At 42.9% G+C, this 72,089-nt stretch overlaps 1 protein-coding gene across 1 annotated transcript; it reads left to right on the forward strand.

Moving 5' to 3' along the window:
* Nucleotides 1-13,128: 13,128 nt before the first annotated feature.
* On the forward strand, nt 13,129-44,265 carry STRIT1 (small transmembrane regulator of ion transport 1). The gene is made up of 3 exons (XM_077490316.1): nt 13,129-13,248; nt 23,729-23,828; nt 44,061-44,265. Exons 1-2 carry the CDS (start codon nt 13,191-13,193, stop codon nt 23,821-23,823), a joined length of 153 nt encoding a protein of 50 aa, XP_077346442.1. The 5' UTR covers nt 13,129-13,190; the 3' UTR covers nt 23,824-23,828; nt 44,061-44,265.
* The last annotated feature ends 27,824 nt before the right edge of the window (nt 44,266-72,089 follow it).

Here is a 72,089-nt window from a genome sequence, read left to right on the forward strand (position 1 = left end):
ATTCCGCTCAGCCTCTCTGACCAGCTGCCTAAAAAGTAGGCCTGAAAGGGATGTACTTGCCCTGGTTTATTAACCCTCTCCAGGCTGACTCTCTACAATATATACCGTATTTTTCGGACCATAAGACACACTTTTTCCCCCCAGAAATATGGGGGAAAATGTGCCTGCGTCTTATGGTGCGAATATACGCTTGGCACCACCCCTGCCGCGCTCGGGAGTGCTCCACGGCCGCGGCCTTAGGAAAGGCACCCACCGTTTGCAATGTGATTGCTCCATCAAATGACAGAGCGATCACTTGTAAACAAACTGGCGTCATGATGACGCCGGTTCCTCTCTCCGCTCTGTGTACAGATCTGTATAGTAGAGGGGAAAGATCGGATGGCAGCAGCGCTGTGGGCTGCATCTGTAGTGCCCACAGCGCTGCTCTGTGACAAGTGCAGTCACAGCCATCTTTCCATACCCTGCCAATACTCTGCCATACCCTGCCAAAACTCTGCAATACCCTGCCAATACTCTGCCATACCTTGTCAATACTCTGCAATACCCTGCTAATACTCTGCCATACCCTGCCAATACCCTGCCATTACTCTGCGATACCCTGCCAATACTCTGCGATACCCGGCCAATACTCTGCGATACCCGGCCAATACTCTGCGATAGCCGGCCAATACTCTGCGATACCCAGCCAATACTCTGTCATACCCGGCCAATACTCTGTCATACCCGGCCAATACTCTGTCATACCCGGCCAATACTCTGTCATACCCGGCCAATACTCTGCAATATCCTGCCAATACTTTCTATGGTAATGGTCACTCCGCATTTTCTGTGGTAATGGTCACTCTGCATTTTCTATAGTAATGGTAACTCTGGATTTCATGGGCACTGGAAAATATTTTAGTACACCATTTGGTTCAGAATATTTTTTCTTCTTGTTTTCAACCTCTAAAACCTAGGTGCGTCTTATGGTCAGGTGCGTCATGTAGCGAAAAAAATACGGTATTATATTACTTTTCTCTTTTACATACTGTGCTGTTTTCAAGGATGATCATTTTTCAGGAAAAAAATCTTGCAATGTCTGGGTTAGTTGAGCATCACAGGCCACACAAGCAAATGATAGCCGCTTCACAGTAACTACCTTAATGTAATTTATATTACTTTATTACTTTGTGTATAATGACAATAATGCAAGCACTGATTTACTGTCTTGGAATTTTATGGTAAAATTGTCCCAATGGCTAATGGCATAAGTAGATCAAATTGCACAAACTATAGCTCAACTCCAGGTAGATTTTTTTTTTCAAAGTGGGGAAGAATTAGAACCTTTATCGGGTTTAAAATACTGTCTCTGGCATTTTTTAAAAGAGATTTTCAATCATTATATTGTCTTTTCACAAATATTTTCAAGATTCACACAATTTTCACGTAGGATTCGCACATTTTTACAAATGAATCCAATTATAAAAATGTGCAATGTATGGGTGAATGCTGGGTACATTTTATGTGAAAACATTTATTTAAAAAAAAAAAACTCCTACGTGTCTCAGTGGCACCAGGACAAGAAATGCCCTAACCACACAAGTGTCACATATAAGGTATGCACACAATTTAGTGCAGTGATCTCAGTACTGCAATAATGCCTGCCCTCTTATAAGTGTTCCCTTCCTTCCAGGAAAACCAATAATGGTGTGGGTTAGGGGTTTAAATAATTTTATTGGATGAGCTAAAATAAGATACATTGCCTATTCACATAAAAAGCCTCCTTTCCTGCAGTAACTAATGAGAAAACAGTAACGGGAGTCCATAGCCACATAATATGTAGGAATGTAAGCCTTAACCGCTAATACAGCCAATGTCCAACTGTGAGGAGCACCATTGTTTTTAATCCAATGCAGGATCAGTTCTGTTCTAGTGGGATAAGATTACAGGTGACCAGTGCCGGGACAAGGCCATCCAGTGCCCAGGGCAAAGACGCCAAATTGCGCCCCCCTTTCCCTTAGGGTTAGGGTCAGGGTGCCCCTTACCCCTGCAATAAACCATTGCACCAGGGGCACCCCCCCTCCTGCCCACCCCTTTTCCCGACCCTGCAGGTGACCATTGAGATATAACTATCTTTGATTACTGGAAGACCTGTGCAGAGTAGCAAACACTGCCTATTCCATATTGGACTTATTACACACCATCTGTTCCAAGTGTCTCCTACACCTTCTTCATTTGATCTTGGATGTCACATTCAGGGGACATTTTGGACTGGGTCTCAACAATTGGCCTAGACTGGAAAAATAACACTCAATTCCTTGCATTACTCTGTAAATAATATCCCTACAGGACAGTTTTGTATCCACCAGCACTAGATCCAATGCTGTCTTTCCCTGTGGCAGGCTTTCTCCAGTTGACAGCCTCTCTCCACAATCAAAGGCACCCTGTGTTTAATGGCAAGTTCTTTTGATGGCAGGGTTTTGCTAATTTGCAGGGCCTCTTCTTGCCTGTCTTTCCATAATTGTAGGTTTCCTCCAATATTAGCATGCTACTTGGCAGGCTTTCTATAGTGCTGTCTCTCCCCTTATGCAGTCTCTCATTTACTTAGAAGCTCCTCTCAACTTGAAATGTTTCATCTTCTAGTGCAAGCTTTCTCTACTGGTAGTTTGTCTCCAGGGACAGTCTGATTTCATATGCCAATCTCTGTTGATATTGCATGATATTAGTGATGAGCTAAATGTACCGGCATTTGGTTTGAGCAGGGTTTGGCAAACTTTACGAAAATGCAGTTGCTGAATCCAAACCCTATTGTAGTCAATAGGAGCCAGGTGTTAAACAACAGTTTTGCCCAGGAGATTGGCAAAAAAATAGCATGGAGGGCTAGGCACTGCCCCAGGAGATATGTATCAACAGTTTTCTGGGGAGCAGGGATTTTAATAATACTATGAAACATAAAAAAATGCAAAAATCTATTAAAAAACATGCCTGGGCAATGTCCTGATCCTGTCTATGAATTGGCACATCTATGCAATGTTTACAACCAACCACAACAAAACTGACTTTTACAAGGTAAAAAATATGTTTAAATTGCCAGCAGCAATGATAGCCACCAGCTGCTTCATTCTGTTTGTAATCAAAGCGGCCATTGATTCCATTCATCTATACTGGACCCTAATCCTTGATGAGAGCTGGTATGGATTTTAAGGGGGAACCCATGCAAAAAGCAAGATTTTTTTTTTTGATGCCCCCCAAATAAAAAATCTATACCACAGCCTTATCGAGGGTACCTCCTGAAACACCGCTATTTTTAGCGTCATTTTAGCGTCGGATTTGCAGCGCATTTAAAAAGCGCCCCACTAGGTTAAAACCGCCCGCGATACGCCGCAATAGCGGCGTTTTGCCGCCGGTATTGCAGTGCTTCCCCATTGATTTCAATGGGGAGCAGCGGTGGAGGAGCAGTAAACACACCGCTCCTTCACCGCTCCAAAGGAGCTGCTGGCAGGACTTTTCCTGACGTCCTGCCAGCACACCGCTCTGGTGTGAAAGCCCCTCGGGCCCCTAGGGCTTTCACACTGGAGGCAATGGTGCAGCAGTTTGAGGGTGGATTGCAGGCACTATTTCTAATGCTATAGCGCCTGCAAAACGCCCTCGATGTGAAATGGGTCTTAGTGTTACCTAACTGCAGCAGCTGACTGTGCTGTTTGTCAGAGCTCTGTTTTTTAGGACTGGATAGACAGAAACACAAATCTCTTGGTGGGCAATACAGCTCCTTTGAATGTGATTCATTTCCCTGTATTTAACCGTTTGCATATTTTTCAACTTTAAAGTCAACTTACCGAAATTGTTCCACAGGTTATTTTTCCTAAAGATATCAGACTAACATTAACTAAATAGTTCTGAGGTGTCTTTGAGGGCCTTTTCCCTTCAGTTTTGTCTTCAGCAAGTGAAATGCATGCTCAATCAGATTCAGGTCAGGTGATTGACTTGGCCATTGCATAACATTCCACTTCTTTCCCTTAAAAAACTTTGGTTGCTTTCGCAGTATGCTTTGGTTCATTGTCCATCTGCACTGTGAAGCGCCGTCCAATGAGTTCTGAAGCATTTTGCTGAATATGAGCAGATAATATTGCTTAAAACACTTCAGAATTCAACTGTTCATTTGTCAAAATTTTGGAAATTGTTCTTGTGTTCATTGAGATATTGATTAAAATCTTACTTTTCAAAAGGGGTGTACTCATTTATGCTGACCACTGCATATATATCTAGGAAAACAGCTGGACACATATAATCATTTGTAGCCTTTGAGATTAGTAAAGTATGTTATGAGTGACCTTGGCATACATCAAACCACAGTCTGGAGCTTTCCTAGATTTTAAAGTCAGCAGACATCGTTTGCAGTACAATCCTTGTGATGAAAATAGTTTCCACTTGCTCTGTGTGCCTGAAGGACAAGCCATAAACACATTAGGACAGACTACAATGAAAATAGATTGTCACAGGAAGAGGTTGGGAGAAAGAATACTTATACTTAACTTAATATATGGCTAATTTCTCTGTTATGTTACATGCTTTATGTACACTGTTTCAATCTTCTAATATGCTGTAAAAGTCATTACATATACAAAGAATCCAATAGGTAGAGTTTATGTAAGACTAGAAAAAACAAAAAGGACTGACAATTGGAATCATAGCCATTGCAGCTAATTAGGAGAGGAGAGGGAGAGAGAGGGAGAGAGGGAGAGAGGGAGAGAGGGAGAGAGGGAGAGAGGGAGAGAGGGAGAGAGGGAGAGAGGGAGAGAGGGAGAGAGAGAGAGAGAGAGAGAGAGAGAGAGAGAGAGAGAGAGAGAGAGAGAGAGAGAATGGCCCGGGGAGGAGCTATTCCTCTTGGGACAACGGCCTTCAGCTGAAAGCAGGGACCCAGCCACACTGGGAAGATGAGAAGGTGCCGCGGCCTGAACAGCGTGAAAAATCTTCAGCAAGTGAGCCATACACCTGCAGGCAGATTCACCATCGCCGATTCATCATGAGAGAGAGAGAGACCACTACTGAAAGCAAGGGATCATGGGACATGTGGTCCACAGAGCCGTATTTTACATGGAGCCAGTGCTAATGCAAACTACAGCCGGCTGGAGGGAGAAGAATGCTGGGAGAGGACATAAACAGCATGGCCCGGGGAGGAGCTATTCCTCTTGGGACAACGGCCTTCAGCTGAAAGCAGGGACCCAGCCACACTGGGAAGATGAGAAGGTGCCGCGGCCTGAACAGCGTGAAAAATCTTCAGCAAGTGAGCCATACACCTGCAGGCAGATTCACCATCGCCAGCTCCCTGTCAGCTAAGTGATTGTCAGAGGTCACTCTTATTGTCACTTTTACAGACCCAGCTGAATCCCAGCATCTCAAGGTGCATCCACGACAGGCTAACACTCCATCTCCAGCTTCCACCCGAACTCCCCTTCCTAACTGGGCTGACCCAAAGCATATGAGGGGGCCTGTCCCTTGCCAACCCAATTTGGGAATTGGTCAGTGCCCTCAGAATACTCCAGGCAGCTCCACCTTACTTCCCCTCCCATTTTTCTAGAAGGTTCCAGCACATTCTAGAAATAGGGGGAGAGGTCTCAGGGATGCTGCCTGCATAAATTTACCCACACTACACAAAACTATCACTCTAGCAAAACAGCAAGGGGGTGCTCCATAACTAAGTATTGTGGAAATTTTAAAACTTCACAACTCGGAGCGTGAAATCTCAACTTTTTCTATCAGACTAGTGTAGCACTAGCCCTCGAAGGAGCTGCTGAATTTTTCTGGGCTTACTGATTACCTCCTCCTGCTCGCACTCGTTGTCCTTGTCTAGGGATTCCCAGGGTTGATAACCCAGTAACTGTAGAGACCGACACTTGAATTCCTTGTCAGGATTTTTATTTTGCATAAAACGGTTGAACAAACTCAGTCTCTACATTGGGAATAGAGGGTATCAGGGTAGAGTTTAGCTCAGGTGCTTGGAATTGCTGACTTCAATAACAGTCTTTCTCTATGTACATAATCCAGGGAACAGCCACTCGCACCTGGATTCTTTAACTGTTGAATAAATCCTTAAGTTTTGGGTTTAGCAGCCAACAGGTAATTCTAGTTTTTCAAAGTTTCTCACGCAGACTTGGTTGGAAACTTGTAAACGTAGTTACAACTGGAAGGGTAGAAGTAGGAACTTTTCTTACTGTACCAGAATCTTTCAGCGGGACCGGCGATACCGCAAGAATTGTGGATACATTCGATGTTCATGGCAGCTCTGCTTCCAGGCTCTTACCGAGCAGCCAGCCTTATGCGTGGCTCTCATACTGAAGAGTCCTCCCCTGGTCACGTGTAGTGTTGCTGGGCCTCTCCAAAACCAGAGACGGCACTGGAAAACCTTAGAATCCTCCTTCCAGTTACTGTACCTCGAACTAGCCAGTTCTGAGGCTCAGAAACGGATGGATCCACACCCCAGGCCATGAGGGCCCCTGTGGGCTGGTCAGGAGGACCAGGACCACGGAGTCAGCAACAACTTCTGGACTGGAACTTCGAACCACGTGACTTCGGCACCTTTGGTACCCCTTCCCGGATTACGCAGTGAGACAAACGCGCCCACTGATTGGTTCCAAGATAGAAATGGGTACCCAATGCATCCACCAGACTGCGTTCTATACCCTCCCACAGGTGTACAACCCCACCTATGACCAGGCAGAACTTCTATACAGCCCAGCCAAACTGATGCCAAAGTACAATTTAGCACAATTAGTCCCAAAACTCATTACAGTTTTGGGCAAAAACTAAATTTAAACATATAGCATGTACTCGTTAGGAGTACCGGCGCTACAGTAGAATCTAGGTAGCCTTCTAATATCAAGAGTACCAGCAGGTGTTTCTAAGCTGAAAGATAGCAACTGAAACCAAACTTCAGAGTGCTTTTTCCTAAAGAGGGATTCCACCTACAAAAAAAATATTAAAAGCCAGCAGCTATAAATACTACAGCTGCTGACTTTTAATAAATGGACACTCACCTGTCCCGGGTCCCAGCAATGCCGGCAGCCGAGGCCGATCGATCGCTTGGCTCTCGGCTGCTGCCACCACCATTCTAGGTGAGGGAATCAGGAAGTGAAGCGAATCGGCTTCACTTCCCGGTTCCCTACTGCGCATGCGCGAGTCGCGCAGCGCAATAGGAATTGTCCGCGCTGTCTCTGAGACCCGTGTGTGTCCCAGCAGACAGCGCGGCAGGACAGGAAATGGCGTAGACTCCCGTGGGAGTCTATGCCCGGAAGTGGGTGTAAATACCTGTCTTTGACAGGTATCTCCACCCCCCTCCCCCCTGAAAGGTGCCAATTGTGACACCGGAGGGGGGGAGGGTTCCGATCAGCGGAAGTTCCACTTTAGGGTGGAACCCCGCTTTAAGTGTTATTAACTTCAAATTGAAGACAGCTAGAGAGGTCAAGAATGGCTTGTTTGAAAGCTGAAAGCTGCCTGTTAAGAATATGGAAATAGTTTAATATCCGTAGTCTGGGCACAAGTTCACTTTACATTTTTGCTGCTGTTGTTCGGTCATCAGCAGTGGGAATGCAAGGTTTCCAAAGCATCAGATTACTAGTAACAAAGCAACATTAAACAGACGCTCTGAATAAGTAGGTAGTGTGCCCTTTGTACAGTTTGAGTATTACATTTCTATTTTGACTGACATGTATCTTTAAAATATTTGGATAGTGAAAGAGAATGCATGTTTGAGAGATGATATAATGCAAGTCCCACCCCACCATCAAAGGACACCCATGTTTCCATGTGTGATTTAAATATCACTGTAAGAATGCCTTTGAGTCTGCTGTGTGTGTTCTGTATACAGTATATTATTGTTCAAGATAATAAACAACCTCATTACCATAATGTGCTTTACCATTAAAGGGGTAGTAAAAGGCTGCCCCTTTTTAAAATGTGTGATTTGTTATGACAATGTCAAAAGCTTTGAGTTTAAGTGATGCTCATTGCTGGCTAATTTAGAATAATAAATGTATGAGCTTTTAGGACCTTGCTTAGGTTTCTTTGTTAGGTATTATGCAATCCTAAAATAAAGTGGATGTAAACCCAATTCATGAAATTCAGTGTTTTCTTATTTCTGTTCAAAGCACTAAATCCCGTGGCTTTCACCTGCTCCATTCTTCTGTTATCAGCATGATAACTTCTGATAAATTCTCCGTCAACTGTGATAAAACCAGGCTGAATTTTATGTAGGGGGAGGTTGCTATAAATATATTATCAGAGAGCTTGCCGTGTCACAGGACAGCTCTGCAAGTCTGCCTACGTGGAGTAGGGATGTGAGCCTTTCCTCCAATCAGCTGTCTTGGCTGTATACCCAGACTTCACACTCAGTGTTGAACAGGAAGAGAAAATCTAACACGATTTGTACTTTCTAAAGAATATATAAATCTGAAGACAGCAGATATACATGTAAAACCTATGCATGGAGATTTGTTTCATCTCTGTGTATCATCTGAGGCTGTTCACTTCACTGGGTATATGTAAGGCCGCGTACACACGCGCGGACTGTTCGCCCAACCTTGTTCGTCAAACAGTTTCGGCAAACAGTCCGCTCAAAATTAGCATGGACGGACATGGCCACACACGACGAACGAACAGTTTGCTGAAACCGTGCGCGATGACGTGAACGGCACGTACGACGGGACGAAAAATACGACGTCCTATACACTTGCATTATAACTTTCGGCGTGTAAATCCTTTCTGAGCATGCGCGGAACTTAGTTTGACGAACAAGCCTACACACGGGCGGACTGTTCGCTGAAACAAGGTTTCAGCGGACAGTTTTTCGGAAATTCCGAAAAACCTTGTTCGTCAAACTGTCCGCTGAAACTGTCCGCTGAAAGCCCACACACGAGCGGACTGTCCGCCCAAACACTGTTCAGCGGACAAAGTTGGGCGAACAGTCCGCCCGTGTGTACGCGGCCTGAGAGTTTACATCCACTTTAATCGATGGCTGACATGGTACAAAACTCTGCTATGATTATGTTAGAAATACTATGTGGTAGGCAGAAGTGAGCTCATAGGCTTCTTATGTGCTTATACTATTAAAATTACAAACTATGCTCCAATGATGAAGTAAACTTAAGCAAGGTAAAACTTATGAAATGAATTCTACTTAAAAAATAAGACTTACAGCAAGCACGTCACATATGCATATCACAATCGCAGTCCACGAGAGCCTAAAGGAACCACTATTTAGGATCTCACGGGCTGGGACCAGTTGGACGTCCAGTTGTCGCTAAGAAGATCACTTCAAGTTTTAACTTGTTAAAATAACTTTCAACGGGTTAAATAATTACCCCAACTTAGACATGTATCTTAGATACTTCTTTCCACAATCAGTATAATTTAGTAGACAAAGTTGAAAAAAATCTATATAAAAGAACAAAAATATAGCAAGGTTCACTATATAGTGCATGCAGAAAGTATTCACAGCGCTTCACTTTTTCCACATTTTGCTATGTTACAGCCTTTTTCGAAAATGGTTTAAATTGATTATTTTCCTCAAAAACCTACGAACAATACCCCATAATGACAATGTGAAAGAAGTTTGTTTGAAGTCTTTGCAAATTTAATAAAAATAAAAAACATGTACATTAGTATTTACAGAATTTGCTCAATACTTTGTTGATGCACCTTTGGCACCAATTACAGCCTCAAGTCTTTTTGTATATGATGCTACAAACTTGGCACACCTATTTTTGGGCAGTTTCCCCCATTCTTCTTTGCAGGACCTCTTAAGCTCCATAAGGTTTGATTGGTGCACAGCCATTTTCAGATCTCTCCAGAGGTGTTAATTTGGGTTCAAGTCTGGGTTCTGGCTGGGCCACTCAAGGACATACACAGACTTGTCCCGTAGCCTCTCCTTTGTTATCTTGGCTGTGTGTTTAGGGTCATTGTCCTGTTGGAAGATTAACCTTCGCCCCAGTCTGAGGTCCAAAGTGCTCTGGAGCAGATTTGCTGCATTCATCTATCCCTGTAACCTGACTAGTCTCCCAGTTCCTGTCACTGAAAAACATCCCCACCGCATGATGCTGTTACCACCATGCTTCACTGTAGGGATGATATTGGCCAGGTGATAAGCAGTGCCTGGTTCCTCCAGACATGACACTTGCCATTCAGGCCAAAGAGTCTAATCTTTATTTAATCAGACCAGAGAATTTTGTTTCTCATGGTCTGAAAGTCCTTCCTGTACATTCTGGCAAACTCCAGGTGGGTTGTCATGTGCCTTTTACTGAGAAGCAGCTTCCGTCTGGCCACTCTACTATACAGGCCTGATTGGTGGAGTGCTACAGAGATGTTTTTTCTTCTGGAAACTTCTCCACTCTCTACAGAGAAACGCTGGAGCTCTGTCAGAGTGACCATTGGGTTCTTGGTCACCTCACTTACTAAGGCCCTTCTCCCCGATCGTTCAGTGTGGCCAGGCAGCCTGCTTTAGGAAGAGTCCTGGTTGTTCCAAACTTCTTCCGTTTATGGATGATGGAGGCTATTGGGACTTTCAATGCTGCAGAAATGTTTCTGTACCCTTCCCCAGATCTGTGCCCCGAAACAATCCTGTCTCGGTGGTCTACAGACAATTTCTTGGACTTCATCTCTTGGCTTGTGCTCTGACATGTACTGTTAACTGTGAGACCTTATATAGACAGATGTGTTCCTTTCCAAATTATGTCCAATCAACTGAATTTACTACAGGTGAACTCCAATCAAGTTGCAGAAACATATGAAGGATGATCAGTGAAAACAGGATGCACCTGAGCTAAATTTTGAGTGTCATGGAAAAGGCTGTGAATACTTACGTACATGTGATTTCTTTTTAATAAATTTGCAAAGATTTCAAACAAACTTCTTTCATATTGTCATTCTGTGGTATTGTGTGTAGAATTCTGAGGAAAATAATGACTTTAATCTATTTTGGAATAAGGCTGTAACATAACAAAATGTGGGAAAAGTGAAGCACTGTGAATACTTTACAGATGCACTACACTGTAAAAAATATTGTGCTGGGCCTACTCAAAAAAAACTGAGGCAACTATTTGCATTAGCTTTTTAAGTACGGTCAACTAAACTTATTTTTGTCTTACTCCTTAGATTTTTCCTGTTTTCAACTCTGTTGTTTTAAGTAAAGCCAATTCAATATTTTTCCGTTTATAGACCATAGTGTTTTAAATTAGGAATAGCTACCATACATACCTTAACTTGTCTGGAACTATAGTTTTAAGTAAAGCCAACTAAATTTTTCCAGTTTATAGATCATAGGTTCAAGTAAAGCCAACTACATTTTTCCAGTTTCTAGAAAAGTTTAAGTTAGGAACACATACATTAACTTATTTATTTCAATTACTTTATAGCACCATCAATTTACGCAGTGCTTTACTTATACATTGTGCATTCACTTCAGTCCCTGCCCTCAAGGAGCTTACACTCTAAGATCCCTAACTCACATTCATACATACACATACTAGGGTCAATTTACACAGGAGCCAATTACCCTACCAGCATGCCCTTGGAGTGTGGGAGGAAACCCACACAGGCACAGGGTACAACATGCAAACTCCAGGCAGGTAGTGTCGTGGTCGGGGATTAGGCAAAAATGCTAACCACTACAACACTGTTCTGCCCTATTACTTAGTTTTAAGTGATATTAACGTACTCATTTTTTTTTAATTGGTAAAACGTATTTTCCAAATGCATTTGATATATGTTTGAAGGTTTTTATATAAAAGTAATACAATATTATGCTTTTTTTTTTTTTTTTTTAAACGCAATATTTTGTACTTTTTGCTGTAATAAACAGCCCAAATTTTTTTTAAAGAAGCAATTTTCTTCTTCAGTTTAGGCTGATATGTATTCTTCTACATATTTTTTTGTAAATAAGATTGCAAAAAGCGCATATTGATTGGTTTGCGCAAAAGTTGTAGCGTCTACAAAATAGGGGATAGGGTTATGGCATTTTTATTATTATTATTTTTTTACTAGTAATGGTGGCGATCTGTGATTTTTATTGAGACTGCGACATTATGGCGGACACATCGGACACATTTTTGGATTGACTGGCAATTATACAGTGATCAGTACTATAAAAATGCACTGATTACTGTATCAATGTCACTGGCAGGGAAGGGGTTAACACTGGGGGGCGATCAAGGGGTTAACTGTGTTCCATAGGTGTGTGTTCTGTGAGGGATGGGACTGACTATAGAAGATGAGAGATCGTGGTTCCCAGCTCGTAGGGACTCAATCTCTCTTTCCTCTCCTCACAGAACTGGGATGTGTGTGTTTACACACACACATCCCTGTCATGCCTCTCGTGCACACAATCGCTCATGGGCAGCAGTCATTGCGCCCGTTGGTCAGGAGCATCGGCACCCCCGCTGTGAGTCTGTCTGCTATCCCACTTAAAGGGACCGACTTATAACTACGACAGTTCGTGCCGACCTGCCACAGTATAATGACGGCGGCTGGTCAGCAAGTGGTTAAGCAAAATTTAAAGCATGTGAATGATAATTTGCTCAGTGTTCATGCTTACCTTTAAATGGCATTGCATGGCTTTGTAGTGACTTAGAAAAATTCTTGTCACTGGTGGCGTTCTTTTATCCTCATGGGCCTCAAACGTATGGGAACTGCCTTTCCAAGTTCCAAAAACGCTTTCCAAGTTCCAAAAAGACGTCAAGTTCTTTAAAATATACAGCATCAAAATTTGTGTGGTTGCACATTTGGCAAACATGTGTCCCGCAATTTCAGTCAAATGAAAAGATAATTTTTTTTACGTAAATGTAACTCAAATAGAATCTGGGGAGTACAGCTCTTGAGGGAAGGTGAGTATTGTAGTGGAAGCTTCATTTCATTTTTTAAACCACATAGGGCTATTATTTTTTAAATTCTTTCTTTAACTAGTGTATTATTATTTATTTTAGCACACAAAGTTTTTTTTTGAAGTCCTAGCACTTACATCAGTTATTTTGAGCAGATTAGACCAGATTAAACTGACATTGTGTTAGTACATAATGCAACAAGTGCTAATCCTATGTCAAACGTGAAACCTAACTGTAGGCTCTTGACTTAGCCAAGTGAACTGGCATAGCTAGTGCTAACAGCTGCCACACATTCCTTCATAAGCTCTATTTAAAGCCTTTAACCTGCTTTGAGAGATCAGAATGAGAAGATTTTACCTTCAAGCACTACATATGATGGACAAAACAATGGCTGCATCAGGTAATTTTTATGACTCAATTATTCTGAGCAGAGCTGTAAACTAAAATATTGGGTTGAATTTTGAATATTTAATTGAGTATAGAACATTGTAGCAGAACTACAGTACTTATAGGACACGTATAGACCTGAACTTTTTACCAGAATTTTAAGTGAAATGGGCAGTTCATGATGTGCTGAATTATTGATTTCCTCCCTTTGGACATGAACATTAGACCGATATCACAAATCTTTAACACAAGGATAAGGTTCTCTAATTTAGCCATATGATTGTAATTTTCACGTCGTTCTTCTAAGCAGAAAAAAATAATCACTTTTGTTTTTTAAATAAATATACTTATCCTGGTGTGTAACCTTTATGAATTAAGCCAATTACATGTATTTCATAATTGATAGACTTCAGTGGTTCCTGCACTGTACATGTCAATTAACCATAGACATGCCACAAGAACCAAACAATTAACTTTAGTATGTTCAATTACCGTATTTATCGGTGTATAACACACACTTTTTCACACGCAAAAATACCAGTCTGGGCGGGACTGCGAGCTGAGCCGAGTACACCGTACAGTCGGCTCGGTCTTTTTTGGCAGCGCTTGCTCCAGAAACAGCAGGGAGGCGGGACTGCGAGTGAAGCCGAGCAGTCGGCTCGGTCATTTTCAGCGGGGCTCTGTATTTTTCGCCAGCGCTCGCTCGGTTTGTCTCGGCGGAGGGAAATTTAAACACGGGCAAGGTTGCAAATGGCGCTGTGCAAGCTGAAAATGACACTGGCAAGCTGCAAATGACACTGGGCAAGGCTGTAAACCACTCTGGGCAAGGTGCAAATGATGCTGGGCAAGCTGCAAATGACACTGATCATTCTGCAATGATGGACAAGGCTGCAGATGCACACTGATAAGGCTGCATTGATGGGCATTTAAATGTAAGTTTTTTTTCCCTTAAACTTCCCTCCTAAAACTTTTTTCCTTAAAATGCCCTCCTAAACTTGGGGTGTGTGTTATACGCCAGTGCGTGTTATACGCCGATAAATACGGTAGATTTTTTTCCATCGTTTAGACCATCATACTTATTCAGCAAAATGAACAACCCACAACAACTCATCAGATATTTTCACTAATCTAAGTACAGCTTGGCATATACTACTGAACTACACGTCACAACTGCTCTTTGCATTGCCCTGTTTGTTTAAGACCATATGGGTGTCTACATTTTGTGTAGATTTGGCAAATAGTTCAAATGGAGCTATTATTATTATTATTTAACCACTTTCAGACCAGACCATTTTGCAGGCCAATGACCAGACCACTTTTTGCGATTCGGCACTGCGTCGCTTTAACTGACAACTGCATGGTCGTGCGGCATGGCTCCCAAACAAAATTGACGTCCTTTTTTTCCCACAAATAGAGCTTTCTTTTGGTGGTATTTGATCACCCCTGCGGTTTTTATTTTTTGCGCTATAAACAAAAAAAGAGCGACAATTTAGAAAAAACACATTCTTTTTTACTTTTTGCTATAATAAATATCCCCCACAAATATATAAAAAAACATTTTTCTTCCTTGGTTTAGGCCAATACGTATTCTTCTACATATTTTTGGAAAAAAAAAATCACAACAAGCAATTATTAATTGGTTTGCGCAAAATTTTTAGCGTTTACAAAATAGGGGATAGTTTTATGCCATTTTTATTAATAATGTATTTTTTACTAGTAATGGTAGTGATCAGCGATTGTTATTGTGACTGCGACATTATGGTGGACACATCGGACATTTTTGACACATTTTTGGGACCGTTGTCATTTATACAGCAATCAGTGCTATACAAATGCACTGATTCCTGTGTAAATGACACTGGCAGTGAAGAGATTAACCAAGGGGGTGGCAGTGTAGGGGTTAAGTGTGTCCTAGGGGCGTGTTACTAACTGTGGGGGGCTGGGCTGTGTGTTAGTGAACACTGATCTCTGCTCAAATCACAGGAAGCAGAGATCAGTGTCACTTGTTGCTAGGCAGAACGGGGAGATACTGTTTACAATGGCATCTCCCCATTCTCCTTCCCTGTGAGACGATCGCGGGTATCCCTGCGGCAATCAAGTCCGGGACCCGCGACCAGACTCAGGGGGCCCCTGACCGGCATTCGCGCGATGGCAAGGTGGCAAATTCAACTTGACATACCTGTGCGCCAGTTTGCCTGCCCGTTCCATTCTGCCAATGTACATCGTCGTGTGGCGGTTGGGAACTGGTTAAGGTACTTGTATAGCGCTGTCAATTTACGCAGCTCTTTACATATACATTGTATATTCACATCAGCCCCTACCCTCAAGGAGCTTACAATCAAAGGTCCCTACCTCACATTCATATACTAGGGCCAATTTAGACAGAAGCCAATTAACTTACCAGCATGTCTTTGGAGTGTGGGAAGAAATCAGAGTTCCTGGAGGAAACCCATGCAGGCACAAGTAGAACATGCAAACTCCAGGCAGGTAGTGTCGTGGTTGGGATTTGAACCAGCGACCCTTGTCCAGGAAAAGACAAACACAAATTCTGTGCATGAATAAATTAGTTTCAGTATGGTGTTGGACCTATGTACATAAATAGGTTCCAGTATTGATAGAAATAAAGTCGATTTCTTGGTACACATTCATGCAGCTTAAAATTATTCAGAAAATCGGGAAGGTATCTTTAGAGGAGTTAGACATTTACTTTAACTGCACTGAAGGATTTTAAGATTTATTACGATAAAAGTGGTGTTAGATTTTAGGCTTCACTTTGTTTGTTAATGGTTATCTTAAGTAGGAAAAAATGGAAGAATACCTTTCTAATTTCAGGCAGAAACTGGGACAGGTGTACAATACCATCATCCTAAGGACTGTTATGCTCCGTACACACGATCAGACTTTCCAACAACAAAACCGTGGATTTTTGTTTGAAGGTTGTTGGCTCAAACTTGTCTTGCATACATATGGTCTCCAATGGTCTTTTATTTTTGACCCTTTGTTTCAATAGTGCAAGCGTAACTTATTTGATATATGAGGTGACAATCTCTTCTTCAGCTAACTATTGGGTTCTGTTGTGCTATGGGTCTGCTACACACACACACACACAGTGTTTTGTTTGTTAATGTATTTAAAAGGATGATTATTTTTATCATTAATGCATTAAACTACATGAATTGATTGCTTGTAGTCCCTAAAATGGCCTGATTTTGGCAAATTTAACAGCACAGTGGGGGTTATTTACTAAAGGAAAATCCACTTTGCACTACAAGTGCACTTTAAAGTGCACTTGTAGTGCAAAGTGGATTTGCCTTTAGTAAATACCCTCCATTGTCCCTGTAACTACAACAACTTGCTAAAAAAAATGGTATTGAGCATTTAAATAAGAGGACACATATTGTTGATTATAAAACATTTTACTCTACGCACATTCACATGTGCGTTATAAAAAGGGTTTTTAAACAAACCAGCATCTTTGGTGTATAACACATATGTTTGACAGTCGATATAGCCTTTTTTGTGGCTAAACAGGCTTATTTAAAAACATACCATCCACATCCCCAACTCAGAAACTTACAAAGTTCAACTTTGATAAAGTGAAGGCCATATGAGACATTAGTATGTCAAAACTGTGTTCATCAGATGGGGTGATTTCACCCGGGGTCAAGTCCTGGGGAAAAAAGTGTGGAAACTCCCACCTAAGATCCACTCCCCCACCAAAAAAAAATAAAAAATGATACACTCATATGCAGGAACGCTTCAAAAGTGGTATTCTTCATCCAATTTTTGTATTGTGTGTATGAAGCTTAACTGTTAGTAAATAAAAAAAAGCAATCCTCAATAAACATAAATACGGTAATTCTCTGAATAATCAGCATTCATTCAATTGTGCTTCCGCGCAAATATGAACATCATGTTCTGATCTTTATTGGGGAATTTTATTTTGTATATAGAGTGTTTATGTGGTGAGTTTACACTTTTCATTGAACGGTGTTTGGATAACACAGGGTTAAATGGAAAGGTCATAAATTAACTGCACATTATCTGGACAGAATGCTTAGGGAGCTAGTGATGTATTCCTGAGCCCTGATCTCACCCCTGTAAAAGCCAAATTTTGAAGATGCACACAAATTGGGACTCAGAATGTGGATTTCCATCATGATCCCATGCCTAAAATGTGTGTATTTTCCCTACATCTATTTCGATAAAGCCATAAAACACACAGTGTGTCAACATGTGCTATCTGCCATCATGGTATATCAATGTACATGTTTTGTGGTTCCATTGATCCCCCATGATGTGAGCTAGTACATGTTGACACACTGGGCCTTATTTCAGAAAGGACAATCAATCTACTTTGCCCTACAATTGCACTTGCATTGCATTTGTAGTGCAAAGTGGTTTGGCTTTTTTGAAATAAGCCACAGTGTGTCAACATGCTAGCTTCCATCATGAGGGATCAATGGATGTGTTTTGGGGTGCAACCCCTTCCTCTCACCTACTTTAGCTGCGAGGAATGGGTTGCTTTCACAAAACACGTACATTGATATCCCATGATGGCAGATAGCACGTTGATGCACTGTGTGTATCTTCAAAATTTGGCTTTGCAATTTCTTTAAAACTTTTAAAAAACAAAAAACAATGACAACATTTAAATTTTTTGGTGGTTTTAGATTTTCGCTAAAACATCAATGATGTTGGTCAGTCTTTTTTGAACGTCATTGTTAATTTGCTTGACCTTCTCTAAATCCCAATTGCACACCATTATCTCACTGATGAGTACTTGTGCACTTGCACTGTTGAAGTGAGTTTCTTCTTCCACATCCACATCACCTAAAAAAAAAACACCATGTATTATAAATATGCAGGCATACATCTATTACCTGAAGCTGTGGTCTCAAAAACTGACTTACTGTGGTCACCATTTCGACCACTTCCTGAACCTCTGTGTCAGGGACGTACTGCTCACTCCAGAAGGCATCCGACTACGCGCATGCGCGAATCACGGACTTCGAGCACGGATGTGCACATGCACGTGTGTTAGACGCGATTTGGTGCCCAGCAGTCTATAAAAGACGCTCCCAGAATGCTGCCCCTTGTGGTTTGATCTGCTTCTGTTACCTGTGTTCCTGATGCCATATCCAGCTCCTGTGTTTGACCTAGCTTCCTGACCGTGCTTCTGTCTCCAATCCTGACCTTGGCTTGTTTGACCCTGCTTAGTTCCTGCCTGATTGCCTGTTGCCAAGACCCAGCCTGGATTCTGACTATTCTCTGCCTGCCATTTATGCTGTTTACCCTAATGTGTATGACCTGGATAGTCTGACTCCGTTTCTGTCTGCAAACCTGCATCTGCTGGCCTGCATCCGCTGCTCTGCAAACCTGCATCTGCTGACCTGCATCCGCTGCTCTGCAAACCTGCATCTGCTGACCTGCATCCGCTGTTCTGCAAACCTGCATCTGCTGACCTGCATCCGCTACACCTGCTGGCTGGCATCCGCTGATCTCCATACCTGCTGTTACAGCTTCCACTTGGCTACACAACTCCAAGCAGTGAGGACCAAACAGGCACCTTTACCTCACCGTGCTCTTACCACCACTATCCCCACTCCAGTGGTCTCCAAGCCGGGGTGGTATGGGAGGTCTCCCTCCGCACGTCAGGCTCACACCCCAGGTACGTTACACTCTGCATCCACATCATCAGGTTGTGTGCTGAGTTCCCCTTCTTCAGGAGTTGTGGGGTTCCTGATGTCCTTAGATGTCCAGATTCTTTTCTCCCCTATGTGAATACAAAAAAGATATACTTATCAGACAGATATTTGAGGCGAGAAATAGTAATATGAAACGTTGCTTGGAAGTGTCGTCAAATTGTCTATTTTGGCAGAGTTCCAAGCTGAAGACATGATTTTTTCCCTTGCCAAAACTGGAATACTTACCTATTTTATTAAAGTTTCACACATGGAGAGACCCCTATTATCCACTGGAGGACCTGTGTGGGACACCATAAAAAGGTTGTTCTGGTATCCCACACTAGTGCTCCTGCATCCAGATGTGTAAACAGCAGCTGAGTGTCCTCTCCTTACACTGAATCAAGTTTTCATTTCATTATAGTTGCAAACATATCTAGACAACAATGTAATAAACGCATTTTAATACAAAAACATCTGGCAAAAACGTTTTATTAGTGGTCAAACAAACAATGTTTAATACAAATGATTACTGTGCCCACGAACCTCAAACTTGGCATTTTAAAATGTACAACAGTAAAGAAAAGCACACGTATCAGCACCAAAGTAATAATAATAATAGGAACACAGGACAAATACTTACTGAAGCACTTTCCTGATCTTTCTATACTGATCGTGCTCCCTCAATTTCAAGTCTGACCAGCGTTTCCTCAATTGCTCCTTGGATCGTCGTACCTTAAAATTCCTGTGCAGACTTCTCACAACTTTAGCCATGATCTTGGCCTATCTCACATTAGGGTTGCTGTACGGTCCATACTTCCCATCATATTCTGCCCTCTTCAAGATGTCCACCATCTCCACCATCTTTACAAAGGACATATTTGAGGCCTTATATCTCCTCCTGGATCTGGAACTGCCTTGCTTTGAGCTTTCCTCTTTGTTGCTGCACTCTGCACACACCTGCTGAATTGTCGTCATGTGCTCTCCCACTGCCCTGAAAGAGAAGAGGTGGGGATACACTAGAAAGAAGAACAGGGGCGGAGTTTCACGCATGCACAGTGTATATAAAACATAACATGCGGGTGTCATACGTATGATCTGTAAGTGGAGGATGGAGGATCGTAAGCGCCGATCGTGCAAATAAAGGTACAATCAGTGGTTAGTGGCCTATACTGCTTAAAGATTGAGGCCTATATCGGGACAAGATTAGGAGAGTTTAGCCTCACATTAGTGTTCATCTTGTGTTGTGTCTTGCAGCTAAAACGGTGGATAAATTCACTGACCCGGACTTCCTGCCCAAATTCATCAACATGTACAGGGAGCAGCCATGTCTCTGGCAAGTGACAAGCAGAGAATACTCCGAAAAGCAAAAGAGGAAGGCAGCGCTGGAAAAACTGTTGGAATTGGTGAAGCCGGTGTATCCCATTGCAGACATCAACTATTTGAATGCCAAAATTGGTAGCCTGAGGAGGACATATAATAGGGAGTGCAAAAAGGTCCAGGGTTTCATGAGCTCAGGAGCAGCAGCAGATGACGTATATGTACCCAGGCTGTGGTACTATGACAGACTGCATTTTTTGCCAGACCAGAGTGAACCCAGGCCATCGCTATCTACACTTCCTTCAACATCAGCTGAGGCTCCTTAAGTCCAACCTGGGCCTTCCACCCAGGAAGGAGTGGAGGAGCCCAGCTTGACCCAGTTTATAGCATTGAACATATTTCTTGTCAAAAATTGAATGTTGTTAACTAGATGCTATTATTGACCACTAATTTCTGATTTAACAAAGTGGTTTACATATCAATAGACAATAGTAGCCAAAAATGATTGGGACAAGAATGAAAAATGCTGGGGTCAGAATGATAGTCTTTTTTATTTGTTAACATTCAATTTGCAACAGTCATGAGCTCAAAATGTAATTTTAAAAAAATGTAATTTAATTTGCCAGGCTACTGCAGCATTTACAATGACCCCTGGTGGCCACAAGTTATTTGGATGTGTGACAGCAAGTAAACTCGAACACAAGGAGGAGGGCCAACACCTGATCTGTGAGGAAATCATTCTTCAGGCCCTAGACAAGGGAACGAGGAGCCAACTCACAAATCAAAGCCACCTCTGTGAGTTGGACCATACTCATCCACCACCTCCAGCAAAACCATCAACACCACAGCCACCCAACCCACCAGAGCAGCATGTAAGGAAGTGTTGAGAGTGATGGCCTGGGTTTGATGTGGTCTGGCAAAAGACACAGGCTGTTGGAAGATCGCGACCTCAGGACATATATGTCATCTTCTGCTGCTCCCGATCTCTTGGAGTCCTGGACTGTAGTGTGCTCCCTATTAAATGGACTCCTCAGGTTACCAATTTTGACAGTCAAATCAGGCTGGGCTGAAAAGCTAAAGTTTTTTTGAGGCTGGGTTAAAGAAATCCGAATGGGTGTGGGTGAAGAAATCTAAGTGATGATCAGGAAGACCTCTGCTGAGCGTGCAGGATCTATTTACTACATATTACTGCCATAGCAATTAAGTATTGCTTCACAACACAATCCAATGACCAAGGAAGGGTTGACAATGGTAAGAAAGGCAGAATGAATAGTGGAACAGGGAGGGGTGAGGACGAATAAATGCGATCTCAAGCAAGGGTCAGTGAAAGTATAGAAAATAAATATATAAATAAATATATGTACAAATAGACCTTTCTTTGGCAAAATTATGTATTGTTTTTTCTGATTCCAGTTTTTTTTCTGCACTATCAAAACCCCAGAGATCTCCTAGGCATCCATTTCCCTTGTACTATTGTACAATCATGTTTCAGGGTTTCCTACTCATGTTATGTTAGTCTAAAATTGTTATATTAATGCTGTAAAGATGCATTTTTGTGTACAAATAATGAAAATTGAATCTGAATCTGAATGCTGCTCTTTAGAATTAGCTATGGCAGAAGCAAATGGGGGGGGGGGGGGGGGGTGAGTGGATAGGTGTATGCCTTGTGTTAGAAAATTAATAGATCTTTCCTGCTATGGTACAATCTGCGGAATACTAATGAATGCAATTCAAAGCACTGTACTTTACCAACTGATTGTCTGAAATGACAGTATAAATTTAGACAGCTGTAAGGACTGCTAAGTTTTCATCTCCAAACCCTGCTCTAGTGTTGAGAGGTAATGATACCAACACATCAACCACTCCAAGAAGCTTCCTTTCATTGTGTGCAAGTGTCAGAGATCGCAGACTAGAAAAAGACAATATAAATCCATTATTAATCTGCTAGACTACATGCTTCCCAACATGTATAAGGAAAGAAAATCCTTTACTCTTCAGTTCTGTCCATGTCAGACACTTAAATCCTAAAGAATTCGGAATTTCACTGACTTGTCAAGTAAATCACTTTATGGGCAGCTCTATGAAATATTCAGCTTTGGCTTTCACTTATTAGAAAGCATGTTCCTTAGCTTTGAGATGTTATGCTACTTTTCCCTATTGTCTTCAACTTAGAGATGCCTTCTCTGCCATAAAATAAAGTTAAAATAAGTCTAAAAGCAAAACTTTCCTTTTTGGTTTGGATAACTTGGGGAAGAGTTAGAACCCTTTCTAGGTTTGTTATTGTTGTCCATTTCCCTGCTAGGGAGATTCATTCTCTATTTGTCCTGTTGACCACTGTCATAGGGATTGAAAGTGAGGAAAAATCCAACATTTTGAATAGTCACTATAAGAGTAGTAGAGAGTAAACTTTCCAATGAAGACCTGTGTTCTAGTAGCTCCTGTCTAAACCCTTGTACACACGGTCGGACATTCCAACAACAAAATCCGTCGGATTTTGTCCGACAGATTTTGTCCAAAACTGGTGTTGCATACACATGGTCGGACAAAGTTGTCGAAAAATCCAATCGTTCGTAACGTGATGACGTTTTTTAGTTATGATGGGACTACGTTCAGGCTAGTAGCCAATAGCTTTGGTGTAGGAATTTGATCTGAGCATGCATGGCACTTTGTCCGATCGGAATTCTCTACAAACGATCGGACAAAGTCCGATCAGATCATGTTGTCGGAAAATTTTATAGCCCAGCTCTAAAACTTTGTCTGTCGGATATTCCGACGGAAACAGTCCGATGGAGCCCACACATGGTCGGTTTATCCGACAACACGGTCCGATCGGACATTTTCCGTTGGAATGTTCGACCGTGTGTACAAGGCCTAAGAAGAGATTTCCCTCAATTTGGAGACATTTCCTCTCACTTCCTGTTAGGTGTATAGGGCAGGCAGAATAGGGACATTTCCTCAATGACTGGCAAAGGTTTTTCCTACTTTATTCAAAATAATGGCTTTCAATATACTTTACTTAACAATGGGGGGTCTGTGCAGGTCCAATGTAGGCAGAGAATGATGGTATATCTGGACTGCACTGAAAATGGGGCAGGGAGAAGAGAGTTCACCACCACCTCCTATTGACAGCAAAGCTTGGAAAGAGATTGTTACGCTGATAATATTTCATAGGAGTAGTGGGTCTGAATAAAAGCTATAACTTCGGATGGTTTGGGCACCTGCTCTTTCTTCCAACTCTTGTGATAGTGAGTTTAGTGGCCAATAATATACCCCAGTAACCCATTAACTGATATTTGTGTGCTATGGGTTACTGTATGTTAGTTAATAGTTTGCATCATGTACTGCAGTGTAGTAACCCAAGGCAAAATACCAAATCGTTAGAACATTAACATCACCTCTTACGGCACAAGATTAGTTGAATAATAAGCACATTTTTCATTAGTAATATTTCTTAGGTAAAAGTCTTCACTAATATGTTTATTTCAACAGGTATTGCTGAATATCGTCGCTACTTGGTACCAGCTTTACTGATTGCTGGATGGTTTGTCGGCTGCGGGGTCATGATATATGTTATTTTCTCATGAAATCAGTAAGTAGTGCTACCATTATTAATCAGGTTGGGGTTTTACTCTAAATATACCTTCTTTATTATCTTTGATTATAAACATGCTTCACGAAATATTTAAATAGCAGTAGTTTGTATTTTTCTATAAAAAAAACAGCCAGCCCCAGCTTACTATTGAGCCCAGTACTGAGACTACAAAACTGGATAAAGTCACCTTTGCATATCCCATGCCTGTGAAAAAACATGTCACAAGGATTCCTTACAGGCTTGCCTTATCTCGTTACTGTATATGGGAATTCATGTGGAGTTCTGCATGCACAATTTTTTCATCATTTTAGCCTACATTTGCATAAGGCCCCATTGTGCATAAGGCCTTATAAAAGGCTCGGCAGTGATTTTTGATATTTTCTCTTCCGGTACCCATAAACCTTAAAGTGTAATTTAACGCAAAGACCTGAAACCATGATTAAATTCCATATAAGTTTCCCTGGCAAAAGTTTTTTTAATTTTCCCAGTCAGTCTTGTGATAACATGCTTGTCAGGAACATGTTGTCAGGTGCAGTTTGCTTGCCTGAGACTAAATGGCTCTGTTCTCACTTTAGTCTGGTAAAATGAAAGTTGTAATTGCAGGTTAGCTCTCCTAGCAACATCTCTCTTTAGTGATGTAATGGTTTGAGTTAGTACCACATAAATGCCAGTGGCAGACACACCCCAGAGCTGTTAAGATGTAGTCTCCTGCAGTGCTGATCTAAAGGCCCTTTGCAGGGCTGAAGTCCCAGGCGCGGTGGTACACAACTTGGGAGGAATTGCTGTTGTCGCTGTTGTCTCGCCTGGCCTTCTTCTGCATGTCCTGTAGCCAGATACATAAGGCCTTGGAGGCCCGGACAGAGTCCTCTATGTGAGTGGTGGTTAAGCCTGGGAATGAGGGGGCCATTTGGGAGTTAGTGCATCTGGGCAGAGCTATGGAAAGGACATTGGGAGGAGAATAGTAAAGAAAGCGAATGGTAAAGAAAGCACCTTGGCCCCTCCCTGACCCTCAGCTGTGGGGCCTATGACTTGGGGATGGACATTTAAAGTGATTGTAAATGTAAAAGATTTTTTACCTGAAGCATTAAGGTTAAAAAAAAACCTCCAGTGTGCAGTCACAGCACCCCTTATACTTAGCTAAGCCCATTCTCTATCCAACACTGTGCTTGATAGCAGCAGCTCTCTCTGCTCTCTCCCTCCTCACAGAGTCACTGACTCCCGCTGCCGTCAATCCAATCCTGTAATGAAGGAATTGGGTGCAGGACTGAGCTACACTGTGTGTGTCAATGGATGCAGACAGCGTGGCTCAGGATCAAGCCCGCAGGTGTGCCACAATAGAAAACGGCTTCCTATGGTGGCACATCGAAAACAGGAGGAAACAGGAACGCTGGTAGAGGACCTGAGAAAATTAAGATCTGGGCTGCTCTGCACAAAACCATTGCACATATCAAGTAAGTATAACATGTTTATTCTAAAAATATATATCTTTACAATCACTTTAATGCTGTGGACTTAGCGCAAACGGGTAAGTGGTCCCAACTCTCTGGTTCTCTAGGGGAGAGTGATGGACGTGAAAAGATCAAATGGCTTAAAGGCGTGTTCCTGTGCCCTGCACGGAAATTACTGCTACAGAATGTCTAACCTTGCACGTGACACTCTGCGCTGAAGATTATGATAGCATGTCAATGTGATATGTCACAGTAAAGTTACAGTAAAGTGCTGAAAATGAAAATGTTTTTATGCTGTACAGATTGACAAATTCTTTGGAAAGTGAAACAGTTAAAAAAAAATTATGTATAGGGCTATGGACAACTGGGAACAAATTATTACATATGGTAGTTGTGCTCGATGGCTTAACAACTCTGGACTGTTTTCTCACTCCTTACTATACTAATGGGAACATAAATCCCTCTCAAGCAGAATATGCCCTTCTCTGTATCAGACCCCCTGATCTCCTCAAAGGACAATACAATCGTATGGTCCGTATCCTTGGCTTGTTGGGTTTTGGTTTGACTGTGTTTTCCTATGTCCTCCCTTCCACTCCCTTTCTTCTTGCCTCCTCCCCAGAGCCTCATTGGTCTAATAGAGAGAACCTGGATCATTCAACCAGCAAGTTGTATATTATTCCTTTCTACATTGAAATTTGTAATAGTACCAACCTGGTCTATTGTCTATTGAGAACTATACAGCCCAGCTGGTCTTATATTTTTATGCTGTTAAAACCCTCAACTACTGTTATTTCTCACTGTTAGATGCTTGCAATGAAATGTTTTGGGGGGACTCTCCCAGCACCCTTTAGAATTGGACCAGAAATTATTGCATTGATTGGTACCTAGCACCAAGCATATCTTTTTTTTAATTGTAGAACTGTAGAGGCATCTCAACAGTTTGGAATGGAGGCAATGAGATAAGGTTCATATGGTAATATTTCTAACTTACAAAAGCCGAATATACATTTAGAATCTCAACGGGCTAAACAGGTTCCAGCCGAGGTTCAAATTATGAATGGGTAGGCTGATTGTACCCAAGTCGATTGAATGATCAACTAGGGTTACAACCAGCCTGTCTGATTTTTCATGTAATTATTGCCAGCGGCTATAGAAAATTGCTCCATCTATGGTGGGCTTTACACATCAGTATCCCATCCACCCCTTCTTCAACCATGGATTGTCATCCCTTCGGCCAAACTGATACTACTGCATACAACATAAATCAACTGAGTTGGTATTTAAAGATTTAGTCATATGTTAAAGGATTTTTTTTCTCCAATTTTCTCTAAGGAAATTGCTCACCCAGAAGTCAGCCAGTTGGTCTGTATTATGGTCACATGATGTAGGGATGTAAAGACAAAATTACGCTCAGATTCCTGGAAATCCAGGGGTTTTTCCAAGAAAAAAATACCGCAAATGTAAAAGTGTGTCCGAACAGTGTATGTTATTAAGTGTAATTTAAAATGTAGTTTATATTTTAATTAAAAGAATATTTAGATTGTTTACAGAAAGTAAAATAAACATGGATTGTGTTCTATAATGTGTGGTAATTTCATGAAAACACAAATTTTTATTGGACACAGCTAAACTTCAGACAGATAAAAACAAAAAAACAATAAATGAGTTCAGCTTGAGAAGGAGACCATGCACTGTACATGTGTGCAGTTTAAACATTCTGAAGCAGCCACTACTAAGCTCAAGCTGGAGACGGGAAAGGACGCATTGCACGTATGTGCAGTTTGCCAGATAACTTGCCACAAATTTGTGGCAGTGTTGAATTGCAAGTCTGTTAGCTTGCTGCACTTTTGCACTAGCATGTTGTACACATGCAGAGCACTTGAATCACAAGTTCTAGCTGACACTTTTCCAATTTGTAGCAAATTTGCGTGGCAAGTCTCTAGCAAGAGCAAAGTTGCAGTGGTGAGTCTACAGCAAGAGCTCTACAAGTCTACAGCATGAAAATTGAGCCACAGTCATCCCCTGTGGTGGGATGACTATTGCACAACATAACTGAATCAAAACTTGCAGCAGATTTGCAGAATGTTTGCAAAGAAAGTTGATCTGGAGTCATGCAATGCAGACTTGTTGCAATTGTGCAACAAACTTGTGAATCCTGGTAAGTCTAGCAATAGCTTAGCAAGTCATTTTCAAACTTGTTGCACAATTGCTTGCTACATGGGTTGGTCTGAGTCGGCCACTAGGAGGCCCAATATTGAGCCCATCCTGCCCTTTGCCGGGAATGTGGGTCAGGGGAGTTTTTCTGGAGAGGACCACCAAAAGCTACATCTGAAATGGAAAGACCTTCACCATTTACAACTGGAGGTGCTCTGATTGGAGGTGGGGAGGAGATCTGTAAAGGCCCATACACACAATCTGACTTTTTGACCTTGTGTACGCTCCATCGGACAAGCTTTTCCGGTTTTCATCAGACAAAAGTTCGCTCTGCAAACAGACAAACTTTTCAGCAACAAAAGTCTGATGGAGCAAAGTCCGATCGTGTGTACAGAAAGCCAAAGTACAAACATTCATGCTCCGAACCAATGCAAAAGATCAGACAACAATACAGAAGTTGACCAAAGAGTGGTGGTAAAGAGCAGAAAAACCACGTGATTTGGTGAAAGTTGGCTGAAAAAGTCCTGTAATGTGTGTATGCTTAACAAGTTCACGGCCAATGCCCTTCGTACAGAAATCCACAGGAAAGTTTGTCCAATCATGTGTACGAGGCTTTAGTGTTATTGAACTGCAGGAGAAAAAAAGGGTATTCTTCCCTGCCAGACAAGGTTGGACTATGTGGCAGAGTTGTTTAAATCTCAGAACTGAACTGACAAAAACACAAATCCTTTGGCAGGCAAAACCGTCCCCTCATATACATTTCATATGCACATCTAAATATTTGCATTAGGTTCATCTTTCAAAAAAATGTATGCATACCAGTTGTGAGGTAAAGTAGAACCTACATCAGGTGCTGACACTAGTGCTTTTCCTGTGGCTATAGTCACCTCAGGGGTTAGTGGTTGTCTAGGATTTACAACATTTTAAAGGAGGGCACAAAACCTAAATACTACACATTTACTTTTTGAAGAAACAGTTACACAATATGCAAGTTTACCTTACTACTGATTTACTGGTATATTGCAGATCATATACAGTTGTGTTAAAATTAGGAGCAGTGTGTTTAAAAAACGGAGTAAAGCTCAAAATCCGTATAATAGTTTTTATTTCCATACACACAAATGCTTTGGGAACACTGCACAGTCTATTCCAAATTTAAAACTTAAACAAACATGTTTCAATTTTGTTATTACATTACAGAAAGTGAAGAAAAAGGAATAAAAAAAAATAGAAGTGTCTGCATTTTCTTTAGAAACTCAAACATTTACTGTCTAAACTGAAAAATGCTTGAATATTTACCTTTCCTATGAATCACTGAACTAATATTTAATTGTATAACCACTGTTTCTGAAAACTGCTTTACATCTGTGTTGCATGGAGTCAACCATTTTCTGGCACCTGTGAATGGGTATTCCAGCCCAGAACAATTTCACTACATTTCACAATTCTTCTCCATTTCTTGGTCTTACTTCAGAATCAGCATTTTTGATGTCACTCCACAATTTTTTTTTATTGGATTAAGGCTCGGGGGTTGGGCTGGCCACTCCTTAATCTTGGTCTGGAACCAAGATGCTGCATGCTTATTGGTGTGTTTGGGGTCATTGTCTTGTTAAAACACTCATTTCAAGGGCATTTCCTCTATAGCATATGGGCAACTTGGCCTCTTCAAGTATTTTGATGTATTTAAACTGATTCATGATCCCTGGTTTGTGATAAATAGGCCCAATATCACATTATGAGAAACATCCCCATATCATGATGATTGCGCCACCATGCTTCACTGTCTTCAAAGTGTACTGTGGCTTGAATTCGGTGTTTGGGGGTATTCGGACAAATTGTTTGAAGCTCATAGGCACAAAAAGAACATCTTTGCTTTCCACAAAATGTTGCGCCATTTCTCTTTAGGCCAGTCAATGTGCTCTTTGTCAAATTGTAACCTCTTCAACACGTAGTTTTTTCAACAACAAGACTTTGCAGGGACTTCTTGCCAATAGCTTGGCTTCACATAGGGCATCTTCTAATTGTTACAGTACTCACAGGTAACTTTAGATCTTCTTTGATCACCCTGGAGCTGATCATTGGCTGAGTCTTTGCTATTTTTGTCTATTCTTCCATCCATTCAAATGGTAGTTTTCCATTTTCTTCCACGTCTTTCTGTTTTTGGTTGCCATTTTAAAGAAGTATTGTAGCTGAGCAACCGTTTCTACGTTTTCCTTGCTCCAATCAACTTTTTAATCAAAGTATGCTGTTCTTCTGAACAATATCTGGAACAACTCATTTTACTCAGATTTTCAGAGAAATGCACTATACCCAGAATGTATAACATTTGCTGCCTTTGTCCCTAAAAAAGGGCCACCTGTTTGACACCTGTTTTTTCACAGACAGAATGAGCTCACTAAGTGAACGCTACACTGCTATAGTTTTGAACATGCCCCTTTAAATAAATGATTCAATTACACAGAATCAGCAGCATGCATGCCATGACTGCTGGGTCTGTTGGTTTTCTATTACTCTACTACACCTACTAGTAAATATAATTTATACCAAAAACAGTGATTGCGCTGGTTACTGATATTGGACTGCTATTATTTTGAACACAACTGTATGTTTAGTGAAGAATCATAAAGAAGAAAATGAAGAATCGTAAAGTGCTGTAACCTTTAACCATCTGAAAACCTAATCCATCTAGCTCTACTGAGAGACTTCAAAGAAATTATATTTAATATTTCTTTTGTCCCAAAAGAGTTAAAACAAAAAAGGCAGGCGTCTATTCTTTATAGCCTTTCGCCTTGGACTGCTTTTTCAACAAAAACTTCTGTTCATAACTGTTTCCTATACATCATATTCCTTGCCAAAACTGAAACAGGAATAGAATGAATTTGATTTTTTTCACCAGCTACTTCAATCCCAGTGACATCTGTGAGATGCATTATAAAACAAACATTTGAAAAAGATATTGAACACCTTCACAAAGACCTAAAATATCAGGGTTTGGTACACCTTGGCAAGTTTACGCAACATATTTTTTTTGTCTCATAGGACACCATTGGCTAGCTCTCTGTGCTTGGAGAGGTTCTGAAGTCTAAATGTTTTTTAACTTTAATGCATTCTCTGCATTAAGGTAAACATCACCTCGCTATTTGTCTTACCCACCCTCATCCCTAAACACTTACCCAATGCACTGTCCCTGCAGCCGCACTGGCACTGCATTTCATGGATACAGCACTCGCCTCTTATCCTGGTCTCATAGGTAAAACTGAAAGCAACAAGAGCAATAGGCTTCTACAGCTATCAGTCAACTTCCTGTGAGGAGGGGGCATGGGAGTGGCTTACCAGCACTCTGTATATGTCTATGGATGCACACAGTCAGTACTGGGCGTATACGCCCGCACAGGTGCCCACTTAGTACATGGCAAGCTGAAGGGACACCCACAGGAAGGAGCAGTGGATATCGTTAGTGGGGGACTGCCAAAAAGGAGGTAAGGGACCTCTCAGGCAAGTATAACATTGTTGTGAAAAAACCTTATACTGTATATAAGTATATATATATATATATATATATATATATATATATATATATATATATATGTATGTATATAATATATACACAGGGCTTGACAAATTTGCTTTGAATCTAGGAGCCAGGCTGGCAACAGATGGAACTGGTTGGCTCTGGCAGGTGCCACTGGTTGGCTTAGGCAGATGGCACTGGCAGGTGGCACTGGATCTGGCAAATGGCAGGTGGAACTGGCAAATGGCACTGGTTGGCAGTGGCAGGTGGCACCGATTGGTGGCACTGGTTTGGGACTGACAGATGGCTCTGGTTGCCACTGGCAGGTGGCACTGGTTGGCACATAGAACTGGCAGATGGCACTGATTGGCCATGGCATTGGTTGGCACTGATTGGCAGTGGTACTAGTTGGCACTGGCAGGTGACACTGGTTGGAACCGGTTGGCAGTGGCACTGGTTGGCACTGGTTTGGAACTGGCAGGTGGCACTATTGGCACTGGCAGGTGGCACTGATTGGCGGTGGCACTGATTGGCGGTGGCACTGTTTGGCAATGGCAGGTGGCACTGATAGATGGCAGTGACAGGTGGCACTGGTTGGCACTGGCAGGTGGCACTGATTGGCAGTGGCACTGATTGGTGGTGGCACTGGCAGGTGGTACTGGCAGGTGGCAATGATTGGTGTTGGCACTGGCAGGTGGTACTGAATGGCGGTGACACTGATTGGCACTGGCAGGTGGCACTGGCTGGTGGTGGTACTGGGTGGCAGGTGGCATTGGTTGTCACTGGCAGATGGCACTGGTAGGTGGCACTGATTGGCAGTGGCAGGTGGCACAGGTTGGCGGTGGCAGATGGCACTGATTGGCACTGGCAGGTTTCACACTGAGCACTCAGTAACTGTGTGAAACTGACAAGTAACAGAGAGGAGAGAGGAGCTGTCAGAATTGAGCTTAATGTCGGGGGTGGGCAGAACCCGGCTGGGGTGGGCTATCAAACACCAGCCAATGATTGGGTTGCTTAAGAAAAGGGGCGGGGGCTACACGCACTTAGCGGCCCACCCAGATCCCATTGGCTGGTGTTTGATAGCTGCTGGTTCCCGCCCACCCCGCCATCAAGCTCAAATCTGACAGATCCTCCTCTCTCCTCTCTGTTACTTGTCAGTTTCACACACTCAGCAGCTCTGGCAAGCATCAAGCGCCACTCTGAGTGTGGAGAAGGGAGGAGGACGGCGGGCAATGTTAATGCACTGCATGTCTGGGGCATCGGGCGCTATAGTGAGTGGGCTGGTGGCAGCCTAGGCATCAGGGTGCGATTTCTGGTCGCTATGGCAACCTGGTTTGTTGAGCCCTATATATATATATATATATATATATATATATATATATATATATATATACATACATACATATACACAGTACTCAGCATAAATGAGTACACCCCAACAAATGTGTCAGAGAACCTTTACTTTCCTTTCAGAATCAACATTTTCTATGGGACACTATACTACAAAATACTCCCACAAATGCAGACCATTGATTGCAACCAAGATTTGTTAATTACACACACAAAAAAGTATTTTTCCTAACAAATTCATTCAAGACATTGTTGCAAAAATGAATACACGCCAATGAAAGTCTTAGGCTGGGTTCACATTGCAGCACGCTCCGGCTCACAGCAGGAGTCAGGATGCAGGAGGAGTCTCCATGCACCATTTCAGCCCGAATTTTGGGCTGAATTCAGACCTGAAACATCTTTTGGTCTGAAACAGACCAAAAGATGCACAGGATTCCTGTGCTATTCACAATGGAGCCGCTTGGAGATGTGTGAATTGGCTCCATAGAGAGCTGGTCACACTCTCCTGCTATGCGATTTGAATGCAGGGAAACCTGCCTCCAATTCGCACTAGTGTGAACCCAACGTTAGGAGCAAAGCTAAATTTTAGAAAACAAAATCCGAATTAACAAGAATTCAACTAGATGTTATTATTTATTAAACATGTGTCCAGCAGACAGTTGATTTTAAAAAGGTGTTCCCATTTCATGCTGTCAGCAATGGCACCACATGGAAGAGAAATGTCACAAGGCCTGAGAAAGAAAATAATTTCTTTACACAAAAAAGGTGAAGGCTACAAGAAGATCAGCAAAGCTTTACTTATCATTTAGAATACTGAAGCAAAAGTGATACAAAAATGTAATAAACATGGAACTGCAACCATCTCACAGAGATGTCCAGCCCATCCATGGAAGTGAACACCTCGACAGGAGCATCTTCTGATGAGAAGTAGAAATCCAAGATGGAGTGATTGTTTCCCAATACGGTGTATACTGCAGAGGAATGGCATGCATGGGTGTCGTCCACGAAGGAAGCCTATCCTAAATCCCATGCACAAAAAAGCCACCTAGAATTTGCCAGGGCCCATGCTGAAAAACAAGAAGACTATCGGGACACTACTCTGGAGTGATGAGACCAATAAAAATGTTTTTGGAACTGATGGATTCAAATTTGTATGGCTTCACAAAGGTGAAGAGCACAAAGAAAAATGAATGGTGCCTAAAGTGAAACATAGTGGTAGTAGTGTCCTTCTGTGGGGTTGCATAAGTGCTGCTGGTGCCAGGGAGCTGCATTTCATTGATGATTCCATGAATTCACAGATCTATTGCTCTATATTGAAAGAGAAGATGCTGCCATCACTCCGTGCCCTTGGTTGTTGTGCACTTTTCCAACATGATAATGAGCCAAAACACACATCTAAGGCAACTGTTACATTTCTTAAGAAGAACAGGGCTGAAGTGATTCAGTGGCCAAGTATGTCTCCTTATCTGAACCCAATTGAACGACTATGGAGACAAGTTGAACATCACTCTCCATCCAGCATCCAGGCTCTAAAAGAGATTGTAAAAGTGGGTACTCCTGCGCTAGAATGGATTTGTGAATATAAAAACAAAGAAACAGGTGCTGCATACACCGTATGGACCAAACTCGCGTCCAAATTTGTGTGAAGTGTAAAAGGGGGGGTGGTGTTGCGCTCCTATTTGATATGTTTAGTACAATATTAACAAAGTAGTGCAATTAGCTATCTAATATATAGCGCAATAATAGGTAAAGTGCAAAACAAATTTCATTCATAAATAAATATATATAAAAACACTACAATAATTATGACACTTGTGCAAAAATAAATAAAACAATTATTGGGTGATATAAAAAAATAAATAAATCCACATTAAAGGTGCAACTATAGGTGATTATATCACTGTGCAAAATATATGACGCATACGTGAATAATTCATATGGTGACTGATATGGAAATATATGAAACAAAATTAGCAATAAATTTAAAACGACAGAAAAGTAGTAGTTTAAATCATCTAGCTAGACAAATAGCCAGTGCGGTATGGACTTTAAAATCCTTAGTCCAATGTGCAATATAGGTGAATGAATGGTTACCTTACTGCTGTAAGGTAAACAGCATATAGCAGATAAAGGAGGAGGGTAAGGTTCCCTTCAGCTTGATCCTTTCATTTGAAGCACCCAGTGGAAAGAGAGGAAGATAAGGATCACCCTTACCCCCCTCCCCCACCTCCCCTGTCTGCACTTAAAAGTGAAAATGGACATCCAGGAAATGATCAAGCTGAAGGGAACCTTACCCTCCTCCTTTATCTGCTATATGCTGTTTACCTTACAGCAGTAAGGTAACCATTCATTTTTACCACGGGTGTCAGTGACGCTGAAGATTTTCTTTTGTATTTGCACTTAAAGGCACAGTGTCACCTATAAGTCAAAGACAGCGATACACAGTGTTCCAGCGCAACACTCTGCACGTTTGCACCTATATTGCACATTGGACTAAGGATTTTAAAGTCCATACCGCACTGGCTATTTGTCTAGCTAGATGATTTAAACTACTACTTTTCTGTCGTTTTAAATTTATTGCTAATTTTGTTTCATATATTTCCATATCAGTCACCATATGAATTATTCACGTATGCGTCATATATTTTGCACAGTGATATAATCACCTATAGTTGCACCTTTAATGTGGATTTATTTATTTTTTATATCACCCAATAATTGTTTTATTTATTTTTGCACAAGTGTCATAATTATTGTAGTGTTTATATATTTATGGTTGGAGCCCTCCGCTGTAAGAGATATGAAAGAACACATAAACACGTCACAAGACTAACAACATAAAATAGACCTGAATTGTGCCCTTGGTCTGCTGTAAGGTAAGCCCTGGTGAGCTGGGCGGTGAGCCCTGCTCTGCTGGGCGATATGCCAAGAGAAGGCCGCATACCTTAAGAAAGTAAATGGATGTTTCTGTAGAGAAACGTGTTTTAAGTGAAGTACTCTAAGAAGGGAAATGGGTGGGTGGGTACCTTGCACTGGAACCGACACAGACCGTTGTGGGTGGTCTGATTATATACCCTCCGGGCTCCTCCCATAATTACGGGCCACCATACTGGCCCTCTTATTTATGGTTGGAGCCCTCCGCTGTAAGAGATATGAAAGAACACATAAACACGTCACAAGACTAACAACATAAAATAGACCTGAATTGTGCCCTTGGTCTGCTGTAAGGTAAGCCCTGGTGAGCTGGGCGGTGAGCCCTGCTCTGCTGGGCGATATGCCAAGAGAAGGCCGCAAAAGATTTGGTGTAGGGAGGTAATTATTAATTTATGTACAGCAAGACACTACGGGGCAAAGTTTCTGAAGGCTCAGGACATTTCCACTTGTGGATTGGAGATGTATTGAGTAAAGCAGGTGGATTCCCGCCTGCCCATCTTTGATCGCGTGGACTGGGCCCCCGTTTCGTGAGGCTGCTGATGCTGCTCCAATGCGAAAGAATGTCCAAGAAAATGACCAAGGTCCTGGCCTAATGTGCTCAAAAGGAACCTGACGTGACTAATGAACTGGTGGCTGCCTGGGGTACTAATCGAGAACGGTAGTAATGGGCTGTCCTGCGAGGGATCAAACATATGGGCCAAAAATTGATCTAGGATGGACACGGGGCACCAGGCTTTGAGAGCTTGGAAAGGTTTTAGGTCAACCCCTGGACCGGACTATTGTGTTTTGGACACGCTGAGGAGCAAGATGAAGTCTGATGGCGTGTGAGGTGGTGTCTATGTAACACTTTACAACTGGGATGGTGACAGTATTCACTGGGGCGTAAGAAGCTGTAGAAAGCCAGGTAGATGGCTGCTTGAAGGACCAGGCTGAATTTAGCCAAAAGGGGAATGTGACAGGATGAAAGACATGTCTCGGAATATGGCGCTGGTGACGGGTAGCCGTTTGATACTGATTTGGGGGTCATTGCCTGTGAATACCACACAACATGGTCTTGACCGTATGGGCGGCGAACAAGACGGTTTGTTAGGATCTCATAAGGGGATGAAATACTGGATGTCAGCTGAGTGGGATCTAAGGTATTGTGTGACAATGCCAACTGTGTGCGGTGGCATAATATGAAGACCGGGATGTGATGGAGAACTCTTGGTATTGCTCTGGGGTTTGAGGCTAGTAACCTGACATAGAACCTCTAGGCTGCCCGGTAGGCCTTCAGGGTGTTGTGAGATAGTGAAAGATTAATAAGGCAGGTAGCGTCGTGAAAGTGTTGTTTGAATCCGAGGTTAGCTACGACCAGTGTGGGATAAGAGACATGGTCGGATCGGTTCCAGGTTCCTACAAAAAATAACGAAGCAAAGTTAACGGGTAGTGCGTCGGCCAGATTATTGCATTTGTCTGGGATGTGGACGCATAGGACGTTAGATTGGTGCTGTGGGGATAGTGGCACCAGCCTGCACAGGAAGGCCACGATGGCCAGCTACTAGGACCTCCTTTATTGGTTTATTGGCTTGGTTGTCTGTGGCGAACGCCACTGTTTGTCCTGCCCAGTTGTTGCACCAGACTTGAGCTGCTGCGACAATGGGGTAGAGGTCGAACAAAGAGGAGGACTAACTGAACCCATGAATCAAGAGGATTTCTGACGGCCATGGCCCTATAAACCCAATTTGACCAAAATTGAGGCGAGGACCTGTGGAGGCTGTGGTGACCATGACTACCTGAGATGAAGAGAGAGATGCTGAAGGAATACACATTGGCATGCCATTCCAATTTGTGAGAAATTCGACTCTCATGGGCAGATCTGCTATAGCTGGCACATCTTAATTTAAGGATTTAGTCAGGGTCTTTGCCTGGAAGAGAAACACTAAAAGATGGGAGGTAAAAGATCCCCTTGAGTCTGGCTGCTGCCTTGGCTGAAAATGAGCAGTGATAGTCAAAGGATGGGCACCCTGCGTACTTGTGACCTGATGCGTGCAGATACGGGTCCAATTCTACCCTCCTGTTGGGGTTGCTCTGCCTAGCATGTCTCTGACTGTCCCCAAGGCCCGCACAAACTCTGTGACAGCGAGCTTGCGATTAAGTAAAGGGTCTCTGGTCTTCAGGATGACGGAGACATCTCCCTGCGAATATGATTTGTTCTAGGCCAAGTTGTGTGCTGCTATGAGGAGGGATGCTAAGTTAACGTCGTTGTCATCCAAGATGTCCTCCTAGATGCCCTGCTAGGACAAGGTGTGCAGGGAAGACGATGGTGCATCTGTAAGTGAAGGTACGGGAATGACGGTGGTGACTGGAGCTGGTAGGGGCATGGCTGGGCGTACCTCCAGGGCTGTCACTCTGCTTGGACTTCAGGGACTGCTGCTGACAGTGTGGTTACCCAGGAGTGCAGCTGAGTAGTCGCAAAGAAGATAGACTGAAGTGGTGCCTGGAAGGGCTGCCACTGGTGGTGGAAACAGTAGCCTAAAGGCTTGGTTCCCTGGCTGCAGCAGGGTAGGATTTACTCCTGCGACACCGTTCTGTTATGAGTTTATATATATATTTTTTTTTTTTTTTTTTGTTGTTTTTTTTTTTGTTTTGTTTATTTGTTTTTTATTGGTCCAAGCTCTTGTGAGACTAAACCGCCGCTTGCTGAGCCCGTAAAGGGTGATGGCAGGGCTGAGGCAAAGTCCTCACTGTCTGCCTGCGACATGGCGTCAACTAAAAGCAAGGGGGGGTATGTTTGAGGTAAGTTGCAAAGGTAGGAGCGGATAGTTGCGTTGGGTAGATAAGATGAAAGGCGGAAGGAAACAAGAAGAATAGGACAAGGAACGACAGCCATAGTGACAGTTGGTTTGCGCTCGAGCGCTGTTGAGTGTGACTTTAGAAAACTCAAAAGAATGCGTAACAACCGAGGTGAGCCAGGAGGTGACTGGCTAGGTAACCGATAGCTCGGGTGTCAGTCTGTGCTCGGCACAGACTAATGAACCAGAGCGCCCCAGGGCGGACTGGGGTGGGTAGCTGAAGTCTGGTATACTAAGTAGGAATGTTGCGATCTGTAGTTAATTGACGTGGGTTCGGTCTACTAATGCTTGCACTGCCAGCAAGTATGGAGATTAGGCGACCTTGTCTGCGTATTGAAGGCTTGTGCTTCGAAAACAGAGTGAAGTGCACAGAAGTATGTGACAGTTGCTAACGCCTCAGGAGCAGGACAAATTCTGTATGTGAAGTAAAAATATGTAGTGAAAGAGTGTTTAAGAGAAAGGGGGAATCCCATTGAACTACACACCTGACTTTATGCCCTAGTTGTGAAGTCGACTGGTTGGTGGTCGAGAACTGAGTTGACTGGGAGCCTGTAGTAAGGTGACATGAGAATTTTGTTTTGACGATGGGGATTGCAAAGAGCTGTTTGGGGCAAAGCTGGCCCCCTGGTGAAGATGCAAGCCCTCGACAATGTTTTTTTTTTTTTTTTTTTTTTTTTTTTTTTTTTTTTTTTTGGGAGATACTGTCCAAACCTGGTGCAGGGTGGACTAACTGGTGTTCTAACTGGCCTAAAAGGGGAAAGCGACAGAGAAAACGATGAGCAGCCGTGTTGCTACTGGAGACGATGAGTGGCAGTTTGAGCCATTCGCTGAAATGCTTGCAGCGATTGCAAGGAAGCGGCCTTATTTGAATTATAAATTGAATTATGAGGTGAGAATGAATGAATGAATGAATGAATGAGGTGAACAGCTGTGTTGCTACTGGAGACGATGAGTGGCTGTATTAAGCTATTGCAGAGATGCTTGCAGCGATTTGCAAGAAAGCAGCTTTATTTGAATCTATAAATTTAATTATAAGTGTGTAGGAATGAGGAGAGCAGCCGTTTTGCTACTAGAGATGAGATTTGAAAGGTGAAAGCAATGTTTTGCGGATTTATAAGTGTGTAGGTATGAGGTGAACAGCAGTGTTGCTACTGGAAACGATTGGCAGTTTTGAGCCAAATGCAGAAAAGACTTGCAGCGATTGCAAGAACGCAGCTTTGTTGAAAGGCGAAAGAAAGGTTATAGAGGAAATGTGATTATGTAGGAATGACCGTGTGCAATACTGAGCAAATTGGTGGAGAGAATTGTGTACGATCATGTATGGATAGACTGAGAAGGTCAAATGTAAGTACTGCTGAATTCGTACAGTCGATGTGACTAGTTTAAACTGGGCTATAGCTATGGAATAGTCTGCGAAAGATTTGACTCATTTGAGTCGGTGATGCAACAGGATTCGGCTTGGTTGTTAGAGTTGCGTTTGGCAAGGACTGGAATCGTTGCGCCGACGCTGCGACTAAACTCGAATCCTCCGTAGATGCGACTGAGAGGCTCGTATATGGGATCCGACCGTATCGCTGAGGATATGGCTGGGTTCGGATTGATTGAATTGTGATGGTGGTTGAAGGGGCTGGTGATTGTCAATGATCCGAAACATAGAAGCGAAGTTGCGACTAGATTCGAACCGGCCGTAGATGCGAGGTGACTACAGGGCTCGTATGACAGATCTGCCCGTGTTGCAGATGATATGGCTGGGTTTGAATCGACTAAATGGTGATGGCGGTTGAAGGGGCTTGTGACTGCCAAGGATCCGAAACATAGAAGCGAAGTTGCGACTAGATTTCAAATCGGCCGTAGATATGAGGTGACTACGGGGCTCGTATTAACAGATCTGACCGTATTGCCGATGATATGGCTGGGTTCGAATCAACTAAATGGTGATGACGGTTGAAGGGGCTTGTGATTGCCGAGGATCCGAAACATAGAAGCGAAGTTGCGACTAGATTTCGAATCGGCCGTAGATGCGAGGTGAGTAAGGGGCTTGAATGTCGGATTTGACCGCATCGACCGTGAAGTGATCGGCTCGAGTAAACCCGCGTTGGGTAGAAAGGATGAAATACATGAAAGATGACATAGACTTACGGGGGCATAAGTGCGACTTTGCAAAACGAACATGATAAGGTAACTATTGGAGTTTAGAAGAGCGGTAACAACAAAGTCCTACCTGCGACAGCGAGTGTGTAGCGGTCCGAGCGTGGGACAATCAATGAAGATATACGACTCCAACTGGATGGACTTGTGTCTTTTTTCAACCTGACTAACTATGTAACTATGTAACTATGTAACGACCGATCTCGAAGGTACAACTACGTGGACATGCAGTGAGTTGGCAGAGTCAGCCTCTGCAATGCATTTGACACGAATCAGCTCAAAAATGTATGAGATGAATCTGATATAAATTGGCAGTAAGGAGTATCTGATACGAATTGGTTGTAGAGTGTATGCCCTTCCTTACTGTGAAACCAAACACCTATCAACCACCCATCCCCCCAGGCTAGTCAAGTGCAGGTAAGACATCAGGTGGGTTTAATTACACCTCAATCAGCCACAGAAACCCATACAAACAATACCTGTTTATCTCAAAAAAGGATGAGAATAGTGAATTTTATAACCAGTGAAGCCTATGGCGAGTGATAACGAGGAACAACTGATAGCGACTCGGCTGTGCCGAACAACGTCGGGACATGAGTGTCAACAACTCAGAGGTAGGTTTTGCAAAAGGGGTGCAGGATAGTAAGCACGATAAGCCGCAAGTTTGCACATGATATGAAAAGATTTGGATACTACTTATCTGCGACCATGAGTGGGAACCGCCGACGAAGACCACGAATGAAGAAGCCGAAGTGCACCTACGATTGGACACACAGATAGACGACCGTGAGGGAGCTGAGAAGAGTCAGCCCCTTGATGTGCAGTACCTTGCACTGGAACCGACACAGACCGTTGTGGGTGGTCTGATTATATACCCTCCGGGCTCCTCCCATAATTACGGGCCACCATACTGGCCCTCTTATATATTTATTTATGAATGAAATTTGTTTTGCACTTTACCTATTATTGCGCTATATATTAGATAGCTAATTGCACTACTTTGTTAATATTGTACTAAACATCTAAAAGAGATTGTTTTTTAACCACTTCAGCCCCAGAAGAATTGACCCCCTTTCAAACCGGGCCATTTTTTGCGATACGGCACTGCGTCGATCTAACTGACAATTGCGCGGCCGTGTTATACTGTACCCAAATAAAATTGATGTCCTTTTTTCCCACAAATAGAGATTTATTTTGGTGGTATTTGATCCCCTTTGCGGTTATTATTTTTTGCAGTATAAACAAATAAATACAGACTATTTTGAAAAAAAAATCATTATTTTTTACTTTTTGCTGTAATAGATATCCCCCAAAAATATATAAAAAAAACATTTCTTTCTCAGTTTAGGCCGGTATGTATTCTTCTACATATTTTTGGTAAATAAAATCGCAACGAGTGTATATTGATTGGTTTGCGCAAAAGTTATAGCACACACAAAATAGGGGATAGATTTATGGCATTTTTATTATTATTTTTTTTTACTAGTAATGGCAGCGATCTGTGATTTTTATTTGGACTGCGACATTGCAGAGGATAGATCAGACATTTTTCACACTATTTTGAGATCATTGACATTTATACAGCAATCAGTAATTGATAGCTATTGATTATTGTATAAATGTCACTGGCAGCTAAGGGGTTAACACTAGGGGGCGATCAAGGGGTTAAATGTGTGTCCTAGGGAGTGATTCTAAATGTGGGGGGGGGGGTTGGACTGCCTGGGTGAGAAGACAGATTGTTGTTCCTAAGCAGAAGGAACAATAGATAGCTCTCCTCACCCCTGACAGAACAGAGATCTGTCTGTTTACATTGACAGATCTCCGTTCTCTCCTTCTCAGGAGCAATAGCGGTTACTCCTTAAAGCACCCACCATACAGCTATGGTAATTCGCGTAGGAGTGCCATTCTGCCACCGGCAATAGACGGCGCCAGTCGGCAAGCGGTTAATGATGGAAAAAGATAGATGATATAATATGTTGCCAATTTGTTCATTCCATGCCTAGAAGACTTGGTGCTGTCCTTACAAATCACGGAGGTCATACAAAATACTAGATGTAGTAATTTTTCTTGTGAGGTGTATTCATTTTTGCATCAACTAATTCAAGTAAAACTGAAGATTTTGTAGTATGAGTTATATTATTAACCCCGTACTTTCACGTAATAGAGCTAAACAAATGTTCTATAAAACTCAGTTTTGTCAAAATGTTGGACATTTTTCTTGTGTTCATTAAGATATTGATTACAATTTTACTTTTCAAAAGGTGTGTACTCATTTATGCTGAGCAATATATATATATATATATATATATATATATATATATATATATATATATATATATGATATATATATATATATATATATATATATATATATATATATATATATATATATATATATATATGATATATACAGATAGATATATAAAAAAAAAAATATATATAGCAAAACTTTATTTATTTTTTGTTTTGGAGAGAGTGCAGAGGGATTAGAAACAATTTTTATAGCTGTCTGTGTCCCCTTTAGGGTTTGTAAACCCTAGTTTTTTTATTTTTTTAAATAACAAACATGTCATACTTACCTCCACTGTGCAGTTCATTTTGCACAGTGTGGCCTCGATCATCATCTTCTGAATGAATGAATGAAATACTTGTATAGCGCACAACGCGAACTGAATCGCCTCTGTGGTCCCCGGGGGCTCTCGCGGCTCCTCCTTCCATCAGTAAACCCCCTGGGAGAAGCGCTCTCCCGGTGGGTGGGGGGGGGGGGGGTTACCTTGCAGGTGCGCTCCAGAGTCCAGCATTTGCATCTATAGGCACAGAATGACAGACTCGGCCCCTCCACCCGGCGCCCGCGTCATTGGATTTGATTGACAGCAGCGAGAGCCAATGGCTTTGCTGCTATTAATTTATCCACCCTGGGCAGGGAAGGTGAGCGCGTCTCCGCTGAGGGAACGAAGGGCTCAGGTGAGTAAAATGGGGGGGGGGGGGGGGCTAGGGGGCCGGTCACTGTCAGAAGTTTTTTCCCCTTAATACATAGGGTGCATTAAAGTGAAAAAACATGAGGGTTTACAACCCCTTTAAGGTGATTCACCCTCTCTGTTTGTCCTGTTTACCCTTGAAAGTGAAGCAAAAGAAAATCCCAAAGTTTGGGTTGTCCATACAAAAGTAATAGTCCCCAAAATGATCTCTTAATTTGCAGAGATTTCCTCTCACTCCCTGTTTGGCTATGGGACTATGGGAAAATCTCTGCAATGGGACACAGATGGCAACAAAAAAAATCTGATACTGTAGTTCTTATATCACTTTAAAGATGAACTCTAGGCAGATATAAAAGAAACAATTTAATTAAGTTTTGCAATCATTAATACATCAATAAATGTATGTTTTTTCTTGCAAGCAGGGCTGAAGTGTGAGAAAAGGAGCAGCACAAGGAGCCAACCAGTTGATGTGCTGACACAAAGCATGGAGATAGGAAGAGAAAGCATAGTGACAGAGAGATGATCTCATCACTGTGCTGCTTCTCGTTTAACTGTTCAGTCATAGGTTGCTGTGAATCTAGGATGACCTGGGCTCAAAGGACGTGGCTTAAAAGATGCTGGCCATCAGACCGTGGATATATATTGCAGAAAAAATACAGTAGGGATAGTATTTTCATTAAAGCTGAATATTGTAACAAAAGTTTATTTTTTTCCTTTTTTTCCTTATGATGGACTATTCATATTTATCTCGCTATTTATGACTAGAGTTCTGCTTTACGTTTATACGTTTATACGAGTATACATGCCTACTATAGTAATTGCAAGCAAGTTGTACTCTCTCATTTGTGTTCTTAATTTACATTATATAACAGACATGCAACAAGGTATTACAACACCAAAAACACCCCTGGTGTAGGAGAATTGACCATCCACTGTGGGCAGAATGAAAACCTGCAGCTATAGTGAAGAGACCTTGCCGTTGAAGTGCCCAAGCAGCATAAAAAGAGGGGAAGTGACTCCAGCCTTCATAGCATTTATAACTAAAGCATCACTTTTAATAAACTACTTCTTTATTTATTCTATTATTTTATTCATGTACATACAGTATATCATATTAAAATCAAAAACAGTGAATGTGTCCTCATGCACTGGTAAAATATGTATTTAAAAGGGATTTTCCATGTACATATTTTTTTCTAATTATGTTAACCCCTCTGCAGTGGCGGCTGGTGGTCAAAATTTTTTTTGGGGGGGGGGGGGGCACAAACAAACTGAAAAATTATGAAAAATACTGAAGCAAAACCATCAATTGCAGCCACCATGCCATCAAATGCAGCCACTGTGCCCATCAAATGCAGCCAACTGTGCCCAGCAAATGAAGCCACTGTGCCCATCATATGCAGCCAACTGTGCCCAGCAAATGCAGCCACTGCCCATCATATGCAGCCAATGTGCCCATCATATGCAACATCTGTGCCCAGCAAATTCAGCTAAATGTACCCCATCAATTGCAGCCTCTGTGCCCATAATATGCAGCCACTGTGCCCAGCAAATGCAGCCAACTGAGCCCATCAATTGCAGCCTTGGAGCCCATAATATGCAGTCACTATGCCCGGCAAATACAGCCAACTGTGCCCTATCAATTGAAGCCTCAGTGCCCATAATATGCAGTCACTGTGCCCAGCAAATGCAGCCAACTGCGCCCCATCAATTGCAGCCTCGGTGCCCATAATATGCAGTTACTATGCCCAGCAAATGCAGCCAACTGTGCCCCATCAATTGCAGCCTCTTTGCCCATAATATGCAGCCACTGTGCCCAAAAAATGCAGCCAACTGAGCCCATCAATTGTAGCCTCGGAGCCCATAATATGCAGTCACTATGCCCAGCATATACAGCCAAATGTGCCCCATCAATTGCAGCCTTGGAGCCCATAATATGCAGTCACTATGCCCAGCAAATACAGCCAAATGTGCCCCATCAATTGCAGCCTTGGTGCCCATAATATGCAGTCACTATGCCCAGAAAATGCAGCCAACTGTGCCCCATCAATTGCAGCCTCTGTGCCAATAATATGCAGCCACTGTGCCCCCCACCCGCTCGCCTGCTCGCCCAGTCTCTGTCTGCCCGGCACTTACCCCATCATGGTGGCGGGTCAGGCAACGGGACAGGTGGCGAGCTGTGGGACTGGTAGCGCGGGGATGGCTCCTGTGTCCTCCGTTCGTGTCTTCTTCCTGTTCTGCCAGGAAGCCAATGGGATTGGCTCTACCTTCAGCCAATCAGGTGACCGGTATTACATCCACACCTCCTGATTGTCTGAGAAGCGGTTATGTGTTAGCAAAGCAAATATGCATTTGCTTTGCTAAGACACCTGAGTGGACTGCGAGCGCAATGGATTGCTCCCACAGTTCACCTTTTTTGAAGACTATTAGAGCCTATGGCTCCAATCAGGTGCTTTAACCCCCCCCCCCCCCCATTGTAATTCAGGTGCCCGGTGTTCATAATGGGGGGGTGGCAAAAGCGCCCATGGATAGATTCATGCAATGCATGAATCTATCCATACTACACAGGGGGGGGGGGGTGCCTGGAGAGAGGGGGCGGTGCCTGTGTGCCTCCCAATGCTATGTTGGAAGCAAGACCATTAGCCTTGACATTCCCATTGTTTAGCCCTTTTCTTGGATCAAAGTTCATCATCATCGTCATCATCATACAGAAGGATCCAAAAGAGTTGGGAGCAGAGGAGAAATCATAAGCAAATCAACAAATACAGCAACAGAGGAGGTTTAAAGCCTAGTGGTAGAATGTGTAAAATAAGAAACAAGGCCTTGCTGACTGCCCGATGAGATACTGCCCCCCCCAAGCCTGCCAAACACACAAAATTAACTTAAAGACTAAGTTTACTTAAAAAAATTAATTAAAATAAAAAATCAGCAAAAGGGATATTACATAGCTTCACTCTGGTCTGTCCCTTGTGCTGCTGTGCCCTGGTTTAGCAAAAATCTTTCTCCTCCGATTACCCCCCAGCCCACCATAATTACCATAAGATTAATAGATTTAAAAGAGCTGTGACAAGCACTTATTACACGTGTCCAACTTTGCCCCAGCTCCACCATTCATAGACATCAGAAGGGGGGTACAGGCAATCCTCCTGTACTGGGCTTGGGGCCCCATGGGGTCAGAAGGTGGGGTCTGGGCAAGCCTGCCTGCAGCTCTCCCCTCTCCTTACAGTTCAGGATGTCCATTTGGGTTCTTCAATATCTCCTTCTCAGTGTCCCATGCAGAGAATCCTGGGGCTGAAGTCAGAGGGCCCTAAGCAGCTTCTACCTGAGCAGATGGAGGTGGCTGTGGGTGCAGCCACCTCCTCCCCTCCTAGCCAACATGACCACTCCATTCTAACTGAACCAGCAGCAAAAGACGGGGAAGGAGAAAGAGCAGAGATAACAGCCCTGCATATTTTCCATCTCCAGCCTTACGGTAAGCGACTGAATGACTTACCATTACATACTGCCCACCCCTGCCACTACATACTGCTCACTAACTGCCCTGCCACTACATACTGCTCTACCCTGCTGCTACATACTGCTCACTGATTGCCATGCCATGACATACTGCCCTAAACTGACACTACATGACGCTCATTGACTGCCCTGCCACCACATACCGCTCAATGACCGCCCTACCACTACATACTGCTCACTGACTGCCCTACCACTACATACTGCTGACTGCCCTGCCACCACATGCTGCACATTGACAGCCTAGCCATGACATACTGCCATACCCTGCTGTTACATGCTGCTCACTGTCTGCCCTGCCACTACCAACTTCCCTACTCTGCCACTACATACTTTTCACTGACTGCCCTGCCACTACTTACTGCTCACCGACGGCATTTCACACTGCATACTGCCCTACCCTGCCACTACTTACTGCTCACTGACAACAATACCACTACATGCTGCTCACTGACTGCCCTACCAATACATACTGCCCTACCATGTCACTACATACTTCTTACTGTCAGCCTTACAGCTACATACTGCCCTAACCTCTCACTACATGCTGCTCAATAACAGCCCGGCCACTGCGTGTTGCTTACTGACTGCCCTTCCAATACATACTGTTTACTGACCACTCTGCCAATGCATGCTGCTCACTGACTGCCTTACAAATACATACTGCCCTATCCTGCCACTACATACTGCTCACTGACAGCCTTATCGTGACTACATACTGCCCTAACCTATCACTACATGCTGCTCAATGGCAACCCAGCCACTACATGTTGCTCACTGACTGCCCTTCCACTACATACTGCTCACTGATAGCCATAGCACTACATGCTGCTCACTGACTGCCCTGCCACCACATACTGCTCCCTGACTGCCCTACCACTACATACTGCTCACTGACTGCCTGCACTTTGCTGTGGCTACATACCATACATTCCACAGCTCTTTACTACTATTTCATACTGTTCTTCACTGTATACTACTCATTGCACTTTTCTATGTACTGCTCTGCATTGACACTATAGTCACACCAAATGGGGGAAGGGATGAGAGCCTTGTCAAGTAGGCTACATGGGGCTCATGATTTCTAAAGGTGAATCTGCAAGCCGGTACTACAGCTTCTATGAATGAAACAGGATATATGAATGGAGGGAGTGGACCTTTCAATCACCCACCTATCCTCTAATCATAGATAATGTTTCATTTTAGAAGATGTAAAACCAGCTGCTATGAATGTAGAAGCTAGGCAAAGGGTGGGTGTTGCTGGGCAAATTCAACACCCTGGAAGATTACGATGGCGGGGCTGGGCATCAGAGTATATCACTACTCCTGTGGAAGTGGCTGGTTAAGATTGGTCCTCTGTTCTTTGCCTCGACCTCCATAAGAACTTTAGCCCCTCTGACACGCTAGGATGAGTGTACAAAGCATGCAATACCACAGAAAGCACTAAAAGTAATATCTTGCAACCATTAATACTACCATGTCCAAGAAGATAGGCATTGAACCAGTTAGTAAAGGCAAAATTAAAGAGGAGCGCCAGTAATTTTTGTAAAAATGTAAAGTCAGCAGCTACAAAAACTGTAGCTGCTGACTTTAAAGAAACAGACACTCGCCTCTCCTGAGCCGCTTTCTTCCCTCATCTTTGGTCCCTGGCGCCGGCATCTTAACTGTTGGCACCCAACTGTCAACATGTCCTAGAAGACTGCGGGGAGATGGGGGTGCCTGTCAAAACCAGGGACTCACTCCCCCCTCCCAAAAAAGAATACGATTTCTGAAAGAGGAGAGGATTTCAACATTTCTGAACTTCCTCTTTTGGGTGAAGCTCTGCTTTAATATATTGTCACCCGATATAGTGGGTAATGAGGCAAACAATAAAATGGTTTAACGAAAAAAAATAACACAATTTAGCATACGGAGTGATTTATAAGGACTAGGAATAAGATGGCCCTTTGTGTCCACATGAGCATAAACAGTGGTGGGCAGTAATAAAGCTTAATATACTGAATACAGGAGATTATACTGGCAAAGTGCATTAATGGCCACTATGCTAAGCCTAGACTGACTGGCACAGTCCAAAAGAAAAGGGAATTGGTAGTGGAAGAGGGCAAGAAAACAACGGGCTTGCAGAATAACTATTGTGGGAGGAACTGTCCTTTGAGATAGTCTTTTGGCAGTTATGTCTGCGGCCCTTTAAGAGCATCAGTGCACCTAACAACAGTCCCATTTAACCTGCATGCAGTATAGGTATGGTCTTGGCACAGGTGCAAGGGTGAATGTGGTTCCAGTGGGTAAAGGTTCTATATAATGCTGTAGAGAGTTGGTATAGGTGCTGAATAGGTATGGTACAGGTGCGGTATGGCTGTGATGGACTCTCTCCTCTCTCTAGTGACTCAGTTCCTGATAACAGTGTGCATAGTGGGTAATAGCTCTCTCACCAGTTCCCAGGATGCTGCTGTGGACGTTCGCTGTAGAAGGGGGGCCCCCTTCGTTTCTCCAGTGATCAGCAGTGCAGGAATTGTGATGTGGGAAGTGCTGCACTGTCCCCAGGTGTCCCCAATTTTTCATCGCCGCTGACAGGTGAATACTTGATAGTAGTGCTCTCTCTCTCTCTCTCTTTCCCTTTCCTTGGCGCCAAGACCCTCAGGCAATTTAATAAGAATCCTCTCTCCACTACTTCAGCTGCCCAGGGCACACTGGAATCCGTAGTTCAGAAAGTCAGTTCCTGTATTACACGGCTGCTGTTTTTGACTACAATTCCCAGGATTTCAAGTGCCCTGCATTGAAGTTTATGGGAATACTTGGCTTTGGCTATCTGCTGGCCAGAGGGAAATGGTGCAACATAACATCAGTATCTCTCCTAAATGTCTCCTTCCCCAGCAGCTGGCTGGAAAACAGGCATATTATATTGAAGGAACATGATCTCCCGTTATTTTTTTAAATTCAACTTTTCAGGCTTTAAACTCTCATGGTTATGCGGAATTAAATTTGACCTTTATTCACCTTTTGTTGTTCTTATTAAGCACAAACTTAGGGCTCTGCGCAAGCCAAGGTGCTTTCCTCCAAGTTGGAACACCTGATGTTTACCTTCCCCTCATTTTAACCACATGACATTAGCACTGTGGCCGAATGATGGCCACAGCGCTGATGTGAATTCCTGGGAGGCCATCATATGACAGCCTCCCCTGTGCACGTGGAGTGTGCTGTGATCACCGAGTCACTGAGACTTGGGTGATCACCGATCTGAGTCCCGGCCCCTTACCATGTGATCAGCTGTCAGCCAATGACAACTGATCACATGATCAAAACAAAAGCTTGGTGATCGCTTGGAAGAAAGAAGCTTTCACAGACATCACCATCACATGGCTGTATGACCGCTTAAAGTGTTTTTAAAGGAATAACAAAAAAAAAAAAACATGTCATACTTACCTGCTCTGTGCAATGGTTTTGCACAGAGCTGCACTCATCTTCCTCTTCTCTGGTCCCCTGCTGGCGCTCCAGGCCCCTCCCCTTTGTCAAGTTCCCCCATAGCAAGCCTGTGCATGCTTGCCCCCGAGTCAGCTCTCTGTGTCAAAAACATCACAGATGGCATAGCTTAGCCCTGCCCCTACTCCCTCATCACTATTTGTGATTGACAGCAGATGGATTCAGTGTTAACTGCTGCTGCATCTCTGCCAATGAGGGGGAGAGCCAGCAGAGCTGCTGCTCTTGTGCACATCACTGGATTGAAGGCGGGCTCGGGTAAGTATTAGAGGCGCTGAGGGGGCAGCTGCACACTGAAGATCAAAAACCTTCAGCCTTTAGAACCAAGTTAGAGTGACACTAAACTCAAATATGCCATGGCTCTGTTTTTTTAAAGCTTCTTCAGGCTTTTTTTTGTACTATGAACACTCCCTTTCCTCCACTGATGCACCTCACCACTACTAGTGTAGAGCCAGCAGTGCCGTTATTTCTGGTCACATGCTCCTCTCTATGTGTACCACAATCACCATAGAACTGAATGTGTCTGCAGGTAGATGTTTAGTCCATCTTGGGGACAAGCAGGGAAGGGTGTTTACATTCATGTACACAAGGGTGGACATGGAGAATGGATGTAGCCACCCTAGAACAGGAAGTCTGAAAGCAGAAAAAAAAATCTTGCATTTGTGAGATGAAACAAAAGTAAAAAGAGATAGACGGTACAATCTAGTTCTATCTAGACATATTTTATTTATTTTCTGAAAATGTTTAGTGCTACTTTAACAAGCTTCAAGGCAGGAAAGACCTTTACTGAGGTATGGGGGTTAATTAACATTGCAAGGGAAGTTGCACTTTGTAAGGGAATTATGCCTAGAACTTAGTAAACAAGATGAAGCTCAGATGACTTCCAGCATCCAATCATGTGTAAAAGAAAATGCTTTTTTTTTTCTTTTGCATGTACCGTAAATGGGTATACTTTGCAAAGTGAAATTTCTCCTCATAAAGTTTTGCTTGCAAAGTGAGCAGCCTTTTTTTTGCCTGCAGTAAATCAACCCCCATTGATGCCAAGTTCAGTCCCAGTGATTTCAAACATATTGAACTAAATTTGTTATTCTTATAAGGGCCAAAGTAAAATTTAAAAGGACCCCATACTGAGGTAACTGCCTTTTAGAATTCCTATCTGGCTGTCTCTGACCTGGAACAAGCATGCAGATTAAAAATTCAGGGTGCCGTACAAAGTACCTATTAGGGCAGCAAGAAAAGCCAGGCAACATGCTTTTAGAGAGAATACATTTCTCAACCTCCATCATTTTTACCTAGCGTCTCCTTAAAATATGATGAATTGATCATGAAAGCACATGTATAACCACAAGGTGGCACCAAATACCTATATTCTGTTACATGGCTGTAGCAAAGTGAGTTCTTAGTTATACTGTAATATTTGTCTAAACACTAATAGACTAATTCTGGCCATAGATGCTCTGTTTTCTTTTCTTTTTTTTTTGATCAGCCTGCTTTGGCTGATCGGAAAAAAAAAGTATGGCTTACCCATCATCAAATGTGAGGTGGATCTCTCCACTGTGCCATTGTATTCTGAAAGGTGAGCTCCTCCACTGTCAGAATATACTGATCAATGGCTGCAGCAGGCTGATAGACAAAAGTTTTCCAACAGTCCCGTTTGACAGGAATCGATTGTTATATTGACTTTTGTCATGCAGGAATAACCACAGATGGATGGAAATGTGTCTGATCCCTGCTAAACCAGCTGAATTTTGATCCATCCATGGGCAGCTTTAGTGGAATCTTTCTACTTCATATGATGAGTAAATGATTGTAATCCAAGGGTTTTTCTACTAGTAGCAGGTTCCTTTTAAAACAAAAGACATGGTGTATATTTACTGTCTATTCAACTAGATAAAAAAAATGACATTTGCTTTCATTTCAGTCACCATGTTTGAAAGTATCCATTTAAGGATCTGAGCTGTGATATTACCTTCCTCAGTGTTTTGGGTGAGGCTTGGATAGAGTTCTTTCCATTTCTTCACACAGAATTATGGGACAAGGGATACAAAAATGCTAAAGATGACGATTTCTATCATTACCACCTTTCCCGGCCTATAGCAAAATGATAACCAGGCGGGAGTTCCATTGTCCTGACTGAATGTCATACGACGTCCTTCAGAATAAGCCTCTCGTGCAGTCCCCCAGGGGGAGCACAACGCGGCGATCGGTCGTGTGTCGCTCAGACACACCGCATCTCCGATCACAGTAAGCAGCCTATGACGTAGGCTTTTTACCATGTGATCAGCTGTGTCCAATCAGAGCTGATCGCAGTGTAAATAGGAAGTGCAGGTAATCTGTATTCCTCTATTTGCGCTGACAGCTCTCCTGATGGGGGGAGGGGGTCTGCACTGACAATCAGTGCATTAATTATGAGTGTAGTCTCATCAGCGATGATCACCTGTGCCCACCAGTGATGCCAATCAGTGCCCACCAGTGGTGCCAATCAGTGCCCATCAGTGGTGCCAATCAGTGTCCATCAGTGATGCTTGTCAGTGCCTCTTTACCTGTGCCATATTTCAGTGCCCATCAGTGCCACTCATCAGTGCCACCCATTAGTACCCATCCATGACCATAAAGGCTACCTATCAGTGCTGCATATCAGTGCCACCTATAAGTGCCCATCAGTGCCGCATATCAGTGCAGCCTATCAGTGTCCAGCAGTGCTGCACATTAGTGCCTTCACATCAGTGCCCATCAGTGCCCATAAGTGTAGCCTATCAGTGCCCATCAGTGCAGAAGAAAAATTACTTATTTACACTTTTTTTGAACAGAAACAAAGAAAAACTATTTTTTCTGTACTTTTTCATTTGTTTAGCAAAAAATAAAAACTTAGCTGTGATTAGATACCGCCCAAAAAAACTCTATCTGTATCAAAAAATTATAAAAATGTTGTTTGGGTACAGCATTGCATGACCAAGTAATTGTCATTTAAAGTTGACAGCACTGAAAGCTGAAAATTTTCACTGACACTGATGTATGCCATGCGTCCACAGCAGCAGTAGGTTTTACACACACACTCCTGGCTGATGTGAACATATGTAAAATTGACAAGCAAACTCTCGGCTGTCAGATGGATACAGTCTGATGTGTGGTTTTCTTCCACAAACCCAAGAAACAGTCAGATTCTTCCCCTCCCCCCCCCCCCCATGCTCCCATCAGACTTTGTGCTCCTATCAGTGGACGTGGGACTAGCATCATGAGTGCTTGGGTAGAGGAGAGGGAGATCAGTGAAAGCCAGTTCACTGATCTCCCCTACCTAAGTGAAGCATCACTTCTGAGTCTCACTCACACTTTCCCTGGCTACTGCAGGCAGAAAACAAACTAATGGTGTGCAATCTGCATTCCGTTAATGGAGGACGGATGATACATCAGAGGTCTAAAAGAGAACCTGTGACCAAAAAAAGCATCTCATAGGGCAGGGCTCAAAATTTCAAGTCCTGATCCATTAGCCAGGTCTTAAAATTTACTTTACACCAGTTACCTCACCCAACCTCTACCCTGTCCCTCCCCTAAGTGCCCATTAGTATCAGTGCAGCCCCATCAGTGCAGCTTAAGAGTTCCGCCTCATCAGTGGCCATCAGTGCAGCCTCACCAGCAGCCCCATCAGTACAGCATATCAGTGCAGCCACATCAGTGCAGTTTAAGAGTGCCATCTCATCAGTACCCATTATTGCCACCTCATCAGTGGCCACCAGTGCAGCCTTGTCAATATTTATTTTTGTAAACATTTAACAGCGTAATTTCATGAGATTTATGAGGGTGTGTTTAGGGACAGGATTAGGGGTGAGGCAGGGTAGGAGTTTGGTGGGGCAACTGGCAGTGAGTAACTCTTAAGGCCTGGCTAGTAGCTCACTACATAAAATTCTAAGTCCTGCAGTATATTATTTCCCATCCATGCTACCTACCATTGCTCATCAATGCAGCCTACCATTGCCCATCAGTGCAGTATATTATTGCCCATCAGTGCAGCCTACCATTGGCCATCAACGCAGCCTATCATTGCCCATCAATGCAGCCTACCATTGGCCATCAGGGCAGCCTATCATTGCCCAAAAGTGCAGCAGGGATGAATTCAGGAGGATCTTCGTGGGCCAGATCGCGCAGAGTGGGGATCTCCTACTGAGACACCTTGTATATGAATAGCTGCGCTGTCAACGAAGTTCCGCCTCCTGGACTGGCCACTCTAATAGACAGCACACTGGTGCAATGCCAGTCCAGGAAGCAGAACTTTGTTTGACAGCGGGTTCATATACAAGATGTATCTCAGCGGGAGATCCCCGCTCTGATCGATTCTGCCTCCAGATCCTCCTGACAGTTTCCTGAACGCTTCTGGAAGAATCGATGCAGCCTTTTTTTACAGGACATCAGAGCTGTCGGGGGGGGGGGGCAGGGAGTCCCCCCCTCCGGGCCACTCTGATGCCCACACCAATTCTGCCAGAAGCGATCAGTCAGGAAACTGTCAGCCCAGTCTGCCCCTGCTCCTCACTTGCCCTCCATTAATTTCCACTCGCCAAATACGAGCAGGCAAGTGGAAATTTTGAGGGCTGTCATACGGGAGACTTCTTCATTTATTTCCCAAGAAAAAATTGCTGCTTTCTTGACTCCAAAGAGCCTGGAAGGGCTTTTAAGAGATGTAGTTCTGGAAGCATGCCTACATCAATAGAAATGAGATCTCAGCAGCTGCCCTTTCAAGAATGTTATCATGGCACCTCTAATAAGCAGGGCCCTCTGATTCCTCCTGTATTAAATTGTATTGTAACTGTACTGTCTGCCCTAATGTTGTAAAGCGCTCCACAAACTGTTGGCGCTATATAAATTCTGCATAGTAATAATAATAATGTCACAGGGAGCAATAAAAGATGTTGTTTGCTACAGGAACAAGTTAAAAGAAAAGAAAAAACAAATGCTGGGACATGCTTTAAAAGGGGATAGGGAGGTTTGGAGGTGAATGTGGGTAATGCTTTAACATACACTCTAATCCACTGAAAGACCCCTTTTAGCTTTTGAAACATGCTTTTCCTGTCATGGCATAATGGAAGTGGTAAAATACTGTTTGTTTTATTTACCAGAGAAAGTAGCACTTGAACACAAATCACTGCCACTTGTACTTCCACTTCTCATCTCTATGACAACCAAGTGGAATATGTTTTCTTTTGTTATCATACAGAGGGTGAACAACACGAGTGAGAAACACAAAATTAATCAAACTTTTTGCCTTCCCATGTAAACATAGCACAATGTAATAATTTTTAGATTACAATAAAAGAGTTCACACTTGATTGCACATTAGGTGCATAAGCACTTAAGAGTTAGTAGTCTATTTTGTTCATGCGATTACCGAAGCACATTAAAGTGATATTAAACACAACATTTTTTTCTCAATTAGGTGCTGGGCATAGTATTTACCTTGTCTTCAGCATGTTCTACCATTTAAAAAAAGTTCTGTGCCTCATTTTTACTCTCGCTGCTGACCGCTGGCCCTGACTTCCATTGTATGGGTGGCTCCTTAGCTTGGAGGGTCCAATGGAGCCCCACTGGTGCCACCTTTTCATGCATGCTTCCAGGATAACTTCATGAGGTTGCCTGTACTGACACAGACAGCCCAAGGCCAATAGACACGTTGTTCGCAGATGATTGAAAATGGTTGCAATGGCTGCACAAGTGGCGTTATGATTTATAGGACACACAGTCCTGAGAAAGGATGATTGGATTACTGTGAATTCTTGGAAGTTTGGGGAAGCAGTGCAAAGGGATGTAGAAACAGAGTGTATAACAGCACTAAAAGAAATGTGGTTTTGGACAGTTATTGCAATAGTAGTTGAATGTAACTATGTATGTAAATAAAGTGACAACAATAAAAACCCCAACATTAAAAACCTGGCAAAGTTTATAAACCCTATAGATAAAAGTGTAAAATATTATATATATATACATATATATATATATATATATATATATATATATATATATATATAATGCAACTTACTAGCCCTTAGGTTAAGCAGCTGTATTAGTTCTCATTTTTTACAGGAAATAACACACTTCCTGTCCAAAGGCTATATTAAAGTTGTAAGATGCAAGAGTTCAACAAACAATAACTCTTGAATACAACCAGAAATTACCTCCTCCTCCCAGTGCAAATCGACTATATTCTTTACAGTGCAGATCTCCATCAATTGCTCCAATTCCCAACCCAGTATAGATTTCCCCCCCCACAGCCCCCCCCCCCCTTCAGGTACACAAACCCTCTTCCCAACAAAACTCCTTAATACAGACCCCTCCAGTACAGATACATCCTCCCATGCAGACCCCCCTCCTAGCTCACCCCCTCAATACAGTTTACCTCAACCCCTTCAGAGATCTCTGGCCCAGCCCAGGCCACCCCACCCCACAGTGTAGACCCCCCCCCCAGTACAGGTCCCTTTCTCTCCTAAACTCACTTCCAATTTCTGGGGATCTGACATGCAGTAGCTGAGGGAAGCCTGTCCCTCAGTTGTGGATGTGATAGGACTGGATGAGTAGCCTCCCTCCCCTTTGTACATGAATATAGCTCATTCGTATGCAAATCCCATCATCAGACCATATACAGTATATGCTAATTACACAATCAATCATATTTATATGCAAGTAGTGGAGCAATTTGAATCTGAAAGCACTGTCACTGTAGGTACAATGTCCAGGGGCAGAACCTTTACAGAGGGACTGAGCTGAAAAGGCACAATCGAAAACTGTTGGGAGCTATGCTATGGAGGAAACCTCGTTGTTACCCAGACTGTTTTGTTCATCTCCATTACATGAGGGGATTAGTAGTTCACAGATAAAAAAAAAAAAAAAAAATATTTTCACTGACAGTTGAGCTCACAGGAAGCGAAAAGGGTGCACAGGATGAACAGGTAGTTCCTGTAGTGCCTGAAAATGTTCTTTGCCTAAAAGGAAAACAAATGCAGCCACCACATCTAAGGACTGCAATATATCAAATGTTTGTTCTTGGGTTTAGATATAATATAAATACAATCTTTAAAGAACACTGTCATTTTATTCTGGTGAGGTGGGCTTTTAAACACTAGAATGTATATGTACATTAGCAACTATAGTATATTGTTGAAAATGCTAAAACTGTTGGTTATGAACGTTTACTAATCTTTTTGCTAGAATAATAATTCTGGGATAGAGCCACTGCTAAAACACAAATGTACAATAGGGCACACCAGCCTTGTGTGTTGACCATGACAATGTGTATTTAAAAGAATAACTCTCAGTAATTATACTCACATATGGGACATAGTTACAAGCTCATCACTAATAATACTAGTCGTTCTTTTGATAGATAATATATTAAAGATTGATTCTATTTCAAGAGATGCAAGTGCATTAAAGATTATAAGGCATACAAAATTGAAGTCTAACTGTAAGGCATAATTTCACCTCATTATACAAAGATCGCTTATATAAAGCAATATTTGGGGATCACTTCTCTTGGCATGTTTAGACAAATGATTTAATTGTGCTGTGGGCTGTAAATGAAGATATGACCAACCAGTCATGAGGTTCTAGCTAGGTAATTATTGTATTAAAGCTATATTTAAACATAGTAATATCTCCAAATTTAGATATTATTGTGGTGCCCAAACCTTTCTGAAACATTAAAAGGAACACGTATTGGTGCTTGTATCGTCAGATTGCTTGTAATAGCTTCTTCTTTGTAATTTTTTTCTATTTCCTGTTTGCTTATACTTTGTAATTTCTTGAAAAATAATACAATGACAATAAAAAAATAAATACAACTTTCTAAATGTAAAAAAAAAAGAGAGATATTTATATTTCATGGTATGCATACAATATAGTTTTCTGTTGTCCTTCCTAGACATAGACAAATCTGTCTAGGTTTGGTTTGTGAAAAAATCTGCGATTTGTTTAAAGCAAACTTTGTGGCAAACACCAGTAAACTCTACAGGCAACTCTTGTTATTCTATTTTGGACATGTGTAGGGTTAATAAGCAATCTATTGTTAAATAAAATTATTGGAAGCCACTTTCATGGAGGACATGTGCTAATGGAAAAACACACAGCAATATCTCTCCCTACAAAGAATTGTCAGATCTCATTAACAGCTTCAATATACACTCTGTGAGCTGTGAGTGCACCTCTTTATAGAAAGGGGGCTGGGTTATCCATTTTTTTTTTTAATAATATTGTCTTTCATGACCCTGCTTATCAGGGGAAAGGGCTATGCACTGTATTATAGGTTGTTCCCTATTCTTTGAGGCAAACGCACACATTTGTTCCACCAAAAGTTTGCAAATCGTGAACTTTCCGAATCTCCGGAATTAATTTAGTTCTTACATAGAAAAAAATATTATGGGTATAGTATAAGCTAGAACAATACCTTGCTTACAGATATTTTGCAAATGTAAAGTACAAGCATCTAGGTGTTAGGCGTTTTAAAAGTAAACATCCCCATTTAGGTCTATAAAGAGTGGTTGTTAACAATATTACGTCTGACAAGATTTAAAAGTTATCCAATCAATGTTCCTTACAACATCTTGCAAATTTTAGGAATGCACTGAAACCCCCGCATCCTTAGATTTCTTGTAAAAGTGTTATTTATGGTACATGACTTTGCGTAACAATTTTGACCATCCCAATCTTCGATAGTTGCCCTTGTTGCTGCCCTGTTTATCAATGTCATCATATCTGCAATATAATTAGTGCAAGCATTAGTGGTCATGTCACCAGAAAATATAATTGCTTGTGGCCCTAGTCTTCATTCCAGAGCTGAAGAGCAGAATACCAGCACATTATTTTTCACGGAACTGCAAATTAGTGTGACTATTAGTGTGTACACAAAGACACAATAGGACACACCAGCCTCGTGTGTTGACCATGACCCTGTGTAGTCAAAAGAATAACAATCAATAAGTGTACTCACAGATGGACATAGTTACAAGCTCATCACAAATGTCACAGGAAGATATGACCAGAACCTCTGTACATGCTTTCAGATAGACTGGGAAGATGCTACAGGGTCCCTACAGATGCTGAAGTGAAGAAGAGGGGGCACCATCCAAATGCATCAGCTCCTGTAGGCCCCTGTGTCATTTTCCCAGTCCGCCCAGAGGCATGTACAGAGCTTCTGGTCATATCTTCCTGTGACATTTGTGATGAGCTTGTAATTATACCTGTGTGCGAATATAATCATTTTAGCCTTTGAATAAATTGTGGTCAGGTTAACACACAAGGCTGGTGAGCCTTAGTGTGTCTTTTTGCATGCAGTGCATGTGGTTTAACCTTGTGTGAGGAGGGCAGCAAGGCATAGTGGATACCTAAGGACCGAAGCCTTGTTTATGGGCTAGAGATACCTGAAACAGAGAGTGTCTTCCCACACTATATGTTTTTCACACACTAAGTTTTTAGAGTATTAGGCAGGCTATACATGGGTCAAATTGCGAAATAATTTTCTTACGATAATCGTAACTAAGAATTAGCTTTCGAATTTCGCACCATTAGTGGGCTGCAGCAATAGACAATTTACGTGTGGCCATCTAATTTTAGTGATCGGGCATGTTGGAAATTTTTTGAAAAACTAACAAATTTCTACTCAATGATTGGAGAATCGTGCAAGAAATATAATTGAAAAAGGAATGGGCATGAGCTGTGACCTGGAAAGAAAAAAGATGCCCAGCCACAAAATTTCTTTTCTGTAACAACATGAGGTGAAATTGAAGGTTTGGTTGGTCGAATTTCAAAATCAATGGTGGCACCATCAGATCACAAAATGCAAGAAATGTCAGATTATTGAAAGGGAAAATTTGTTCAGAATTTGACCCATGTATGGCTGGCTGTGTGCGTTACAAATTTTATTTTGAAGAAAAGACAGATAGATTGCTTATGACAAGGAGAGGGAGGCACATATTTTTTTGAAGCTGGCCATTGCTCTAATGATAGGTAAATGTTAATGGTTTGTATAAACTTTTAGAAAGATATAGTTTAAGTATTGCCTACATATGTAGATAAAAAAGGTTATTTTGGAAATGGCTTGCCCCACACTTGGGTGCTTCCATCTTACTCTAAGCAAGCACGGAGTTCCCTTCTAATCTCAGCTATTAACTACTGACTAGGGATGAGCCGAACACCCACTTTCGAACGGACCGCAAATTCGTATGAACGTTAGAACCCCATTGAAGTCTATGGGACTCGAACGTTCGAAATAAAAAGTGCTAATTTTAATGGCTAATATGCAAGATACTGTCCTAAAAAGGGTTTGGGGACCTGGCACCTGCCCCAGGGGATATGGGTCAATGCCTAAATTGTTTTTAAAAATGGCCCTTTTGGCGGGAGCACTGATTTTAATGACGATTAAAGTGAAAAAAAAGTGAAATATTCATTTAAATATCGTGCCTGGGGGTGTCTATAGTATGCCTATTAAGTGCCACGTGTTTCCAGTGTTTAGAACAGTCCCTGCACAAAATGACATTTAACGGAAAAAAAGTCATTTCAAACTGCTTGCGTTTTTAATGTAATATTTGGTTCCGGCAATATGGATGAAAATCATTGAGAAAAATGGCATGGGTAGCCCCCCCTGCCCATTACCAGCCCCTTTGGGTCTTGTATGGATATTAAGGGGAACCCCGTACCCATATTAAAAAAAGGAAAGACGTGGGGCCCCCAGACCCTATATACTCAGAACAGCAGTATACAGGCGGTGCAAACAAGACAGGGACTGTGTAGATTTGTTATGTTAAGTAGAATCTGTGTGCAATTTTGAACTGGTACATTTTTAAAGTGTAGCTCCAGTCAAAAAATCTATTTTTAAGCTTTTTGGAAAACATAGGCAAGGGTTATCCCCCCTGTATAATTTGTTTTGCCGTCCGTCTTTTTTCATCTCACTTCCTGTTGTCTCCTTCCATTTGCAAGTAGCAGACGTTTGTAAGTTGGATGTTTGAAAGTAGGGGCCTGCCCTATATGCTCTGCAGAAATGGCGGAACAAGGTGTTGGTGTTGCCACAACATTGTAAGCCCTGAAAGTGACTCTTGGTGGGCGCTGGAGTGCCCTGCTGTGAATGATTATATCAAGAATTGTAATTACATGCCATTGTTGAACAGTGGTAGAAAAATTGACCTTTGGTGTTTGTGGTGCTGGTGCCACAACACTATAAGTCCTCACAGTTACTCTGGGTGGGCACAGGAACAGGCCCTGCTGTGAAATATTATATCAAGAATTGTAATTACATGCCCCTGTTAAACAGGAGCTGAAAAATTGGGCCTTAGGCACTGGTGCTGGTGCCACGACACTGCAACCTCTCCCATATACTCAAGTTGTAGTGCAGGAATGAGCCCTGCTGCAAAGCATTGCATCAAAAATTTTAATTAAACGCCCCTGTTAAACAGGGGCTGAAAAATTGGGCTGTTGGCATCACCCAGAACCAAAAATGTTCTTCCAACATATCAGCGGGGGAGGAAAAGGATAGACAATCAACATAACAGGACAGTCACTCAGCATCAGCATAGGCAGGCTTGAAGGGATGTGATATTTCAAAAAAAAATATTCGGTTACATCAGCTTCAGGTGCTTGGTAGCTGTGGGTGATCCAAGACTGATTCATCTTCATGAAGGTCAGTCGATCAACTGATTCGGTGGACAGGCGCACCCTGTGATCGGTAATAAAGCCACCAGCAGCACTGAAGGTGCGTTCCGAAAGAACGCTGGATGCAGGACAGGCCAGTAGCTCAATTGCATACTGTGCAAGCTCTGGCCAGTGATCCATCCTCAAGACCCAGTAAGCCAGAGGATTTTTGATGGGAAAGGTGTCCAAGTCTGACCTTGCCCCTAGGTATTCCTGCACCATGTAAATCAGACACTGGCGATGGTTGCTGGAACCGATCATAGCTTGGGGCTGCGGACTAAAAAATTGTCTGAACGCATCGGTCAGATGGCCACCTTCTCCACCGCTCCTTCTGACCGATGCCTCAGCAACACTTTGTCCAGGACCAGGAGTTTGTAACCGCCCAGTCTCTGGGAACACGCTGCACAGACCTTTCTGCAAGGCCTCCCAGAGATGTCTCATCCTCTGATCCCTCTGCGATGGCAAGATAAGGTCGTCAACCTTACCCTTGTACCGTGGAATAAGGAGAGTGGCCAGCCAGTAATGGTCCCTCTCCTTGATCCGAAGAATACGAGGATCCTTCCGCAGCCTTTGCAGGATCAGGGAGGCCATGCAGCGTAGGTTAGCTGAGGCATTCGGTCTGGAGTCCTCTGGGTCACTAAGGACAACATGATCCGCAGCTACCTGCTCCCAGCCACGTACAAGTCCACGGGTTTCTAGGGACTGTAAATCATCCCTACAAGACTGCTGCTGCTGATGCTGAGTGCCAGCCTCCACCTCCATGCTGACACAATCCTCCTCCTGCTCCTCTTCCTGTGTGATGGGTGGGACAGCAGGAACACTGTCTGGATAAAGGGGGAATTGAGAGGCAAAGAAGTCCTCCTCTTCCTGCTTCTGTTCTGCCTCAAGTGCCCTGTCCATTATTCCACGCAGCGTATGCTCCAACAGGTGGACAAGAGGTACAGTGTCACTGATGCATGCACTGTCACTGCTCACCATCCTTGTGGCCTCCTCAAACGGTGACAGGACAGTGCATGCATCCCTGATCATGCCCCACTGGCGTGGTGAGAAAAAACCGAGCTCCCCTGACCCTGTCCTGGTGCCGTAGTCGCACAGGTACTCATTGATGGCCCTCTGCTGTGTGTGCACCTGCTGCAGCATGGCCAACGTTGAGTTCCACCTGGTGGGCATGTCACATATAAGGCGGTTCTTGGGCAGGTTCAACTCCTTTTGGAGCTCAGCCAGCCGAGCACAGGCATTAAATGATCGGCGGAAATGCACACAAATTTTCCTGGCCTGCTTCAGGACATCCTGTAAGCACGGGTACCTGCCCAAGAACCGCTGCACCACCAGGTTAAGGACGTGAGCCACACAGGGCACATGGGTCAGTTGTCCCTGTCGGAGGGCGAAGAGGAGGTTGGTGCCATTGTCGCAAACCACCATTCCTGGCTTAAGCTGGAATGGCATCAACCACCTCTCAGCCTGCCCCTGCAGAGCTGACAAAATATCTTCCCCAGTGTGGCTCCTGTCCCCCAAACAAACCAGTGCAAGCATGGCATGGCATCGTTTTGCCTGCGTACTTGCGTAGCCCCTGGAACTCCTACGGAGCACCGCTGGTTCTGAGGACAGAGCACTGGAAGAGGCCATGGAGGAAGAAGAAGAGGAGGGGGTGGAGGAGAGAGGTGTGTCACAACCAGTAGTAGTATTTTGGAGGCGTGGTGGTGGAACAACCTCCAACACTACTGCACCTTGTCCTGCATCCTTCCCAGCTGCCAGAAGAGTGACCCAATGGGCCGTGAAAGACAGGTAACGTCCCTGTCCATGCCTGCTGGACCATGAGTCAGTGGTAATATGCACCTTACCGCTGACCGCCCTGTCCTGCGAGGCAAGGACATTGCCTTCCACATGCCGGTAGAGAGCCGGAATCGCCTTCCGTGCGAAAAAGTGGCGTTTGGGGACCTTCCACTTAGGAAGCGCACATTGTACAAACTCACGGAAGGGGGCCGAGTCTACCAACTGAAAAGGCAGCAGTTGAAGTGCTAGCAATTTAGCCAAGCTAGCATTCAACCGTTAGGCATATGGATGGCTGGGAGTTAACTTCTTTCGACGGTACAGCAACTGGGGCAGGGAAATTTGCCTGCTATAATTGGACGTGGGTGTACTGCTAGCAGAGTGCCCGGAAAGCACTTGGCTGTGACACACCTAATTCTACACCTTCATTCCTCTCAGAGCAGGTTTCAGAGAGGACTGAAGGTCTAGTGGGGTTGGAGATCCCAGCTGATGAGGAGCAAGGAGAGGTCCGCTTTGTTCTTTGGTGTGGGTCTTTGAGGTACGCTTGCCAACGAGCTGCATGGCAGGTCAACATATGTCTGGTCAAGCATGTGGTGCCTAAGAGGCTGATGTTTTGGCCAAATAGCAGCGGTGCGATCTGATGCACTCATCTCAAAAAAGGCCCACACCAAAGAACTTTTAGAATAATGTGCAGAGGCAGCTCCCTGCACAGGCAGAGCTCTGCGGTGTGATTCAGTCGGTGTGCTGCCCCTAAGCTGGCCCCCGGAGGTCATCCTGCCTCATTGGACATGTGCCGCCTCCTCCTCCTCCTGCTCTCTCCTACCAGGCACCCACGTGGAGTCAGTGCCCTCATCATCCCCTCCCTCTTCATCGCTGGAGAAAACCTGGCAGTATGCTGCAGCTTGTGGAACATGACTGCCAGATTGCTATCCTTCTTGCTACTGCCTTCCTCTAGCTGAGTATCATCATCAGAGCCTACAAAACACTGGGCATCCTCCTGGAGCATGTACCCAACACTGTGCTCAAAGAGTTCAGGGGACTCCTCAGGAGGATGTGGTGGGTCTAGGGAAGGAGTCACTGATGATGACATTGAGAGGAGGGAAGACGATGCGTTGGCAGCTGCTTTGCTAGTACCCTGAGCCTGGGTGAGAGAGGATGAGGAGGATGAAGGGGGCTTGGTCATCTACTCTACCAAGTCTTCAGCATGATGCAGCTCAACATGTCCAGCTGCCGAAAAGAAGGACAAGCGTGTCCCATGGCCACGTGCTGATGATTACTATGCACCACGTCCACGACCAGCACTGTTGTCTCTAGACACAGAGCCTGTTTGCCCTCTTTTATCGGCTCGCGCCTGTCTGCCTCTCCATGTTGGCCTTCCAGACATGGTAATGACCTGAAGGGAGATGGGAAAACCAGCAACTGGGTAGTGTATATTGGGCTGGAGGCACACAACACCCACTAACCCCTGCAGATGGCAGATGGCTCAATTAGAGAAGAGCTATATAGGTGGATATAATGGTGTATAGTGTGGTCAGGGCATGCAGACAACACGCACAATCTCCTACAACTGACTGCAAGCTCTATTACAGAAGAGCAATATAGCTAGCTATATAGGTGGATATAAACGGTGTATAGTTCGGTCAGGACACGCAGACAACAGGCACAATCTCCTACAACTGACTGCAAGCTCTATTACAGAAGAGCAATATAGCTAGCTATATAGGTGGATATAACGGTGTATAGTGCGGTCAGGGCACGCAGACAACACGCACAATCTCCTACAACTGACTGCAAGCTCTATTACAAAAGAGCAATATAGTTAGCTATATAAGTGGATATAATGGTGTATACTGCGGTCAGGGCATGCAGACAACAGGCACAATCTCCTACAACTGACTGCAAGCTCTATTACAAAAGAGCAATATAGCTAGCTTTATAGGTGGATATAATGGTGTATACTGCAGTCAGGGCATGCAGACAACAGGCACAATCTCCTACAACTAACTGCAAGCTCTATTACAAAAGAGCAATATAGCTAGCTATATAGGTGGATATAATAGTGTATACTGCGGTCAGAGCACGTAGACAACAGGCACAATCTCCTACAACTGACTGCAAGCTCTATTACAAAAGAGCAATATAGCTAGCTATATAGGTGGATATAATGGTGTATACTGCGGTCAGGGCACGCAGACAACAACCACAAACTCCTGCAGATTACTAACAGCTCAATTACAGAAGAGCAAGAACGCAAAATTGTCTGATAACGAATGGTGTATACTGTGTTGAAGGTACACAGAGAACACCCACTAACTCCTACAGACACTAACACACTACACAAGGCCGCCGTGCTGGCGGCCTTATATAGTGTGGGGAGTGTACTACACAGCCTGAGCTATGATTGGCCATAGGCATCCTGCCTGTGGCCAATCATGGCTCTCCTCGCTGCCGGCGCTGTGATTGGCCAAGCATGCGGGGTCACAGTGCATGCTTGGCCAATCATGAGCCAGCAATGCACTGCGATGGCGCAGTGCATTGTGGGCCGTGAGCGCCACACGAATTTGGCGCGAACGGCCCATAATGTTCAGTATATGCCGAACGTGCGAACAGCTGATGTTCGACTTGAACAAAAAGCTCATCCCTACTACTGACTGAAGGTTTACTTGCAAATTTCTGAACATAATGCTGTGCTGTGTGTATGTAGTAAGGCCAATCTAAACTGACAAGTTATATACCATAGTTCTCATTCTCTTCGATTTACAGGCCATTGTTGCGATTGTCACTTGCACCCATCGATTAATTATTTGTTCTTTACATTTTTCAGTATAAAAGAGATGCTGCCTCTGTTCCAAAGCATAGCAGTTATATTTTGTATTGGTAGTATATAGTGGTATTAAACACACAATGCATAATTTAATTCAACATAAACAGTGCAAAGTAACTTACTGTCCCATGCCCTTTATATTTTCCGCATGTCAGCCTGTCAAAAAATGTAGCCCGAATTCTTCTTTAATGATGTCACCCACAACTTGCGCAATTGTTCCTTTATCAATGGCATGATTAGTGTGCCGTCCTGCCATCCTATAATCATCAGCACTCATGGAATTGCAGCATAATATTATGAGAGTGCTGATGCTTGGCCATGTTAGCAACTGAGGATGGAAACGAGGCTTGGCCAAATCTTACTGCACGTGTGCGAGATCAGCCAGTGGCAAGAGGGCGGGAGTAATAGCGAGCTGGATGCGAAAGAGAGGATCCAATATGGTGCCAGATTCTGACAGCATCCCAGGAAATAAAATGAGACAAAAATATATGATAATAACATAATAAGCAGTTGTTATAGCAATGTTTATTGTGGTAGCTTCAACAATTGCCCTAATGTTTATTTAGATACAAGGCGACTGTGTTTACTACTGCTTTAAGTTCTATATATTGTCAGTGGTACAGAAAGGCAGAAACAAAATTTTGAGGCACCTACTCAAAAGCCTGAAGCCCTGGAGCTGCTCTGTGCAAAACCATTGCAGGTAAGTATGACATCCCCCTTATGAAGACACATCATATCCCTGTGTCGATACGCATGGGGAGGGGACAGGACGGTGTTGCAGTCAGCAGCTGGTCTGTTTGGAGAGCGGGGACACACAATCTCAACATCTTTGTGCTTGTCACAGAGTGGTGCACTGAAGCACATGTACCATGTGAATACCTTGCACAGGGCCTTTTTGTTTGAATAAATATATATTTTTTAGAAATGGTATCACACTATCCAGTCCTCATTTCTAATATACATGTGAAGACTATGCTATTGTGGAATTGTGGTTGAAATGTGGTTATTGATTTTCACAAGCACTATAGAACTTTATCATCACAGCTTGAAGATTTGAAGCTGGCACTTTATTTTATACTGATTTGATCAATTTATGTCTCATAATTAGATTTTTTTGGCACTATATACCGTATTTGCCGGCGTATAAGGCGACTGGGCGTATAAGACGACCCCCTATTTTTCAAGTGAAAACATAGGTTTTGGGCAATGCTCGCGGTATAAGACTACCCCCCTTCTGAGGCAACACCATTTAAAAAACACAAAGCAAGAATGCCAACTACTCATCTGCCATGCTGTGATATGTCATAAAGTAAATCAAACAAATATGTCAAAGTAAATCAAGCAATAATAAACACAAACAGATCTATTGAATGCCACAACTTTGGAAAGTAGAATTTTTCACTAACCAAACCTATACCACTTTTGGTTTACATTCTATGCGAATTGTCCACCAAAATGCATTTAACCCCCGTCATATGTCCCAGATTTACCTGTCCCTCTTGGGTGCCTAGGACCTCAAAGGCAAACAGCAGCATGTATAGTAGTAGGAGATCAGTGAATGGATTTACCCAGGGAAGTATGGTGAGCGGTGTATTTTAATGAATACAACACCTGGATTGGCAGAGGCTGTAGCATCATCAACCCTTGTCTCTCTGTCTCTCTGTCTCTCTGTCTCTCTGTCTCTCTGTCTCTCTGTCTCTCTGTCTCTCTGTCTCTCTGTCTCTCTGTCTCTCTGTCTCTCTCTCCCAATTTGAGCAGGCTACTCTATGTAGCCTGCTTGGATTGAGAGAGGTTGTTACTCCAATCCAAGCAGGCTCTGTATTCATTAATAGAATACATCTCTCGCCGGGATTGGCTCAACGGTGTATACTGTTTGTAGCTGAAGCCACATACAGTATTAGCAGACATTTGGGGGCTGACATCCATCGGGCAGCATTTTTTTTAAGTGTAAAAGGTAGTCTTATACGCCAGAAAATACAGTATATATATATATATATATATATATATATATATATATATATATTTAACCCAGTCAATACTGTTTATTTTTATTTTTTATTTTTTATTGCTTATTGACACTAGCTTAGAGCGGTATTTTCATATATTTAAATTGTTTAGCACAGATGTATGGGACGTAATCAATACAAGCAGCTGAATATCTAGTCTCAGATTTAATACTTTTTGGTAGCTCACAAGATCTTTAATTTATACATAGTTAAGTATTATATGCCTAATATTTTAATGAAAGAAAAATCTAGATTTTACGAACACTAAAATTAAGACTTTTTACTTTAATGCATGTACCGATAATGAGCAGATAGATAAAAGTTGCAGCTCACCATACAAGTCCAATGATTATGCGCTCATGAAACTGGTTATAAATACTTCAAGTTTTGAAATTGTTTTATGTTGTGGAAGTCCAATTTCTAAATTGCCAAAAATAGTGTAGATGAATCAGCTTCAGACATATGAATTATTACAAAGAAAGGTACAGAGTGAATGGAATAGTGATATCATCTAATTTTTTTTTGCTAAATATGCTCTCATTATATCTAAATTACACTGATCCACTGCACTATTATATACGTGTATAACTTTTATGCAGAAAATACATCATGTAGCCACCTAATTTCTTAGATGGAGGAGGAATAATTTTTTTTTTTTAAATAATTGCATTAAAGGCTAAAAAAGCAGGAAGAAAGCAGGAAGATGGTAATAAACAGATTGTCAAGGGAAATGGAAGTAAGTAACGTGTAAATGTAATTTTCTATAAATATGGTGATAGACATCAACATGTCTGTTCAGATAATTCGCATAAAGAGACACATGCTTTATTCTGTATAGCTTTTCTTATGCAGTAATCCGATTATAGTGATTAGTGTGATCTCAGAGCTACTCCACGGCCAATTGCCATTAGTAATTTGATAATAATTCAGTTTAAAGGATGCCAAACATCTTGAAATGGGAAAAAAGGAAGGAATGGCAATAAAAGACAGAGATGGATCATAGTCTACAAAACGCTGCTAGTCCGATTTGCACACAATTTCCAAAGTGGCAGTTTCAGTTGGACTAAAATGGCTTGGATGCAGAGCCCACTCCCTCCCTAAAAACAAAATCTTGGACATTCTTTATGGTTGGTGTGTTTTTTCAAGTAGTGCTTATTTAGGAAGCAGTGGAGCTGGGTCTGGGGGGTGGAGTTACATGTAATGTACTGTGCACTGTAGAATAAAGCTTAGTAAAGGGGAAAAGCATCTTAGGGTGAAGCGATTTCTTCTATTGCTGGTGCGAATCTTTGGGGAAAGAATGACTCAGATCAGGAGCCCACAACATAGGTGTAGTAATATGGCTGAACCAGAGTGACTCCATCTTTGTAAGTTCATATAGGATTAACCTGGTTAACTTTACTAACTGGCTTAGATTCTGTATCTGCAGACTGTAGCAGTTTTTCTGTAAACATGCACATAAGGAAATATAGCTTGCATAGGCAGTCTCGTTCTATGCTGTCTAAATAAAGAGATTGTGTCACAATATGTCTGGGCCACATATCCCATGACTGATTCAGAAGCAGATGACATGAGTAATGATATGTAATGATGGTGTGTAGTGTACGCCTATGTATTAACCACACCCATGTTCTATGCAATGATTGGCTGATAAGGGTGCATATAACGTGCAGCCCCTCCCACAATAAATTAGACAACTGCTGAAACTAACACCGGCTGGGCTTTTTCCTTGTTGTCTCCTAATGCTGCAGCATTAGTTAAAGGGTTTTGTGAGTATTGTAATTGCGTTAGTTACACCTAGCTGGTCTTTGTCAGGTATATAGAAATACCATTTTAATCACAACAATAGGTTTGTGGCCACCATGTTTTTTAATAAAGTTCTAATTTAAAATAAAATAAAAATCTGAGAGAAAAGAGTGGGCTTGTCACAAGGCTTCCAGGCTGGAAACACGTTTTTCTGCACATGTGAGGGTCTATAAAAACTCCTGTTGTGACAAGACCCGCTCACAGATGTCCTGGATTGACTTGGCTGAGCTTATGCCTATAATACAGAGCTATAATACTACAGCTCGCCAAGCCGTGGGAGGACATGAAATCACTGGTGCGGAAGGTCTTGGAGAAGGTGGCGTTGGAAGGTGGTGATGAGTGGTTGCGGCGGTGTCTGATGATGGCCGAAGAAAGTCTGGCATTCAAGTCAGCAGCGGAGGGACAGCTATTTCTCCCTAGGAGATCAGAAATAGAAGAAGGGACTCGGCCAGTAACTCCTACCTCAGCTCAGCAATCTCCGACTCGCATAATCCTTCTGAGCCTCCTGTCGGAACGTCCGGAGTCGGAGGTAACATTGCATCAGAGGTGTAGGTCCTGCCCAGCTGAGGAGGAAGGGCACGATGTGCCTGTGACACAGCGCGCCAGCTGGGGTATCAAGAGGAGGAGGCAGATCTTCTCTCCCTCTCTGATACGTAGCAGCAAAAGAAGAGGGCCTGCTCTTCGTTCCCCGCCTCCGTCTAGTACAAGTAAAAAGCAACCTTCTGAAGTTGCAACCTTCCGAAGTTGCTTTATCTCCACCCACAACATGAGCTTCTCAGCATACTGAAGAGGTGTCTTCACCCCGGCTGCAGCAAATCCACGGTGTGCACTTCCTGAAAGGGGTAGTGCATTGTTTCAACATTTGGAACACATACTTGAAGCTTATAAAAGTTTTGGTGGTGGTATGAGATTGTTTAATTCCTATGAATCCTTCCGTCAAAAGATTGCTATTTATCCTAATCTTAAATGGAGTAACAAAGACTTTGGATTGTGGTTAAACCTTATTATTCCTCAAAAAACATTTTTTTCAAAATATCAACCACAAACACTTTCAAATACTACTAGTTCTGTGTCAGTATATAAAAAAGGTATATATGTTTCGCTTATAATGAATCACAGTGCAAGTGGTTAAACTCATGTCGTTATCGTCCTGAATGCTCTTTTTGCTTCGGAAGCCATCCTGTATCCAAGTGTTTTAAACTATCTGCTAGTTCAGGGATCATTTGAAAAGCCTGCATACCAGTGAGGCTGTCTGCAATGCAATACCCAGACAAGGGGAAAGCAGGGTTCTTAATTGAAGGTTTTTCGATAGGTTTCAAACTTCCTTGACAAATGTATTCAAGATATCACCAACTTCCGCCTAATAACCTTTTACTTCTTCCAACCCCATTTTTCCTATTACCCCTTTACCTTCCCCCTCTTATCCTTAATAAATAGACCACACGGAGTTTGGAGTGTAAATGGCCATAGCAGCCTTTATTAACCAATCATAAAACCAAACTTAAATAACTTCAATTAAATATATATACACCTTTTTGTAACGACAATTTCGAAACTCCCAGTCTGTTGGTCTTTGACGGTACCCCGACTTCACCTTATCCACTTAACACTTTCCACCAGTACACTGCGGGACCAAATTTCACCATACCAGGCCTCCAGCCGTTTATCAGCCCGGAGGCAACCCCCTTTCCCGCAGTGCAACCAATCCCGTATTCCAGCCTACCCTACGCTGGAATACACCAAAGGGGGGCACCTACCACCTATGAGCCCCCCACCACTTCCATCACATCTGTTTTCTTGCCACCATCAAAGACCAAAGACACCGCCGTTACTGCTGCTATGACGAC

This window comes from Lithobates pipiens, unplaced genomic scaffold (assembly GCF_037356315.1).
Source record: "Lithobates pipiens isolate NorthernLeopardFrog02 unplaced genomic scaffold, aLitPip1_a1.2 Scaffold_18, whole genome shotgun sequence".
Taxonomy (NCBI): Eukaryota; Metazoa; Chordata; class Amphibia; order Anura; family Ranidae; genus Lithobates; species Lithobates pipiens.

Bases quoted from the DNA above. Each gene is read 5' to 3' on its own strand.
- STRIT1 (XM_077490316.1), top strand. From the start codon at position 13,191: ATGAGAAGATTTTACCTTCAAGCACTACATATGATGGACAAAACAATG. The intron at 13,249-23,728 runs GTAATTTTTATG...TTATTTCAACAG, and splicing joins CAAAACAATGGCTGCATCAG to GTATTGCTGAATATCGTCGC.